This window comes from Gossypium raimondii, chromosome 8 (assembly GCF_025698545.1).
Source record: "Gossypium raimondii isolate GPD5lz chromosome 8, ASM2569854v1, whole genome shotgun sequence".
Lineage (NCBI taxonomy): Eukaryota > Viridiplantae > Streptophyta > Magnoliopsida > Malvales > Malvaceae > Gossypium > Gossypium raimondii.
Genome location: NC_068572.1, coordinates 10592144 through 10664232, shown reverse-complemented (window position 1 = coordinate 10664232; position 72089 = coordinate 10592144). Strand labels below are relative to the sequence as shown.

At 33.1% G+C, this 72089-nt stretch overlaps 4 protein-coding genes across 4 annotated transcripts; 3 read left to right on the top strand and 1 right to left on the bottom strand.

Moving 5' to 3' along the window:
* The first annotated feature begins 44754 nt into the window (after positions 1-44754).
* On the top strand, positions 44755-48260 carry LOC105790777 (probable indole-3-pyruvate monooxygenase YUCCA10). Its single transcript, XM_012618526.2, has 4 exons — positions 44755-45465; positions 45556-45789; positions 47589-47711; positions 47842-48260. Exons 1-4 carry the CDS (start codon positions 44854-44856, stop codon positions 48007-48009), a joined length of 1137 nt encoding a protein of 378 aa, XP_012473980.1. The 5' UTR covers positions 44755-44853; the 3' UTR covers positions 48010-48260.
* An 8674-nt stretch (positions 48261-56934) lies between these two features.
* On the top strand, positions 56935-61383 carry LOC105790774 (auxin response factor 24). Its single transcript, XM_012618523.2, has 14 exons — positions 56935-57034; positions 57921-58033; positions 58128-58223; positions 58348-58404; positions 58481-58639; positions 58744-58828; positions 58953-59043; positions 59164-59331; positions 59408-59527; positions 59623-59698; positions 59812-59983; positions 60082-60629; positions 60738-60931; positions 61033-61383. The coding sequence occupies exons 1-14, from the start codon at positions 56980-56982 to the stop codon at positions 61124-61126; spliced, it is 2028 nt and encodes a 675-aa protein (XP_012473977.1). The 5' UTR covers positions 56935-56979; the 3' UTR covers positions 61127-61383.
* Positions 61384-62134: 751 nt separating this feature from the next.
* Positions 62135-63047, top strand: LOC105790776 (uncharacterized). Its single transcript, XM_012618525.2, has 2 exons — positions 62135-62542; positions 62632-63047. Exons 1-2 carry the CDS (start codon positions 62279-62281, stop codon positions 62890-62892), a joined length of 525 nt encoding a protein of 174 aa, XP_012473979.1. The 5' UTR covers positions 62135-62278; the 3' UTR covers positions 62893-63047.
* Positions 63048-63098: 51 nt separating this feature from the next.
* On the bottom strand, positions 63099-65829 carry LOC105790775 (zerumbone synthase). Its single transcript, XM_012618524.2, has 3 exons — positions 65669-65829; positions 65411-65491; positions 63099-64026 (listed from the first exon to the last, which is right to left on the bottom strand). Exons 1-3 carry the CDS (start codon positions 65788-65790, stop codon positions 63237-63239), a joined length of 993 nt encoding a protein of 330 aa, XP_012473978.1. The 5' UTR covers positions 65791-65829; the 3' UTR covers positions 63099-63236.
* Positions 65830-72089: the final 6260 nt, after the last annotated feature.

The window sequence follows — 72089 nt, the reverse complement described above, 5'->3', positions numbered from 1 at the left end:
TTACATGATTCTAGCGTAGTCCCTTGTTTTGTCACTGAATTAAGTTTGTGTTGTATAGCTTGTTTTTTATGTCAATCAGTTTGTGAGATGTTGTTGATGAGGAGATAGAAAGTAATGTTCCTCCCCATCAATCTAGTGGTCCCAATTTCTTAGAGAGTCGAAGAGATGCTGGGGTCGAAGCCCAGGATGCCCTACTTGAGATGATAGGGCAGTGGTTTGATCATTTTATGGGTGTTGCTCCACCACCACCCCCGCAACCTCAAAATAATTCTTCTTGATCATTGGCTCCCACTCCTCATGTTCAAGTTTCAATTTTTTTCTCAGGGTGAACTAGTGAAAGAAATACGAAAGTGGGGTGCCAAAGAATTTAAAAGAGGAAAGGATGATGACCTGATAGTGGCAGAAAACTGGCTCTCGCGAGTGTGCTGAGTTATAGAGAAATTGTAGTGTACTCTATATGATGATCTATGTTGTGCAGCTTCTCTTCTTGAAGACGAGGCTTATCAGTGGTGGCTTACTTTATTGAGCATTACACCATGCGAACAAGTCTATCGGGAGTTCCTTCTGAGAAAGTTTTGTGAAAAGTATGTAAATCGTCTCTTTTTTTAACAAATGAAGAGGGAGTTCTTGAATATCAATTAAGGAAGGATGGAATTTTTTGAATATGAGCGTGATTTCGTCAGGTTAAGCAAGTATGCTTGGGATTTGGTACCAACAGAGGAAGACCTCTGTGTCAGATTTGAATGGGGATTAAACGAAGAAGTCTGGATGATGTTGGCAATGCTTGAAATTTGAGACTTAGCCACTTTGTCGGCTAAAGCTCAAAGGATAGAATTCATGATTCATGAGAAGAACAAGGCCAAGGATTGAAAGAGAAGTAAACGCGGAGCCACTGGTTAGTTATCTGCTGTAGAAATTAAGAGAACTAAAGAAAGCAAAGGATTTTTTCCTACTCCATCGAGATGTTTCCAATCTGATGGTTCCTGATGGGATCGAGGTGGTCGACAAGTCACGTCTATTGCTAGCACTGGTAGGTCGAAAAAGGTGAAGTTCCCTACCTGCAACCATTGCAGGAAGAATCATGGGGGGACTTATTGGAAAATTTTGGGTTCTTGTTATGTATGCGGATCGCATGATCACCAGATACGAGATTTCTCGAAGAGATTGAGAGTGGTTGCAAAGTCGAGTTCTACTTAAGAAGCCTTGAGAAGAATCACTGTTAAGTTGAGATCAAAAGCCTTAGGTAGGGCCTATATGATGCAAGCTAAGGGGGACGCTAAAAGTCTGGATGTTATTACGAGTAACTTTTCTTTGTTTGAAATTAGCATTCATGTAACATCCCTTTACCCGACTTAATCATCGGGTCCAAGCAATGGGATGCCACATTCGTTGCCGGAGCAACTACAGACAAATTCACAGTAAAATCATCATTTCACATAAAAAATCATTAAATCAAAAAAAAATCCAGCATTAAATTCATGAACATTCATTTTCGATCTTATTCAAGCATACGAATGCTTTAAAATCAATTTGATATCAAATAGGGACCTTTTTGTAACTTTTTTTAAAGTTCTGATCAAGTATACCATAAACAAGTCATTAAAATTTTCAATCATGTCATAAATACCTAGATGTTAAGATACATAATTAAATCTGAGCCTTACTTGAGCTTAAGAAAGCTCTTTTATTGACCCGAGTAGGAAACAAGACTAAATTGCAAAGTTTTGAAAATATAGAGCCGATGTTGCAACTTTACCTCCTCCATATCATGACATCGCCCAATATTTTTTCATATCACGACGTCAAATCTACCCAATGTCACAATGTCACCTATTGTCAGACGAACATTGTGATGAGGAAATATGGTCGTCGGGACGAGGACTCTGTTTTTGGTGAAAATCAAGCCATTTTGGTACCTATTTCAAGCCAACTATGCCATTAACCCATTTGGTGCATAATTACACGTCCATACCTGCGCAAAAAAGACCAAAATTCTCCCAATACAATGCAACCATTCCTACATCATTCAAACTAATATGCTAAAAACATCCATTTTAATTCTTAACTCATGGCCAAATCAAAAGTGTTCAATATGATACCTTTAGACATCTTCAAACCTACATAAATCACTCCAAAATATATATCAATTCATCATTTAAACTATGCCAAAATCAAACACAAAATTATTAAACACCATTTAAGCATTTGAGCATAATATTTCAACCTTTGAAATCTCAACCATTCAAGCTTACAAACCATTCCATTCCAAATACTATCAACATTAACCAAAGTTTAGACCAAAACCATCTATTCACAAGATATCACATAATATAACACCTATGTACATGCCACAAAACCAAGCTTTAAATGATAGAAAGACTACCGAATCAATAACAGGATAGTGTGGGCTCCTTGATGATCAGCTAGACACGTTTCGTAAGTTGACGATCTACAAGGAAAGGGAAACAACGGGATAAGCATATCAAATGCTTAGCTAGATCACAGGTATTTGAACAACAACTTACCTCGGTTTACAATCTAATACGATAAGCTACTACCTTGTCAGGTATAAAAAAGGTGAGTTCAACATATATCGAATCATATAGTACTTCAAACATATAATATTCCAATTTATTTATAATCAAAATTTCAATATCATTTATACACTCAATCAACATTAAATCAATTCAATATCACATCCATATCATTTTACATACATATATGCTCAAATCCAGATTCTCATTTCAATAATTTCTGAGTCTATAAACATCTTTTATATTCAACTATCCCTCAGGGCTCATTTTTACTCAATTCGAATATCATTTATCCAACTTTCATTTTATATCCCTATTAACCTAACTCAAACTCGGATGGATACACGGGCCCAACCAATCACACAAGTTTGACACCCAGTGTAACACCCCAAACTCGGCCTAAGAGTTATGGCCGAATCTGGCAATGTCACATTGAGGTGTTTAGAGTAAAATTTGTTGTTGTTGAAATCTTTAAAATCAATTAATCATTTTGTTATTAAACGGTGATTCCAAAACAGGTTGTTTATTTCCAAGCGTGCATCATTAAAAGCTAATCACTTCTAAAACGTTATAAATTTTCCAAAATCTCATTTTGAAAACAGTTACCTTTTGAAAACCCGTCTTTTTTTACAACTAGCAGTTTATATCAAATTAAATAAATAAAAACCCCAATTTAAAGTTTATAACTTTAAAGAGGCCTTTTTACATAAAAATACCCAAATTCAGTTACTTATAAATCAAAGGCTAAAAATGAAAGTTGATGCGGTTGTATGGCCATCATCGAGTCCCTCGCAGCACCGACCTGCCTACAACTGAGGATTACCTGTACAGTTAAACAGAGGAGTGAGCTTACAAAAACTCAGTATGTAATCCCCTAACAAGCAAATAGTCAATTAAACAGTAGATAAATGCAGTTTGAGCCTGAGCCGTTACAGTAACAGTCCAGTTCAGTATGGGCCTAAGCCCTTTCCCATAACAATAAACGATTGGGCTTGAGCCCATCACAATGCCAGTAATCAGTAGGGCCTTTACCTAATTTCAGTAATAGTATCAGTGGGGCCCTGGCCCATAACAGTAATAGATATGAGTCATGCAGTGAACAATATGTAATATCATTAATCGATGCAGTAACAATACAAAATCATTAATCAGTGCATATATGCAGTTAGAAATCCTACCCAATCCAGCCTTTACACACCACCCTGTCCCGCCAAACACAATGTGGGGATAAAATCGACCCACCCAGCCAGACACACCAAGATTAGCACTGGTTGCGGCACTGAACAGTATTGTAGCAAAGTTTCCAGTAAAATAAACGGCATATAGCCATCAGCAGGTCCACAGTCGTCTTGGGCAACCCGTGCAACCTTAGCAGTACGGTACATTTCCTCCAAAGATAATAACCCATCCCCATGCAATATATGGTGACATAATATCATACATGTATGCAAAATGTCATGCTCAATCATAGTCATACATATCATAGAGCAAATTAGTTATAGATAACATAAAGCCATAATAGCCATTTCATCTCCTAGGGGTATAACAGTCATTTTACCTTATGGGGATATTTCGGTCATTTTATCCTATAGAGGTATTTCAGTCATTCTACCCTATAGGGGTATTTCGGTCATTTTACCCTATAAGGGTATTTCGGTCATTTTACTCTATGGGTGTATTTCAGTCATTTTACCTTATGGGGGTATTTTGGTCATTTTACCATATGGGGGTATTTCGGTCATTTTACCCTATGAGGGTATTTCGATCATTTTACCCTATAAGGGTATTTCAGTCATTTTACCCTATAAGGGTATTTCGATCATTTTATCCTATTTTGGGGTCTCGATGCAAATATCCACCTCTCGAAAGGTTCGCAGTCGCCTCGAGCGACTCAGGTAACCTAAATTGTTACAATAGTATAAATGGGCCCAAGGCTCATTACTTGGCCCAAGTGGGCCTACATGCTCGTGCGGCCCGTTCAGCCTAGATTTTGCCACGGCTATTAGATCTACATAGCCCAATCTAGTATTTGCCACAAATCGTGGATTTCATCCGTGTGGGGCCCACGAGCCCATTGAGCCCACACGGCCCATTAGGGCCCAACGTGGCCCATTACGGTCTAAGCCCATGAAAATGCTCATGGAGGCCTTTACAGTCCAATACCATGTTTCATGGGCTCGAATTACCACACGAGCATTCGTACGCTAATATGGCCTCGAACGTCGTCATTTCTGGTTTTTCAGCTTTTGCCGATTTGCAGTAAAGGGGGGTGTGATTACACACCTGTTGTGATTTGTAGATTCCCTTTGTTCTGAACACTCTTATTTCGAAAATCAATGATCATCGTACCCTTGGTTCCCAGGCCATGTGCCAATCAACCTCGACCACCACAAGTTAGGAATGGAAGCAATGCAGGTTGGAGAAAGCGACGAAAACCTTGAAAACCTCGCCGATCTCCCATCGAGAACAAGGAACAAATGGGATGATATATATCTCTCCACAACAATAACCTCCACAAATCCCAATATTCTCTCCTCAAATCTCTCCAAATATCCCTCCTCAATTCTCTCTATGACCAGTTCCAACTCCTTTTAGCAGTATTCTAGTCCAACTCTACCACCCACAGGAATTAGGCAGAAAAATAAATACTCCATTTTTGATGCACCGCCACTCAAACCTTAGACCCCATAAACACTCCAGACGCCCCTTACCACTAGACCAACAACTCCTTTGTATCATATTTTAACCACAATAATTTAAGAACCTACTATCTAGATCCAAGGATTTTATTCACTTAAAATAAAAATTTTGCATAAGCCAAGGCTTAAACCCCTAACTTCTCAGACACTTCCAAACACTCCTAAATCACTTAACCACTGAAGCAGACATTCATTTATGTCACTTCCTTGCACAACTAAATATTTATGTGCAGTCTCCTAACTGTTCCCTTGTTCAAAACCTATTTCTTCTAGGCCCAAAATTCGAGGTGTTACACCCAGTGCCTTATTGGTATAACCGAAGTGATTTGACACCAAATGCCTCATCGACACATAGTCGATGTAACCCAAAACATTTCCTAGCCTATAGCATGCCAACTATATCCAATTATGCCCGAACAGATAATAAGGTAGCAATTTACTCAATTTCATTTATAAGTCAATTTCTCAATTCAATGTTATCATTTCCTCAACAAATTATCAATTTGTATGCATAACATTATAATTCATCTTAACATAAAGCCAATTTTGCAATTACAACAATATACAATATTTCCAAATCTATTCAATTTAATCTTCTATCTTGAAGATCAAACATAATCATATCAATTTGTTTCAATTCAAGTTATCGACCTCATATTACAATTGATTAAATTCAATTTATCGATCAATTTGTCATTTCTTTATGATTTAATCCAAATCTCACCTTATTGTACCAAATCATAAACAATAAAAATTTCAATTTAACATATTTATAACTATAATTTTACATGCATAAAAATTTAACACAAACATACCGTATGAACATTCTGGTCAAGACAACAAACAAACAACTTTCTAAGGATTAATCAATAAAATTTTGTTATTTCCCGATTATTTTCAATTTGGTCCAATTTCCAATCTATTCAACAATTGAATTTAATTTATCAAATAAAAACATATTATATCAAATTATAATAAGCATATATCATTTTAATTTTATTATTTGAATGCCCCTAAAAGTTTGCATTTTATTCAACTTAGTCATTAAAGCTGAAATTTCAATATCTTTCACATTTAACCTTCGATTTGAAATAACTCTCAAATACATCCTTACATAGCCCTATATTATCAAGAATTCCAAAAACCCAACATCAATTTTTAAATTTTTACACTTTAATCCCTATGTACAAAACTAACAACTTTTACGTTACAAACTAGTTCTTCTATCAATTTAGTACCAAAAGCTTCAAGATTCAAGAATAGTAAATTTTGGAAACATTAAAATTTTTGCAAAGTGGTACACAAGTTAGCTAAATCAAGCTCTCGAAATCTCAAAAACATAAAAATTACAAGAAACAAACTTGAGTTACCTTCTAAATTAAAGGCCAAAAGTTGAAAACCCAAAGAAAATTTTCTACCTTTTTCTTCTTAAAGTTTCTCTATAAAGATGAATAAAAATTTGATTTTGATGACAACATTTGAATTTTATACTTATAATTAACATAACAAATTATAATTAATTTAATATAAACCCATTTAGTTAATAATTAACTTAACATTAACATTATTAAACCAATTTGGTGGATGGTAGATGCTCTCCACTACTATACATTAAATTAAAAGGGCTCAATTATTCAATTGGTCCTTTAATTAATTAAAATTCCATAGTGATTAATTTTTACCAATTTTACAATTTAGTCCTTATACCTTAATTAATCACCAATTCGGTGAAATTACCTATCCAAAATTCAGTTCACCTATACAATAACTTCGTAAGTATTTAATAAACATATTTACGGGCTTGATTTACAGAAAGGAGGTCTCGTTACCTCATTTTTCAACTCTACTAACTTTAGGGTTGATACACTTATACCTTAACTAACTATCCAATTAACAAATTCGTCAGACTTAAATTCAATATAATAATATAATTGACTTGTAAATATTAATTAATAACATTTAGACTCGATCATCAAAGAATGGGGTTCCGAAACCACCGTTACCAACACCATTGACTTTCAAGTCGTTACAAGTCTCACCCCTTAAGAAATTTCGTCCTCGAAATTTTAACATGCGAAAAGGTTAAGGTACTAAGTTTTCATGATTTCTTTTCTTTCGGTTTCACATAACCCCTTTCTTACCGTGTCGATGCCATAGCACTTTATCACCAATCTTAAATTCAATATCTTTTCTTTTCAAATCAACATAAGATTTTTGACTGTCTAGGGTAGGTTTCAAGCAATCTTGAATAAACCAGACCTTTTCTTTTTTATTACATATCGAATCAATTCTTGCCAATTTTCTATTACTTAAATCTGATCAACATAAAGGAATTATGCATTTATATCCGTATAAAGCCTCACATAGTAACATTTAGTACTCAATTGATAACTGTCATCATATGCAAACTGTGGTAATGATTGAAATTTCTTTTAGCTGCTTTTGAATTCAATTATACAACATTGCACCTTGTCTTCTAGTAGTGGAATCACCTATTTTGAATGTTAGAATGAAATGTTATGCTGAAATTCAGTTTTGTTCCTAGAAATTTTTTAAGATTTATCTCAAAATCTAGAGATAAATCTCAGGTCTCGGTCAGAAATGATGTATAATCGCATACCATACAATCTAACAACCTCAGAGATATACAGTTTAGTCAACTTCTCAAACGAGTAATCTATCCTGACGAGAATAAAGTATGCTAACTTGGTCAATTTGTCAACTATTACCCATATAACATCTTTCTTTTTCGGTGTTAAAGGTAAACCCGATTCGAAATCCATAATAACTCATTCCCATTTCCATTCTACAACCATCATAGGCTATATCAACCTAACAGAACTTTATGCTCGACTTTATCTTGCTGGCATATCAAACATTTTGTCACATATTCAAGAGTCTCTCTTCACATTCCCGATCACCAATACAATTATTTCAAGTCTTTATATAATTTACTACTACTCGGATGGATCAAAGAAGCACTATTATTACCCTTGTTTGAAATATCCTTTTTTAACTTTGAGTCTTTTGGCACAACTAACAATTTCAAAAATATAGATTTTCATTAACATCAATACTAAACTTTGAAGTCTGGTCATTTTTAATTAGTCTTCGAGTAGCTAACAACTCCAGATCATCTCTCTACAATTCCTAAATTATTTGACGAAATACTCGTTTAGCCCTCAACTTGGTTTGAATGTAACCGTAACATTTCAGATTCAAGAGACTGTTCTTAGCTTTTAGAGAAAAATAGAGATTTCTGGTTTAGTAAATTAGTTATCACATTAGCTTTATCTGGATGATAGTCGATAACTAATTCATAATTTCTCAACAACTCTAGTCATCTATGCTATCCCAAATTCAACTCTGAAGCTTCTGTTAACATAACTTTTGACTGTGAGAAACTCTATTAACATCTATCCAACCAAACAAAGCTGATATTTCTTTGTAATAGTTTCGTCAATGACAGAGCTATCATCGAAAAGCATGTGACAAATCATTTGTAATATCCAGTAAGTCCTCAAAAACTATGTACCTCAAAATAACTTTTGGAGATTTTTAGTTCACAATATCGAAATTTTGTTTTAGATCAATACATATACTTCAGCCAATAAAAAAAAGTCTCAGTAAGGTTACTGCTTGAATCCAGAATTCACATTTACTGAACTTTGCATACCATTGTTTCTCTTGCAAAATTTGCAACACTGTTCTTAAAGACTAATAATGTTCAGTTCATTAAGCCTATAAAAGCAGTTGTGTGATCGTTAATCCAAATGGTATCACTAGAAAATCACATTATTCATATCAAGTCCGAAAAGCAGTCTTCGATACAACTGACTCATAACTTTGAATAGACAACAACCTAATCAAAAGTCAACCCTTGAAAATACTGTAGCTCCTTTTAATTAATCAAACAAGTCGTCTATACGGAATAAAAGATACTTGTTCTTTATGGTAACTATGTTCAACTGTCTGCAACCAATATACAATCTCATTGTTTCATCTTTCTTTTTCACAAATAAAGTTGACATGCTCCAAGATGACACGCTCAGTTGAATAAATTCTTTATCTAATAATTATTGCAACCATGCTTTCAATTATTTATGTACCATTCTATACAGTGAAATCGGGATTGGAGCAATTCTGGGTGTCACTTTAATAATAATTTCAAGTTTTATCAATCTGGCGGTAAACCTAGCAACCTTTCAAGAAATACATTAGTGCGTTTATTAATTGTTAAAACTTGTTCCATCTTTGCTCCCGATACTCTGGCATCTAAAATGTAGTCTAATACACTTTACAATCTTTTCTGATCAATACACGAGTAGATATCACTGATATCATATTGAGAAAACAATCAAGTCTGTCTCAACATTAACCAATTCACCCTTTTTGATGTCTCAACACAATCTGTTTTTGTTAGCTATGATCTAAGGGGTTGTAGTCTCTTATCTAGCTTAGATAGCATAAACTCTGATTGGTGCACGAGCTTCAAATCTCAACATCATATCTCTAGTCCCACCTCGACCGGTTCCAACATTATTACTAATCGAGTTACTTTCGTAATGGTATGTCGTTGGGGAGAGGTTAGTCATAATACTATAGTGGAATGACTTCGTGACTAAATAAGTTTATAATTAATAGGTGATAAGTTGAAACTTAATTATAAATCATTTGAGCCTCAATTGCATATGTCCAATCGGTCCCTCCGCTAGCTCGTTCAAACCAGAAATGAATTGCGTGCTTGAATTGAAATAAATAGAATGAATAGAAATAGAGAAATTGAAAACATTCAGAAAATATTGTGGTTTTCTTTGAAATTGAGAAATGAAATAATTTGAAAATGAATGTGGTTTCCTCAAAATGGAAATGGAAATGGAAATGGAAATAAGAAATGATTCATTCGCAAATGAACACGAATTACTTAGAAATGATCAGAAGAATGAGTTTATATTTTTGAGTTATTTTAAAGCTCGAAAATGAAAAAAACCATTTAGTCATAGTGAACACGTTGAATGGTGAAATATTAAATATGTTTTCTTGAAAATTTTACTAAGGGTAAGATCATCATAATTTTATCGGGGGTAAAATTGGGATGAGAAAATTATTTAATTGAATATAAATATTGAAGTTTATTTTTGGAAATAGAAAAATAATTAGATTACAAAGTACTGGTCAAAAAGTCCAAGAAGTACTTGTAATTGGACCCAATGTAAGAAAGACCCAAAATCCCTCATGGAATATGAAGGGGTGGCAACCCTAGTAGGAATACTAGGGGATATTGTCCACCCTACTGCTACTCTAAATTGGAAGTTGCTTTACAGGTTTCTATTTGATAAGAGAATTTTTTTTCCACATAATAGAAAAATAATTTATAGCTCTATATTTTGATTCAATTGGTTCAAGACCACACTCGAAGCAGTTTTTGGCACGAGAATAGAGAAGAAGATCGTTTGGTTGAAAGCCAGGAATGAAAAGGATCCGTCTATTTGAAACACAGGTATGATTTCAGTCTAGGATTTATTGCTATAAATATCACAAACCGAGTCAGATTTTAAAATTTTAATTTTTTGTTGTGTAAGAAAACTATTTTCAAACCAAAATTTTTCCTAAAAATTCGTATACCCAATGCACCAACTTTTGGTTCCTTATGTATTTGAACTCAAGCTTTTACTTGCATCAAAGTATACAAGCCACACATCCATAGTCCATCATCCACTCAAGATTAAGATATGCCACACTATGAACGTACCAAGTAAATAAATCTATAAACAGATTCATGATTTATTTTACTTGGGTCCAATCCAATGTAATGTCGGTCCAGTCAGTCACATCTATGTCTCTATCTTTTGGGAGTTTTCCACTCCGATGCCCAAGACAAGCCATCACCTCAATTGGACTCGATAGACAACATATTATTCTTTCAATCGGTTTACTCATTTCCAATTAGACTAAGAACTTGTTTAGGTTCGCTTAAAAATTAAGTTGTCTTTTGCTTAGTATTAGTTAAATATTAGACAACCAGTGAGCTAATATTTGCTTCTATTTTTCTTTACATGCAAAAACCAGGTGATGACAATATATAAAGGGAGGACAATATGCAAATGCTACACTTAAGACACTAGATCCCTTTGTATATTGTCCTCACATGGTTTTTGCATGTAAAGCAAAATAGAAGCAAATATTAGGTCATTGGTAGTCTAATGTTTAACTAATACTAAGCAATAATACATGGTCAGATTGTAAAACGGAAAGACAACTTATATTAATAGATGAACCAAAACAAGTCCTTAGTCTAATCGAAAATGAACAAACCGATTGAAATACTAATATGTCGTCTATCAAGTCCAATTGAGGAGATGCATTTTCTTGGGTATTGACGGCTTATGGATGTACTAACATCCAGTATTTGAATACTGCTCAAAATATTTGGAATTGAGGATCGTACCCAAGGGTTTTCAATTTGGAGAAAATTGTTATTAAGCCAATTGTAAAAAATACGTACTAATCTACTCAAGTTACGGATTAGTAATGTTAATCAAGAAGTAAGATGATAATACTAATAATAAACTAAATAAATTTAACTAAACCTAAATCTACTCCTAGGTCCATGTATCGGCTTTTCTCATTTCCTTGTTTCGACTACACGAGTTCCTTTAGCTTCGATCCAATTATTTTACCTAATTAATTATTGATGTAGGGTTCTAAATGGTTGGTTTCTATTTAACCTAGCAGGGCTTCTCAGCCTCCTACTAACCTAACTAGACGGCAAGACTACTCACCTATTGATGATGTAGTACAGACCGAGGTAGGGTAAGGTTTTCACAGATAGGCAATATTGATTTCGGGTTAATTCCCACCTAAATGACTTCCTAGGGTCGTTAAGCCTAAAGTTTAAGTTCTTCCTTCCCTAACCACTGATCTGGTAAGTGATGCTTAGTAGGCAATACCAATTTCGAGTTAATTCCTAGCTAGATGACTTCCTAGGACTGTCAATCCTAGGTTTGATAACATTGATCCAAATCTAACCAATCTAAATGAACTCTATCAATCAATCAATTAATAAGATTAGAAGAGTTGAAACATGCGAGATATTTATAAAGCATAAATTGATTATAATCTTTACACAAACATTTAATTAAATAATGTTAAAGAAATAGACGTAAAGAATAGAATAAAGGAAAAGAGATGCTCATGGATTTATCGATGAAAGCGTGGCTTCAGAACAATATCCCCTCGTGAAAGTCTCACTTTGGAATAGGATCTTTCGATTATAAGAAAATAAAATAAACTAAGTAAAAACTAAGAATGAAATAAAAACCTAATAATAACTTATGTCTCCCTAAAATTTGGTGTTTAAATTGATTACAATGACCTTTATATAGGCCAAACTCAGAATATTAAAATGCAATTATCTCATGCAGGGACTTTTTGGGTTGTGCAAGGGCGACATTAAAGGATCATGTCGAGACACCAAAGGCAGTTTTGCTCTAGGGCTTTCTTTTTACATCTATATTCGATGTTACAAAATTGGTGTCTTGGTGTCGCGACATATGCATTAGTTTTGGCCCGAATATACATCTTTAGCTCTCGATTTGTCCTACAAGACCAAGTAACCTTATTTAGATATATAAAATGTAATAAAAACTACTAAAAATAATAAATTACTACTTTAAGCATGAAAACCTAAATATATACTAAGATGCTTTGATTTAACTATTAAACACACTAAAGTTATATGTAAAAAAATGTAAATAATAGTGCCATTCATGGCAAATCAGGCATTAGAGCGGATGACTCTCAAAAGCTAGAGATATAGATATAACTAATTAGACTAACAGTACATTGGACTGGACCAAAGTAGAATAGATCTTGAATCCATTTATGGATTTATTCACTTGTGGCATTCATAGTATGTCATACCTTAATTATGAGTGGATGATGGGCTATGTATGTGTGACTCGTTGATAACTCTTGAAAAGAGTTATATTTCATGCCTTTAGATCTAGCTAATTGTCTGTACTTAGGTACATTTAGTTGCATTTTAGGACATTCCATTAGTATTTTTCTTGTTTTAGCATTACATTGGGAGCTTGGATTGTACTTAAATGTTAGTTATTTTTAATTGCTCGCAGAAGGGTTATGTGTGGTAGTGGATTAGCAGGTGTAGGAAGAGGAAAAAAAAGTAAAAGAGTGAAGGGTTTTCAGGGCAAAGGGTTGGATAGTTTGTCAACACGAATGTTGTGGCAATGCAGGGAAGATGTCCAGTCAGCACTCAAAGCGTACTGGTCTTAGGCCCAGTTGAACTTGTACCAGATATACCTACCTAAAAAAAGGGAAGAAAATCATGGGCTATTAGATTTACCCTAGGGAAAATGATTATAAAAGCCAAAAGAGGAAACCCTAAAAGGGGCAAAAAATAAAAGAGAAAAAAAAAGGGAGATCCTTAGGCAAAAACTAAAGGGTAGCGGCTGAGTAGAGACGGGAAGAGGAAGCTGAAGACAATCCCTCTTAGCCACCACAGGATGTTTCATTGTTGGAGTGTGGGCTGGAAAAGCAGAAGCTATCTTCTCAAAGTTCTTCCATTATTTCTTCATTACTCTTCGTGAATTGATTTGATGAAAACGAAGATGAATGATACTTTGGATTTGAATTTTAATTGCCAACCCATGAGTTAAATCTCATAGGGTTGGGATTACTTGAAAAAACTCTTATTTTCTTTAATGACTAAAACGTAGATCTGCTTTAATACACTATTTCATTTAATGGTTTTTTTTAAAATTGCATGACTGCAAACACTAGACATAGATGGATGTACAACATGTTTATTAACTTAATCTAATTCTGAAAAGCTTAGGTTCATGAGATTGAAATTGAATGATATGAGCAAGTTCTCGACTGAATACTTGTAATAGCCTTTAGACATAGAGCAGAGTTCATATGAAAAGAAAACAAAACAATATAGGGTACTGCGCTAAAAGCCTATAGACATATATCTCTTAAGGCAAGGTAACTTGAGGTCTTGTTCTTGAAAAAAGTAGACCATTTTAGAACTCTTCTGAGTAGTAGATTGAGTATGTTTTTGTTAAAGTATTACTGTTAGTAAGGGCAGATTCTTAGTAATCTTAACCCTCCAAATCAACATCATAGACCCTCTATCATTTGCCGTAGTATCTTTGTCATAGCATTTTTAGATGTTTACTTGTTCATTTGTATAGTATTCACGTAATTATTCCCAAATTTGCCATTGCATTCTTACTCTTGTCTTGTCATAGCATTTTCTATTATCCATCAGTTACACATATTGCACACATCATTAATCCTTCAAATTATCAATGCATTCTTTAACTAACCAATCCCTATGGATACAATCTCACGTATCACTTTATTACTTGATTCGACGTGTATACTTGCACAATTCGCATATCATTTCAAACATGACAAGTTTTTAGCACCGTTTTCGAGGATTGGCAATTGGTGAAATTTGGTTTTGTTATTTTTTTTGTTTTCTTAGTTTTAGCTAACTTAGTTGTATTTAATTACTACAAGGTTTCCATTAGTGCATGAGTAGAAGCATTTCTATTAACGAATAGTATCCTTTTAACCTAAAGATTGAAAGAACTTTGCAAAGGAGAAGAAAAGAATTACATAACATGGCTAGGGAAGGGAATGATCCTGGTCTCAATGATCCATCGAATCCAACTAGTCGAGATGTTGATCCTCCTATTTATCGTGTGATAAATGACCGAGACAGACCAATTTGGGAACATGTTGTTCCAATTTTGGATGATTTGAATCCAGAGATGGTAAAACCACATATACAAGCTCTGCATTTTGAGCTGAAATTGGTAATGCTTCAGATGTTGCAAACAGTAGGACAATTTGGTGGGTTATCCACTAAAGATCCAAGGCTGTATTTAAGACATTTTCTAGAATTCTGTAACTCGTTTAGACAATAGGGTGTTCCTGAAGATGCCTTGCAGCTTAAATTGTTTCATACTCCTTGAGAGATCATGTAAGAGCATGGTTGAATGCTTTACCGTCGGGAACAGTGGCATCATGGAATGATCTTTGCTAGATATTTTTGTTATGGTGTAATCCATCAAATATGAATGCCAAGCTTAGAAATGACATCACGTCTTTTCGGCGGAGGATGAAACACTATATGAAGCTTGGAATGATTTAGAGAATTACTTCAGAAATGTTTGATGCATGGATTCCAGCACTAGACTCAGATGGAGATTTTTTATAATATGTTGAATGCACATACAAGGATAATAATTGATGCCTCTGCAAATGGTACTCTGTCGGATAAATCCTATAATGGCATATGAGATTTTGGAAAAGATTGTCAACAATGATTATCAATATCCTACCACATGAATTGGGAAGGGTAAGAAAGCTGCTAGTACCATGGAGCTTGATGCAATCACTTCGTTGACAGCCCAAGTATCTTCTTTAGCTAATATGATCAAAACAATGAAAGGGCCCACTGTAGTCCAGGAGATGAAATCAATCGAACTATCGTGTGTTTATTGCTGTGAAAACCATGTGTTTGATAAATGCCCATCAAACCCAGCATCTGTATACTACATGGGTAACTTTAACTAGAATAATAACCCCTATTCCAACACCTATAATCCAGGGTGGAAGTAGCATCCAAACACCTATAACCGAGGCAAAATGTTCAACAAGGTCAAGCATCATCTTCTACCTCCATTGAAGCCTTGCTGAACGAATATATGGCCAGGAATTATGCTGTAATTCAAAGCCAGACTATGTCCCTTGGGTCTCTTGAGAATCAAGTGGAGCAGATAGCGAATGCATTAAATTTGAGGCCACAAAGAGCATCGACCAGCGATACCGAGAATTCAAGAACACAAAGGAAGGAACAATGCAAGGTAATAACTCTCAAAAGTGGGACACAGTTGGATGATGTTGTTTAAGACACCACTGTAGAAGAGGACAACTCCAAACTCAACCATGGAAAGAATTCAGAATCAACTAAAAAGCATACTACAACTGAAAAGGCTAAACAGAAGATTCTTGCTGCAGAATCAGATCGTGTTGCCAATAAAAATGCTATAGCAAAATAATATCAACAACCTGAAGAACGGTCACCTCCACCTTTTCCTCAGTGATTTCATAATTGTAAACAAGATGCCTAGTTCAAAAGATTTCTAAATATCCTGAAACAAGTCCATATCAAAATAGCATTAGTAGAAGCTTTGGAGTACATGCCTAATTATGTGAAGTTTATAAAAGGTATACTATCAAAGAAAAGTAGATTTGGAGAATTTAAAACTGTTACTCTTACTGAATGGTGCACACCAATCTTGATTAATATATTACCTCCAAAGTTGAAGGACCCAAGGAGTTTCAATATCCCATGTTCAAATGGAAATCATTATATTGGTAAGGCATTATGTGATTTAGGAGCTAGTGTAAATCTAATGTCTATGTCTATATTTAGGAAGTTGAGAATTGGGAAAGCAAGACCCACTACGGTCATGTTACAGCTAGTTGATCAATCCTACGCACATTCAGAAGGTAAAATTGAACACGTGCTGGTAAGAGTAGATCAGTTTATTTTTCTTGTCGATTTCATTACTTTAGAATGTGAAGCTGACAACGATATGTCGATTATTCTTGAAAGACCTTTTCTTGCTATTGGAAGGACTTTAATTGATGTGTAGAAAGGTGAACTGACCATGAGGATGAATGATTAGCAGATCACCTTCAATGTATTCGATGCCCTGAAATGTGATGATGAGAATGAAGAATGTCACGCCATTGGTTTGATAGAAGTAGTAGTGCAGGAAGAGTTTGCAAAATTTTGCCACTATAATTTTGATAGTGATACAAATTCACTTAAGGTACATGAAGCAGAGACTTTTGAAGAATTAAATGAACTCATTGAGGCACAATTGTGGACAGACTAGGAAGAAAGTTTGAGTCCTTGGATTTATCGGCTCGCACTTTCAGTCCTCCTAAACCATCTATAGAGGAACCTCCTACACTAGAGTTGAAACCCTTGTTGATGTATTTAAAATATGTTTACTTGGGAGACAACAGAATATTGCCAATACTTATTTCTGTGGAGTTAACACCCGATCAAAAGGTCAAGTTGTTAGAAGTTCTTCGACGATCTAAGAAGGCATTAGGATGGACCCTTGTGGATATAAAAGGGAATTAGCCTTACTCTCTACATGAAAATAATTTGGTTGGAGGATTGCCATAACAAGTCTATTGAACTGCAGGGAAAATTGAATCCATAATGAAAGAAGTTGTCAAGAAAGAGATTATCAAGTGGCTTAATGCTGGCATTATTTACCTTATCTCTAACAGTTCTTGGGTGACTCCTCTACAATGTGTGCCCAAGAAAAGAGGTGTCACAGTGGTCAGCAATGATAACAATGAGCTCATACCAACTCGCACTGCCATGGGATAGAGAGTGTCATGGATTATCGCAAGCTCAACAAGGTAACTAGTAAGGACCACTTCTACTTTCCCTTACCATTTATTGATCAAATGTTGGACAGATTAGATGGGAAGGCATTCTACTATTTCTTGGACAAATATTTAGGGTATAATCAGATTGTTATAGCTCCCAAAGACCAAAAGAAGACAACTTTCACTTGTTGATATGGTACTTTTGCGTTTAGACGAATTCCATTCGAGTTATGTAATGCTCCGACAACCTTTTAGCATTGTATAATGGTCATATTCTTGGACATGGTGGAAAAATTCCTTGAAGTCTTTATGGACGATTTCTCTATGTTTGGAAATGGTTTTGAGGACTGCTTAAAAAACCTAGAATTGGTTCTGTGCCGTTATGAAGTAGCAATTTTGTTTTGAACTGGGAAAAATGCCACTTCATGGTTTGTGAAGGAATTGTTCTAGGGCATAGGATATCGCAGTGAGGGATTGAATTGGACAGAGAAAAAATTGATGTAATAGAAAAATTGTCACCTCTCACCAGTGTCAAAGGTATTAGAAATTTTTTAGGTCATATGGGATTTTATAGAAGATTCATCAAGGATTTCTCGAAGATATCTAAACCCTTGTGCACCTTGATAGAGTATAATAGACTTTTCAATTTTCATGAACATTGTTTGATAGCTTTTAAGGAATTGAAGACACGACTAGTAGCAGCACCAATTGCAATAACTCCAAATTGGACACTGCCTTTCGAACACATGTGTTACGCCAGCGATTATGTTGTGGGAGCAGTGTTGGGGCAAATGGAAGACAAGGTATTTCATACAATCTATTATGCAAGTAGGACCTTGACGGATAGGTAGCTTAACTACACCACCACTGAAAAGGAGTTATTGGTTGTCGTATTTGCATTTGATAAATTATGTTCTTACCTAGTTGGTACCAAGGTCACAGTCTACATGGATCACTCTGTTATTAAGTATTTAGTGAGCAAGAAAGATGCCAAACCAAGATTGATTCGGTGAATACTCTTGTTGCAGGAGTTCGACTTGGAAATTAGATATTGAAAGGGGACTAAAAATTAAGTGGTTGATCACTTGTCAAGGTTAGAATCTAGAAATGAAGATCGCAATGACAAACTTATTAAAGAAGGCTTTCCAGATGAGTAGCTGTTATTTGCCATGGCATTACCTTAGTATGCAGATATACTGAACTTTTTAGTAAGTGGTTTGATGCCACATGATCTCAATATCCAAAAAAGACGAAAATTCCTTCATGATGCCAAGCATTCTTATGGGGATGAACCCTTCCTATTTAAGCATTGTACTGATCAGATAATTAAGAAGTGTGTCCCTGATGACGAAATACATAGCATTTTGTAGCATTTTTATTCAGCTCCTTACGGAGGACACTTTGAAGGAATGAGAACTGCTACCAAAGAACTTCAGTCAGGATTTTATTGGCAAAGTCTGTTCAAGGATGCTCATGAATTTTATTAGTTGTGTGACCATTGTCAGAGGATAGGAAATCTATCTAGGAGACATGAAATATTGTCACAAAATATTCCGGAGATTGAGCTTTTTGATGTATGGGGAATAGACTTTATGGGTCCATTTCCACCGTCAGTCGGAAACTTGTACATATTGTTGGCAGTGGACTATGTCTCTAAATGGATTGAAGTTGTTGCGCTTCTTACTAATGATACAAAGTTAATAATGAAGTTCTTGCACAAGAAAATTTTCACATTATTCGGTAGCCTAAAACCATTATTAGTGATGAAGGATCTCATTTTGATTGTAAGATAGTGGCTAATGCCTTGCATCGGTATGGGGTGAACATAAGATTGCCATGGCATATCATCCCCAAACAAATTGACAAGCTAAGATTTCTAACAGAGAAATTAAAAAAATTCTAGAAAAAGTGGTGAACACAACTCCTAAGGATTGGTCCTCCAGATTAGATGAAGCTTTGTGGGCCTATCATACTGCATTTAAAACACCATTAGGGATATAAACTTTTAAGCTTGTTTATGGAAAGTCATGTCATCTACCTGTTGAGCTCGAGTGCGAAGCATTTTGGGCTATTAAAAAACTGAACATGGGTCGGGTCGCTGTTGGCCATAAAAAGTTGGTAGAACTGAATGAAATGGAAGAATTCATGGCATAGGTATATAAAAATGCTAAACTGTACAAGGAGAAGACCAAACGTTGGCATGATAACAGAATTATGCCAGGGCAATTTAAACTAAGGCAACAAGTGTTCTAAGCTGAAATAATATTTTGGCAAATTAAAATCTCGCTGGTCAAGTCCCTTTTAAATAGCTCAAAGATACCCGCTTGGAGCTATTAGTATCAAAGACCTAAAAAAGGTGGTCACATTCAAAGTTAATGGACAACTCTTGAAACACTACTGGGGAGCTCATGTGGATCGTGACAAGCAATCCATTGACCTCGGAGATGTTTGAGTTAGCAGTTTTGTTTTTATTTTTCTTTTCTTTAATTGCTTTAATTTCATTTCATTTTTATTATCTATTATCATTGATTATTTACTATTGTTTCATTTCTGTTTTTATCTTTGATTAATTAGCAGTTTTTATAGATTTCTGAAAATTATGTCGCGACAAATTGTGTGAATGAATGTCGAGGTACGAGGTAACAAGGGTTGATCAAACAGAAAAGTCCAAGGGAGAGATTTTTGGATAGTTGGGTCCATTCTGTTACTTGGGTAGCCCAATGAGGAAAAGCTAAAAAATTTATTTTAGGGCCAGGTCACCACGAAACTACCACTGCCACTACTGCCACCGCAAAAGGTAAGGACCCTGTTCCACCCACCCCACCAGCTTTCACGACTGCACAAGACCACGACATCGATCATCTTATTGATGAGTTCACAGAAATTCATAAGAAGGGGGACGAAATGAACCCTATGAAGAGGAAGATGCAATATAAAGTTAGTGTCTGTAAATCCACGTGCACGACCGAATGAAGTAACTACACTCCAGTCCAAGCTAGGGATGTTTTTTCCCTACCTCATGCATTTTATTTCTTTTGCCATGACATTTTTTGTACATATCTATATTTTTCTTTTTCTGTTACATATCTGTACATGCATTGAGGACAATGCATCCCTTAGGTTTGGGTGTGTATTGTGCATTTAGGTTTCATTATATATCTAGTACATATGCTCATTCTAGTCTCATTAAATTTGTTTTACCATTGCCACGTAACTACTCAGTGCTGTTTTGCCTATACAGAGTACAATCTTTACTTATGATGTTCAATGATGAGCTTAAATTCTTCAATAGACTTAGGACATGTGACAGGGGCTTAGGTGAATTTAGCTTCGCTTAGGTTGCTTGAAGATTACCTCCTAAAAATGAGATGTCCTAACCTCTGTTATATTTGGAATATAGCAAGTATGTTTTAATGAACTTAGAGACTTTTGAAGCCAAACTCAATCACACTGCCACAGCATTACTTAAATAAAATATAGTAAACACTCCAATGCTTAGAATTGCCAAGTAAGTCAGCACAATTTTGTTTGCTTCATCATGTTGTTGACTAGAAAGGTGAGTCCAAGTAAAAGTGTGTAATAAATAAAAGAAAACTAGGGCCACTCCACTGTAGTAACATGCTGAGTAGCTAAGGAGGTAGTTGTTTGTTCCATCCATTTTCTAATTTAAAAGCCTTAGCTTCAAGAATGATTTTTGTTTAAATTGTGACATGATTGAGTACTAGGTAACTCAGTGTATGATCCATTGTGATTACCAAGTCAAAGAATTTTGTGACATGCTAAATCCCCTAATATATTGTTTTAAAAAGAGCAAAAAAAAGAGAGAAAACAAACAAATACAAATAAATATTTTGAGTAGGCTAACTTGAGTTTAGGTAACAAATGAAATAAGTAAATTAGGAGATGTTTGCTATGGCCAGAAAGCACACATGAGTACTTAGGAAATTTTGTTTTTAGGGAGCAATTTTCTGCACTAACTTTGTTGAGCAAACCTTAGAAACTCAAACAAGTTTTTAGAGATAGAAGATTGATGAGGACTGAAGTATATATTGTTCTTTGTATAGACTGGCAGCACAAGGTGGTTACATGCGTTGGCAAAAATTGTTGCATTCATGCATTCATGTATATTTTGCTTAAGGAAAAGCAATAACTCAGGTTTGGGGGTGTGATAACTTTTGAAAATAGTTATATTTCATGTGTTTATATCTAACTAATTTTTTGTACTTAGGTACATTTAGTTGCATTTTAAGACATTCCACTAGTATTTTTCTTATTTTAGCATTACATTAGGAGATTGGGTTGTACTTAAAATGTTAGTTATTTTTAATTGCTCATGGAAGAGTTGTGTGTGGTAGTGGATTGGCAGGTACAGGATGAGGAACAAGAAGTAAATGAGTGAAGGTTTGCTAGAGGAAAAGGTTGGACAGCTTGTTAACATGAATACCGTAGCAATGCCGGGAAGATATCCAGTCAGCACCGGTCTTAGACCCAATTGAACTTGTACCAGATATATCCACCTAAAAAAGAGGGAAGAAAATCATAGACTGTTGGATTTACCCTAGGGAAAACGATTATAAAAGACAAATGAGGAAACCCTAAAGGGGGTTAAAAAATAAAAGAGAAAAAAAAAGGAGATCCTTAGGCAAAAAATAAAAGGTAGCGGCTGAGTAGAGGCGAGAAGAGGAAGACGAAGGCAGTCCCTCTCAGCCACCACAGGACACTGCATCGCCGGAGTGTGAGCTGGATAAGCAGAAGCTATCTTTCCGAAGTTCTTTCATTATTTCTTGATTACTCTTACACCATGTTTGGTTGGGTGTATTGGCATAGCCAATACACCCCTAATCGGTGGGCCCCACTTAATCCCCCTTTAATCCGTTGTTTGGTTCATGGTATTGCTATTACGGGTCTAATACATTACTGACCTTATCGGTGAAATCCACCAATTTCTAATCTCTCCCTTTAGCTCAGTTTAGGTGCTGCTTCAGTTTACCCTCCCTATTTTACCCTCCCGATCGGCTTCCCCTTTGCGTCTTCTGTTACTTCCTTCTAGCTTCTGCCGATTTGCTCAGTTTTTGCTGATTTGCTCCCTCTGTTTCTTTTCTTTTCTACCGATTTGCTCCCTCTGTTTCTCAGTTTCTGCCGATTTGCTCAGTTTCTGCCGATTTGCGTCTTCTGTTTCTTTTCTTTTTCTTTACAACATTACGCTTGGCCTTCTCAACCAGTCAACCTTTTCTTTTCTTTTCTCTCTGTCACTCTTTCGATTGCTCTCAGTTGGTGGGTTTCCAAGTTACTGCAACTGAAAGGTAAAGGTTTCTAAGTCTCTTTTGCTCTCAAACTGCTTTAGTGTTTCTAACTCTCTTTTTCTCTCTGTAATGAGTTTCATTGGCTGCCTTGTTAGTGTCTTTTGTTTTTTCTGCATGTAAGCAGATTCAAATCACTGCCTTCTTAGTGCATTGACTTCTTCATCAATTATTGCACTGTTCACTTAATCGGTTTCCCCTTTTCTCATTACAGGTTCTTCTTCATCGCACTGTACCCCGATTTACTCATTAAAGGTTAGTTTTCCATAGGTATTTTGTTTGTATTGCATGTCCGATTGAAATGTTTAGTTTTCCCCGATTGCATGTTTCTATTGCTGTTTCTTAATATGGACGGGATTTGTATATTGAATCCTACTCTAGTTAAGGGCTAATTATGCATTTCATGTATACTCTTCTACATAGGACAACATTTCGTTCTGGAGAAACAATTTTCGAATTAGGCTTAAGAATTGATAACTGTTGTTTGTTGATAAGGTGCCTTGGCTTATATAGATGGATTTATATATCCAGTTGTAGTGTAATTAAGTGGAAATTATGTGTTTTGTGTTGTTGGTTAGGCTTAAGAAATGATAACTGTTGTTTGTTGATAGTGTTGCTTGCTTTAATATGGATGGATGGGGCTATTGAATTGTAGTGTAATTAAGGGAAAATTATGCATGTATGTCTTTATTCATCAGCATAGAACCGACAATCCTTTGAAAACAATAGTCGGATTAGGCTTAACAGATGATACTGTCGTTTTTGATACCCTTATTTGCCTGAATATGGATGGATTTGTATATTGAATTGTACTGTAATAGGGCAAATTTTGGTGTTCATTTCGTTTTTACCTTAGGCATTCCACAGACAACCCGATTATCGGATTAGGCTTAAGAAATTATATTGATATTTTTGTTTGTTGATATTCTTGCATTGATTTGTGATGAAATGTTATGAAATATATCTTCATCCTGCATATATTTACTTGCAACCAAATGACCTGAATCTTATGCAATGGGACCGTAGCTAAAATTATTCTACCGTGGGCAATGAACACTGCTAATATTATCTTTCAGCTCATTTCATTTGTTGCTGCAAAATCTGAGGTATATTCTATGATTCCACCAACTTGGAGCTTAAACATAGTTTTTGAAAGATCTTATAGTGGGTTTGGAACCTTATAAGTTTTTCATGAACCCGAAAGGATCTCATATACAAATTATTCGGACATGGTATGATTTAAATTTGCAATAAATTAGTCTAAAAAATTCAACCCGAAATTGACTTGAATTAGAAAAAATAATTAACCCAATTGGTTATAGTTGTGTTGAGAGAATTTTAAAACCGTGCTGTAATAGGCATATAGATTGGGATAAAAGTATGATTTCAAGAGCATGTGTTTTGAACATAAACCATAATACAAAGGAAAAGGTCAGCATTCCAATACACTACGAATTGTTTTGAATCCGTAAATCATGCATTCCAATTGTTTTCCATCATTTTTTCTTCTTCCTTTAATTTCATGAAGAATGGAATTGACTTTTTGAAACCTAATTAATTCAACAACTTGGAAATTAAAAATCAAAGATAATTCATTAACAAAATGATAATACAAGGTTATCAATACACTACAATTCTAACTCGATTATCTAAAATAGAATAATAAAAATACTCTATGAATTTTATCTTTTATATATATTTTAAAATTCAAACAAAATTTTAACCTTGTGCATTGCCGATGAATCAAATGGTCAATTTATACCAAATCCTCATTCTTTATTTTATTATTAAACCAAATCCTCATTCTTTATTTTATTTGTTTTAAAATTAGAAAACCTTAATTAAACTAATCATAAATAAATAAACTAATCAATGTTCAAACTTTGAACATGCTTTAGTAAACTAATCAATGTTAAAACTTTGAACATGCTTTAATAAACTAATCAATATATTTATACGAAATGAAATTTAATAAACTTCAATTTCATTATTAAACCAAATCCTCATTCTTTATTTTATTTGTTTTAAAATTAGGTCACCTTAATTAAACTAATCATCAATAAATAAACTAATCAATGTTCAAACTTTGAACATGCTTTATAATTTTAAATTATAATGAGTTTAGTTATAATCTAACAAATGCCAACAATTAATTTTAGGTCAATTATACATATACCAACAATTAATTTTAGGTCAATTATACATGCTTTATAATTTCTTTATTGTTTGGGTGATTGATAAAGAAATGAAATTAAAGTTTTGTGCTTCGTGTGTTCTAAATTTGTATTGTTTATTTTTATTTGATAATGTGTAATTGCAACTTCAATTCTTTGATAGTGTGTTCTAATTTTAATATGTTGCAGTAATGGTTCGTCTGCCTTTAATTGCATAAAGTGTTAGGCGTAAAAGAATTGGTATTGCATTGACAATATGGTTGGAAATCTGTAGAATTGCGATTTGGTTCTTATTTAAAATGGGTGCCAGCCTTAGCCTACAGACTTATAGATCAAGGATTAGGTCCTATACCTTAGATTTTTATGCAAAACGGGATTATGTGAAAAGGCTTGTATATGCTAGTGACGAGACTTGTATTGAACAAGTTAGGATGAATAGAACTGTCTTTTTTAAACTATGTGAGATGTTAGAATCGATAGGGGGATTGAAGTCGTCAAGAAACATGCTTGTTAACGAGCAAGTAATAATGTTTTTACATATAATCTCCCATCACCTGAAAAATCGAGTTATCAAGCATCACTTTAGAAGGTCCGGGGAAACTGTTAGCAGAGCATTTCATAGTGTTTTAAATGCTGTCATACGCTTACAAGATGTGTTATTTAAAAAGCCGGTGTCAATTACAGTCGATTCTTCTGACACAAGGTGAAAATGGTTTAAGGTATTGGACTGAGTTTTATATATAGCTTGTACAACATTTAGTTGATTTAGATTTAAATTAGTATTCTAACTCAAGGTTTTATATCATGTGATATAGAATTGCTTAGGTGCTCTTGATGGAACCCACATCAAGATTAGGGTTCCAACAGTTGATAAACCTAGATATCGAGCGAAAAGGTGACATATCAACAAATATGCTAGGTGTTTGTACACGAGATGCAATTTGTTTATGTTCTTCTGGTTGGGAAGGTTCGATTCCGATGGACGGGTTCTTGAGATGCCATTAGTAGAAGACATGGACTAAAAGTTCCTCATGGTAAAGTGGATAGTTAGAGGACTTTGATATTGTTCATTAAGATCAAACTTTTTGTGTTGAATTAATCATTTTAAAAAAAATTATTTTATAGGTTGTTATTATCTAGTTGATGCTGGATACACAAATTGTAAGGGATTTCTTGCACCTTTTAGAGGACAACGATATCACTTGAACGAGTGGCGTTAGGGTTATCAACCAAGTTCTCCGCAATAGTTTTTTAATATGAAACATGCCTCAGCACGTAATGTTATTGAAAGATGCTTTGGGTTATTAAAACTTAGATGGGGAATACTTAGGAGTCCATCGTTCTATCCTGTAAGGGTGCACAATAGAATTATTATTGCATGTTGTTTGATCCATAATTTTATTCGAACCCATATGAGCATTGATCCCATTAAAGCGGAGGTGAGAGAAGGATTACCTAGTAATGTGGTGGATGACGATGAACAAAATATCACAAATATTCATCCATCGGATGCTTGGGCTACTTGGAGGATGGAACTAGTCAACCAAATGTTCGATGAATGGCAAGCATCTAGAAATTAGTTTGTGAAACTTTTGTGAAACTTTTGTATTGATTTTTGTATTGTACTGAACTTGTTGAATTATAATTTAATTTCTTCTCATTCAGCATGTGTTATAATTTTAAATTTTTATGGTATGGAGCTTTTGATTCATGATATTGAACTTAATTATAATTTTATAAAGTGTTCACCTTTTGATTCATGATATTAAAATAGTAATTAATATAATTTGTTTATTTTTGTTCTTAAGATAATTATGTCAGGTGTTCCAGAATCAAATGCTTCTTCTCAAGCTTCTCGAGGAAGCAAAAGAAAATGGGTTCCAGAAGAAGATGCAACATTGGTTTCCTGCATGGTGGACCTGCACAATGTTGGAACATTTAATGTTGATACCGGGTTCAAAGCCGGATATTTAAACGAGTTGGAAAGAATGCTACAAAAGGTTTTACCAAATGCAATGTTGAAGGCGAGACCTAATATTGAATCGAGGATTAGGTTTCTAAAAAGGGAGTGGTCAATCGTCTATGACATGCTTAATGGCCAAAACAATAGCGATTTTGGTTGGGACAAGCATAGGCAGCTCGTTGTTGCTGAATATGCGGTTTGGGACTCCTATTTAAAGGGAAGATTATTTCAAGTCTTTATTATCTTATTTTTACCAAACTTATAACTAATATGATTTCCTCATTTTTTTTATAGTCACAAAGAAGCCGCTCAATTCAGACATCGTACTTTCCCTTACTACTATATACGTAAGAGATCGAGCAACTGGGAAAGATGCTCAAATAGCTGCTGATGTTCTTGAAGAAATAAATGCTGAGGGTGTACCTACTACAGGTATGGATGAAGAAAGAAACTCATTCTATGACTGCGAAGCTGACATCTCTTTGGATGACATGGATGTTTCTGTTGTGGAGCTGCAACGAGATAGAGACCAAGGGGGTTCCTCATCTTCAAACAAGAGAAAGAAGAAATCTGATGCTCATGATAATATGTATTCTTCATTTGATGAGGCTGCCACTTTATTGGCCGAAAACATCAAGGCCGTTGGCGATCAAATCAGTAGGAGTATTGCCTCCGATGTGGTAGTTCAACAGAAGTCAGAAGAATTCCAGATCATGCAAGAGAAAGCTTCAAATTTTTATTCAACCTTATGGGAAATTGAAGGTTTAACCGACGATGAGGAGTATCGAGCTTTGAGTAAAATTCCAGATCATCTAACTCAAATGATCGTTTTCTTTAGTTTACCTTCTGTTGCGCGATTGAAATAGGTCAGAAGATTTCTTTCTGACCATTAAAAATCAATGTTCAAACTTTTTGATGTTGTAAAACTATATAACATATGGATTATAATGTAGAATTTCATTTTCATCTAACCTTTTCTTAATATAAGTTAATTATATTTATGCAGAATATAATTCTCAAGTTATATTTTGATTTTAGTAAATTCATATAAGAACATTTTATTATTAAGAATTTTATGAAATTATATATCATTATTAAATTATATTTAATATTAATTATTTTAAATTGTATAGATTCATATAAGAAAATTTATTATCAAGAATTTTATGAAATTATATATTATTATTAAATTATATGTAATAATAATTATTTTAAATTATACAAATTCATATAAGAAAATTTATTAGTTATAATTATTTTAAATTTATTAAATCATATATTTTAATTAAAATATATTTAATATTAATTATTTCAAATTATCTTTTATAGTATCATATATTATGATTTGAGTAAATTCATATAAGAATATTAATTATTAAGAATTTTATTAAATTATATATTTTAATTAAAATATATTTAATAATAATTATGTTAAATTATCTTTTATAGTATCATATATTATGATTTGAGTAAATTCATATAAGAATATTAATTATTAAGAATTTTATTAAATTATATATTTTAATTATAATATATTTAATAATAATTATGTTAATTTATATTTTATAGTATCATATATTATGATTTGAGTAAATTCATATAAGAATATTGATTATTAAGAATTTTATTAAATTATATATTTTAATTATAATATATTTAATAATAATTATGTTTAAATATGATTAAATTATTTATTATTGATATTAATAATCTTATTAAAATTTAAATAACAATAACAATAATCATTTACCCAAACAAATTTATGCTAAGGGTATTCTAGTCATTTTAGTTTTTTCCATTATGCTATTACACCTCTATTCCATTCAACCAAACACAACAATACTATTACGCCTCTATTCCATTACATTCAACCAAACAATTGATTTGCTATTACGCCTCTATTCCAATACAGCGAACTAAACGTGCTGTTAGTGAATTGATTTGATGAAAACGATGTTGAATGATAATTTGGATTTGAATTTTAATTGCCAACCCATGAGCTAAATCTTATAGGGTTGGGATTACTTGATGAAACTCTTATTTTCTTTAATGAATGAAGCGTAGATCTACTTTAATACATTATTTCATTCAATGGTTTTTTACAAAATTGTGTTGTTTGCAAACTCTAAACATAGATGGATGTACAACATGTTCATTAAATTAATCTAATACTGACAAGGTTAGGTTAACGAGATTGAAATTGAATTATATGAGCAAGTGTTCGACCGAATACTTGTAGTAGTCTCTAAACATAAAGCGGAGTTCATACAAAAAGAAAACAAAACAATGTAGGGTACTGTGCTACAGGTGTATAGACATATATCGCTTAAGGTAAGGTAACTTGAGGTCTTGTTCTCGAAAGAAATAAACCATTTTAAAACTCTTCTGAGCAATAGATTGAGTATGGTTTTGCCGAGGTATTACTGTTAGTAAGGGAAAGTTCTTAATAATCCTGACCTTTCAAATCAATATCGTAGACCCTCTATCATTTGCCGTAGTATTTTCGCCATAGCATTTTTAGTTGTTTACTTGTTCGTTTGTATATTATTCACGTAATTGTTCTCGAATTTGTCATTGCATTCTTACTATTGTCTTGTCATAGCATTTTCCATTATTTATCAGTTACACATATTGCACACATAATTATTCCTTCAAATTATCACTGCATTCGTATCATTATTTTTGTCATAACATTAATCATACTTCATTATACTTGACTATTTTTAATCCCTTTAGAGACGATCTCACTTATCAGTTTATTACTTAATTCAACGTGTATACTTGCATAATTCGCATCTCATTTCACTCGCGACACTCGTATACTTTGATGTAAGTAAAAGTCTGAATTCAAATAGGTAAGGAACCGAAATTTGGTGTGTTGGGTGTACAACTTCTTTAGTATGTAGCATCATTTACAATAGTGGAATTCATAGCGCAAGACACAAATAAATGATATCCTCTTATTGGCATTACATGATAAATGAAAAGTAAACGTGGTACGGGTTGTTTATTTTTTCCTCAAAGAAGATGTAATGATTACCATGTGATAAAATAGGATCATATTGGGAGAGCGGATTTATCCCAAAGAGATTAAAGATATCCTATGAGGGTAACACACTTACGACAAGGTCATTGGATGAGCACTGCTCGAGTTGCTTTCATAATTGTATGTCATTAGGGAGAGCTAAGTCACAATACTATAGTGGAAGGACTTTGTGACTAAATGGGTTTATAATTAATAGGCAAAAAGCTGGAATTTAATTATAAATCATTTGAACTCTAATCACATATGTCCAATCGGTCCCTCCGCTAGCTCGTTGAAACTAGAAATGAATTGGATGTTGAATTAAATGAACAAAAATGAATAAAAATGGTAAAGTTATATAAATGGGAAACATTCGGAAATGAATGTGACTTTCTCACTAAATCGAAATAAACAGGAACTGTAATTTATTATTTTCGAACTTCAATGAAATTAAATTAATTGGTCATAGTGAATTTGTTGAATGTATAAATATTAAATATGTTTTCTTATAAATTCTTTTATAATAAAGTTGTCATAATTTTAACGGAATTAGAATTGAGTAAGAGAAAATTTTAAATTGGAAAATTAATTTATGATGTTTATTTTTGAAAATAGAAAAACATGTTTTGAGTTGGACTGAATTATAAAATATTGGGTTAAAAGTTCATGAAGTATTTATAATTTGACCCAATACAAGAGAGGCTCGAATCCCCATCATAATACATATGAGGGGAAACACACCCTATTCGCCCCTCTCTCTCCTAGTTCAACTAGGAAGTTGTTTTACTATTGAATTGACTTCTACTAATTCAACAAGGGTTTCACTTCTTCTCCCTATAAATAGATGGCGTCGGTAAAACTAAAAACTCAATAAGTTTTATAAAACTTTGAGATATTATTATTTTACCCAAAAATAGTGAATTTATTTTTTAAGTATAAATTCTATTTTTCAGAATAACAATTCTACCAGTTTCTATTAAAAAACAAAATTTACTTTCTCACTGAAAGTAAAAGTAAATAATTTATAGTTCTATGTTTGATTCAAATTCGTTCGAGCCCACACTCGAAGTAGTTCGTGGTACGAGAATAGCGAAGAAAGTTGTTCAGTTGAAAGCCGGGAACAATAATAATCCGTCTAGCCAAAAACATAGGTGCAATTTTGAAAAATGTTTATTGCTATAAATATCACAAATTGGCACGGTTTTCAAATTTTAATTTTTCGATATGCAAGAAAACTATTTTCGAACCAAATTTTTTCCAACATTGTGGCTAGGGGATTTGTTACAAACATCACTGAACCTGTCCTTGAGGCTTATGTAGAGCAAAGAGAGAATGAGGCTGAGCTTGGTACGTGAAGTTAAGGCTGATGAAGAAGTATATAAACAAAACTGAAGTAGTATATGAACTTAAGTTTTCCCTAGGTTAAAAATTGGTTGAGAGTAACTGAGAGATTGAACAGCTTGATAGATCACAAAATTATTCAAGTTAGGAATGTGTATTTGTGCATTGTATCTATAAGCAATTAAGAGAGTCTCTTAACTTGCAAAGCTAAGCTTTTGATGGGGAAGCTTAGTGGGAGAGTGATCTAGTCTTTGTACAACAGTGAGAACACTAAATTTGTTGTACTATAAGAAAGATAGTGGATCATTGCTCTAGGCAAGGCCCCACAAACGTAAACTGAAGTCGAACTGAGTAACAATCTCAGTGTTCTTTATTTTCTATACACTTTTGGTTTTGTGGTTGAAACTATGGTCACATTTCCAAGCACTATTTTAGCCATAGTTTTTGTTTTGCAAAGGAAGTACCCTTTCATTTCTACAACCTAAATCACCCTTAAACCATAACCCAAGTCTTTAACAAACATCAATGAAAATGAAAATGAAAAAAATAAAAATAAAATAACAACCAAACCTCCTAACAACACCACCATCTTCATCCACCCACCTATAGCCTCACCACCTAAACCAAACATAACCTTAAATACCAATAACCAAACATCCACTTATCACCAAGCAACAACCAAAAAAATAAATAACAAATGAAAAATAAAAAAAAAACAAAAAAAATAAAACTAGTCATCTCCAATCGCCATGGATTCGGTAGTTTCCATGATGTTTCAAGACAATCTCGGCGGTGAACAAAGCAATACCAATGCGGAGAACAACATACCTCGGACTTGGGGAGATTTAATGATTAGATTTGCATATTAGAGGGTTTAATGTCTGAAAATGGGTTTTGAGATTCGAAGATCTTAAATAGCTTTTCATGCCATCTGATTCGAGAAAAAGAGGGACGAAGTGTTGGGCTCCCGTTTGGTGGTCTTAGTTGGCCGAAAAGGTGCTAGAGATTGGTGGAGTAAGTGACGGTAATTTAGGGCTAAAGATGGAGAGAAAGTGTAAAAGAAAGAAATGAAAAAAAGCAATAAATGATAAAGAAAATAAAAAAAAAGGAATAAGTGATTGTAAAAGAAAGAAAGAAATAATGTTGGAGAGAGAGAAAAAATTATAAAGAAAAAATAAATAAAGAAACAAGTGGTGGGATCTATAATAAAAAACTTAAATATGTATATACATGGCATCCACGTAGGCATTTAACGGTTAAAATCTTGCCACATGAGATTTTCATCTTACTCTTAATAGTGGTTAACGTCAAGTGACCAAATTGTTATCAATTGAGAATGTTAGTGACCAAATCGTAACAATTAAAACATCAATGGCCAAAACACAAACTTAAACACACATATGAGAATATCTTTATAGTTTACCCTAAATTTTATTAATGGATTATCAAACGAATTCTTAGTGACAATGTTAAATTTTAGAATATTTTGATATTTTAAATTTTAATCATACTTTGTGTGATTTCTCAACTTATATTATCTTTTGTTTAAATCCCATAATTTATTGATATTATTAAGATATAATTTAGTTATAGGTACAATCGTGTTTTGCAATAATTAATCCTAATTATAAGCATTCCAATATATATACTATTATATTTGTAACTTTCAATAAAAGAAAGATAGTTCACATTATCTCAGATTACAACCCATAATCTCACATTTTAGATTAAAACTAGTTGTTAGATTCATAATATTTTGTTCATCTCATAATTTTACATTCCTAAATAGTGTCAAAGGGGTGCTCGGTAAATAGAGTCTTGGACATTTTTTAGTTGATTTGGGCACAAATAGAGGATTGAGTAGTCAAACCCTCTAATTGTAGCGTTTGATAAATGGAATGAGATAGGTAGAATGACATATTTCACCATACTTGCTCCAAAATTACTTCCTTTGTCATATGCTCTCAAACCAAATGAAATATGTGGAATGAGATATGTATCTATTTCTTGAATATTTATGTACTCTTAATTTATTTTCAATTTACTTGTATAAAATGATTTCTTATGTAACTTTATATTAATTAAAATATGCTACTTGACAAATTTATTATTTAATCATTATTATTAATTATTATTTTGTTTTGTGCCCAACAAACATTAACAACTAAACTTGTTAAGAAATAAATTTTATAATAAATATAATTTAGTAATAAAATGAGTTTTAAGTAATCTTATATTTAGTTAACCAAATACTAAAATTTTACATTTCAACTAAATAAACATATAACGAAACAAACTTGACATTGCATCTTGTGATATTACACCCTCATAATCCTATTATTAAATGTAGCCTTATATTCTTTGAACCAAACACACCCTTAGCACGTTGCTGTTTTTGTCATGTAATTCCAGAAATTTTCAATTTAGTCACAATAGTATCGATATTTGATATTTTAGTCCCTCCTCCGTTAAATAATTAATGAAATGTTGGCATGACTTTTTATATTGATATAATAACACACTTTGCCCTCTAGTTTTTATAGATTATACCAGTTTGGTCCTAATTATAAAATAAAATTTCAATAAACTTAGCCATCAACTTTACAAATTTTATCAATTTAGTCTTGATTTCTAAAAATAAAAATTGTTTAAAAATTATTTTTAGAAAAAGTACATACACGTTTATACATATGTATATATAAAATCTAAAACCATTGCCTTTAGGGTTGTCTAAACTGCATAATCTTCTTCCTTCACTCTCAATTTACACTTAAGAGTTTTGAAACGTTAGATGAAACAAAAAGCAAGAAAACCATTTCCTTACCACCAATAAATGGCGTCCTGTATTTCCTTCACTTTTAAACCCTTGTTTCCCCCATAAAAATCCGCTCCCTACCAAAACCCCACAAACAACGGGTGGTCCTTCAAGAAATGATTGTCCTTGGCAGTTGGGAATTAAAATTTTTATGTATTTTTTTAATTTAAATTATTTAAATATTTTTTTAGAATGAAGACTAATTTAATAGAATATACAAAGTTGAAGGCTAAATAATTAAGACAAAATTGATAGAAATCGGAGAGAGTTAAAATTTTTTATTATGTTAATAAAAAAATATCATGCCAACATTTTATTAATAATTTATTGGTAGATAACTAAAAAATTAAAATTAAATGATCAAAATAAAAATAAGATTAATATGGGCATAGTTTACAATAAAAAATCACGTAACATGCTTTAAGAAAAACTATGCCCTAAGTACTGAAATATCATTGACCATTGCTGCATGTGATGCGAATAAAATCAACTTCGTGTCGTCGTTTTTTTATTGGTTATGGCTTACGAGATCACAAATTTCACGACCAATGAATCAGATTTCTTACTCATATGATATGAACTATGCCCCACAAAAGTAGGCAACTGGTTCTTCAATATGAACAGAAGGGAGGGTTGCTTGCTGTAAATTTTGCTCAACAAATAGGTTGCAATGATGACCCATCTTTATTAGATTGGAGGGTTAGGAGTTGAATACTCTTCAAGTAATGTATCAAACTCAAATGTTATAAATAAATAAATAAAAATACTGAAAGAGAGCTGGACTAAAAATAATTGATATTTAATGTAATTATCATATCTTGAAAGCCTCGAAAAATAATGATAATCCAAGTTTTAATTCTAAGTTACACAATGCTCATTGAGTTATTTGGAAGTTTTTATTCAAGTTACTAGGTTTTTTCCTTTTAAAAAGTCTAGCTAACAAGCTACAAGTGATGATTCGACAACCGGTACGGTGAATCAACACCCATCGAAGAGTAAAAGAACATATCTTATATCTAGGTTGATTTGATAGTTAGAACCAAAAATTTGAGAAGAAAGATGTTTAAATTTTGGTTCGCAGATTCATGACGTTTAAAGTTGTTTCATAAGAAAACTACACTATATAAGAGATGAGGAAGGAAAGTTTTCGATTGGTGCAAAAGGTGCAAGCAAAAAATGTCATATAACAACAATTTTATTAACTCAATGACTTGCATGAAAATTTTTGAATAATTTAATAATCATTTTATAACTTTTTTAAATATGCTAATGTTTGAAATGGAGAGAAATAAAGAGTTGTGCTTAGACTTTAGAGGATGACTTTGAGACCCACAAGGAACCTTAAGATTGACATAGACTTTTTCAATTGTTAGGAAAGTAGGTAGCAAGAGAAGACCACAGCTTCAACTTCAAACATAAATACACATCAACACAGAAATAAAAAGTTGGATTTTGATTACCTCCCTCATGCAACACAATATCACTTCCCACATTTTCTTTGCTTCCTTTTTACACCAACCTTCCTTACACTTCGCTTTCCAACAGACCACCCTCTTTTTCTTTTTTAAATTTTGTAATTTTTATATGTAAAAAATATTACAATATTAAAAAAAACAATTAAACCATTGTCAACGTTTCACACACTAACTAGCTACCATATTATATCTTTGCCGTCAGTTTGGATTTTGGATTTTGGATTTTGAATCAAGCTTATATATTTGCTGTTATAGTAATCAGTAATCAACATTGGATCAAGTGATAGGTTTTGGTTCAACTTTTGTTGGAAAAAATAATGTCTCAATTTGATAAAATTTAGTTGGATTAAACCAAATAAAAGAAAAAATAGTAAAGGATGAAGGATCATCAATCCTGTCGCTAGAACATCATTATCAAAGCTCCAAGAAAATTCAACTGTACAACTACTCAAATGTCAGAAACTTTCATGTCATTATTGCTTTCCCCCCAAACATGCAGTGCTGCAAATTTGGGCATTATATCATACAGGATTTGCTTATTTGATATTTTTAAATGTTTGTCTGTTAAGATTAATTCATCGTTGTTTTAAGAATTTTTATTTTCCATTCAATATATTAATTTTACTTAATTATTTTAAAAGCTAATATATTAATAATTTATGTTCTTTATAAAGATTATATAATATTTTATGGTTGCATAAATAAACTAAATTACATTTTATTTTATAAATAATATTAAATTATCGTACATTTAAATTTTGGTAAAAAAGGATTATATAAAATATAAAAAAAATTTAAATGAGGTTTTATTGAAATGATTGATTCTAAGCTTCAGATAGGATGTTATTTGTATATACAAAATACCTCATATTTTTTTTATCTTAATTTTAATACAAATTTTTAACTTTTTCTCAAAATTCATATATAAATTTATATTTGTACATAAAATAAATATAGTGGGGCATGAAGTCATAATTCAAAGTACTTTTGAGTTTCTTTTGTAATTTTTTAATCAAACCCCACCAAACCTAAGCAGATCTGCATGCTCTATAATATATATATATATATATATATATGTAAATTTAATTATTGATATGATTTGTCAATTTAACATACTTACATATAAGCATGAATTGCACGTCAAGTTATGTCACCTTTCACATTATAAATTATAAAACACCTTTTTTCCCTTTTCTTTGTTTAACTGTACAAATATTATAGTATTTTTACACCTTATAATAACTACCATAAAATAAAATAATATTGGATCTAACTTTAAGGATGTTCTGTCTTTCTATTTAGTAATCTAAATTAAACGAACTTAAAAGGGAATATTAAAATAATGAATTAAATATCATTATATCACGCACCGCAGATGAAAGTTCATGACGAATGTACACAAAGCGTCCCATAGAGGCCAATTGATTAAATGGAATTCATTTGAATCATTTGAACTGGTCCGATTCGTGGAACCCATGGAGAAGCTCATCTACTTGAAACATTGATAGTCCAGTAAAACACTCCAATAAAACTAAAGTTACAAGGTAATTATTATAAATCTTAAGGAATAAAGAGGTATAGAGGTTAAATCTTTTAGGACTCTCATTTTGTAGATAGATACTAATCTCAATCGCTAATGTAATTCTATTTGTATCGTTGGATATGGGGGAGTTTGACTATAAATAGAGCTTTTCCCTTCATTTGTAATCATTCCATTCATATTTATTGAATATTATTAAGAGCATTTACTCAAACACTTGGTGTGTGATAGCTTTCTTGTGGCTTTTCTATTTTATCATTTCTTCTTTGTCTTTTAGTTGCTTCTGTTTTATTTCGGTGCCTTAGAGAAATTCCTTTGTGAATTCTTATTTTTGAGAGTTAGGCTGACTTAGGCGGATTTGAAGCAAAGAAATCGCATAAGGTCGTACAAATTGCTGAAGGTCACTAAACTAACTATAAATATGACTAAGGCAAGCGCACCTATCGAACGATAGTATAGTTATGGTGAGTAGGGAATATCGTATCTACGAGGACTAAAAGTACTAGTAATTACCATTTTTTCTATTATTCAGCCGACAAACTGGTGTGATTATCTTTAATCTAAATTTACTAATCTAATTTATTTAATAATGCAACAAAGAATGAAATAGAAAAATAATCAAAGATAACCGATGAGATAGACAATACCCAAAAAAGAATCCACCTAGCCTTCACCTACTATTATGAATCTGAATTAAACGATTTATTCACTTGTGTCTTGATCTGTAAAGATCCCTAAATTATGTTAATATCTCTTTCGAGAGTAAGAACAACTGACTCTAGGTTGATTAATTGAAATCTCTTTCTAATTAAAATCCTTATCGTCGCATTAACTCGATCTACGAATTCTCCTATTAGATTTGACTCTAATCTGGTAATGTCGTTTAATTTCTAGGATTGCATGCAACTCCACTCAATTACACTAGATCTACTATTAAAGAGTGATTTTTACTCTACTGAAAAAAACACATTAAACATGAATTAATATCCCAAAAAATATTAAAACATGAAATAAGCATACATAATTAAGAACAAAAATCAAGTATTTATCGCGTTAAAATAGAAATTAAATAATAAGATTCATCATAGGTTTCATCCTCCCGAGGTATCTGGCGAATTTAGTTCATAATCTTGAATAAAAACATCTCAAAGTTAGGATAACCACAAGACATAAAGAAACTCAATAAAACTTCGAAAGAAATTAAATAGAGATCTTCGATCTTGAGGGAGATCCGCTTCTGAGTTGATTCTGATGGTGTTCTTCGAGTGTTTTCTTCGATCTTCTTTGATTGCCCCTTTATGTTTTATTCTAATTGGTATTTATATACTTTATAATGCTCAGAAAGCCTAAAAAAATAGATTTTTCAGCGTTTTTAGAAAGCAGGGTGCAATATCAACATGGGTTGGCACATGGGCGTGTGGCCTGCCCGTGTGGAAATGCCCAGGCCATGTGGATCCTGAAAACAACTCTATTTGTCTGATTTTGGCTCATTTTTTTTCTCCTTTCGCTCCCAAATGCTCTCCTAAGTATAGAAACATGAATTTAAAGGATTAGGAGCATCAAATTCACTAATTTGCATAAGTAATAATCCAAAAACGCATTAAGAATGAGATTAAAATATGTTACTTTTATAGCTTATCAATTGCGAGACTAAAGTTCTAGGCCCATGATAGTTGGTATCCAAGTTAAGGTTCTAAGGCGTCGATCGAGATGACAAAAAGAGTAGACGATCAAATTGAGCCAATAGATACTCGTGAGAGGGTTAGGAAAGCTAGCCGATCGAGGGATATGATGTCGACTTTGGAAATTCGAGTTGTCAATCTTGAAGAATTCGTGGAGTATGTGAAGGAGACACTCGAGGTAGTTTAGGGACGCACCGATGAGTTAGACTCGATGAGGGAGCAACTCAGGGAATTTGTGATGGAGTCTCTCGGTTCTAATGTGGAAGCAATGTAAGAGATGCTCAGATTCACTGCGGATAAGTTGATAGTAAGGGATAATTCTCTTGAAGCCACTCTAATGACCTTGAAAGAACATATTTGAAGAGCTCAATGAGGACCTTACTATCTACAAGGTTGCTTTGGATAGTGGATGTTGGCTTCGGGACAGGAGCAACGTAAGAAAGATGTTCCCAAACTAAAAGAGTTTAAAGGGACAAGGTCTGCAAGGGATGTGGACAACATTCTCTAGGGGATGGAATAGTCATTTCGTGCGATGGGCATTAAAGATGTTTCTATTAAGGTAAACACTACTGCAATTTATTTCACTTATGTCACTCTTTTATGGTGGAGTCATAGGCCCACAGATGAGTGACAAGGTTGTACCACTATTAGGAATTGAATGAAGTTCCAAAATGAATTTAGGAAGCAACTTTACCCATAATATATTGAGGAGGAGGCTCGACTCATTTATACTAACTTACGCAACAAGGTATTACTCGAGAGCATGTTTGGAAGTTCACTGAATTGTTACTCTAAATCTCTAACTTTAGTGAAAATGAGGCATTATACTGATTCAAGGATGGGTTGAAGCCTTGGGTGAAACAGGAGTTGCGTAAACTAAGGGTTAAAGAGCTTACCAAAGCCATGGTCGAGGCGGAGTCCTTTGTCGAGCTTGGTCTGAGGTAAGATAAATTTGAGTCTTCTAATCCCAAAGAGATGGGTAATGGTAGGAGAGACCGTGAGGAAGAACACAATAGAAATAGGAAGAATGGTGGCAATGGGAAACCACCTAATGGGAAAATGAAACCCAAAAACCATCCGAGGGACGAAGAGAATGAAAAGAAGCCAATATAATGCTTTTTATGTAGTGGTCTGATTAAAGTACAGGACTGCCCATAGTGATCTATGCTATCCGAGATCAATAAAGAAGGCAAAGAGGAGCATGATGAGGAAAAGGTATTAAGGCTTGGATCAATGATACTCAATTCTACAAAAGCGAAGAGGGATCGTAAGCAGAAAGAGTTGATGTTTATGGGCATCAATATCACAGATCGATTGAGAAATGCTCTTATTGATACGATGGCATCTAACTTGTTTATATCGGAGAAAACTATGGGTAAACTTGGTAATACCGTTAGCAAAACAACTAAGAGGATCAAGACGATTAATTCCAAAGAAGTCTCAATTGTGGGAGTAGCATAAGGAGTTGAGTTACAAAACAACAAGTGGAAAAGTAAGGAAGACTTCAAGGTAATTCATTTATATGATTATGACTTTGTGCTTGGTTTGAATTTCTTTGACCAGATTAATGTTCTTTTGGTTCTTTTTTCTAATTGCATATGTATTTTGGATACTCCAACGACAACGCTTAGTGCCGATAAGTTGTGGTGAGAAACTTGGAACCAAGGTATTGTCAGCAGTCCAACTAGTCAAGGATGTTCATTGTGGGAAGAATATTGACTCGGTAGATCAGAGTGTTACGAAGGCCCCCTTGGAAATGCTAAAGGTGTGACAAACCGATATGAAACCTATTGAGTTATTAGTAGGACTGCCACCAATAAGAGAGGTGGCTTGTGCATCAAAATTTGTAGGAAAAGTTACGATGCAAACTGGGAAGTTAAAACGAGTAAATATGATGAGTGAGGTACATCTCAAACACTTTTTCGATGTTTTACATTATGACTTACCATTGACTTGGCAAATACACAAGGGCCCTTTCAGATTTCTGAAGTGGGTAAGCTGAGGGGCTTACAAACCAGAGTTAGTTGTAATACTCAAAGTTAACCTAGTGTTCAACGTGTGGGTGTTAAAGCCTATTTATTAGGATCTAAGGGGTCCCAATCGAGGCAAGTCACAATAGGGGTAAGTAAGAGCAGTGTGTTGGATCTGATGCCCTAAGTGTAGTATTTTCATCTAAGTACACTTGCAACTTTTCAAACTAATTGGTTAATAAAATTATTCATGAATTACATTAATATTTTGTATATTATCCTCACATGGTCTTTGCACACAAAGAAAAATGAAAGCAAATGTTTCTCATTAGTTGTTTATTATTTAAATTGATACTAAGCATTATTATTTGGTCGCATCTTACTACAAAAAGATAACTTGTATTAGTAAATAAACCTAAATATGTCCTTAGTCTAATCGGAATGAGCAAACCGATTAAAAGAATAATATGTCGTTTATCAAGTCCAATTGGGGATATGCTCAGTCTTAGGCATCGGAGCAAATGACTCTCAGAAGATAGCGACATAGATGTAACTGACTGGACTGATAGTACATCGGACATGACCCAAGAAGAATAGATCTTGAATTTGTTTATGAATTTATTCACTTGCGACGTTCACAATGTGGCATACGTAAATCTTGAGTGGATGGTGAACTATGTATGTGTAACTTATACACTTTAACATAAGTAAAAGTCTAAGTTCGAATAGATAAGGAACCGAAAGCTGGTGCGTTGGGTGTACGACTTCTGTAGTATGTAGCGTTATTCACAATAGTGGAATTCATAGCTCGAGACATGGGTAAATGATATTTTCTCATTGGCATTACATGGTTGATGAAAAGTAATCGTGGTCATGGGTTGTTCGTCTTTGTGATGAATAACTTGATCATTATTTGATAGTAATTGAGTTTTCATGAAGGAAGATGTAATGGTTACCATGAGGTAAAATAAGATCATATTGGGAGATCTGATATTATCAAAAATAGATTAAGCATATCCTATGATGGTAACACACTTATGATAAGGTCATTAGATGAGCACTGAATAGTTGCTTTCGTAATGGTATGTCATTAGGGAGAGCTCAGTTACTATACTACAGTGAAATGACTTTGCGACTAAATGATTTTATAATTAGTAGGTGAAAAGCTGAAATTTAATTATAAATCATTTGAGATCTAATTACATATTTTCAATCGGTCCCCCTGGTAGTTTATTGAAACCATAAATGAATTGCGTGTTGAATCAAAAATGAACAAAATGAATAGAAATAGAGAAATGGAAAACATTCAAAAATGACTATGGTTTTCTCCGAAATGGAGAAATATAATCATTTGGAAATGAATGTGGCTTTCTCAAAATTGAAATGGAAATGTGAAATGATTTATTTGTAATTCTATATGGATTACTTAAAAATGATCGGAAGAATGAGTTTATGTTTTTGAGCTGTTTTGAAGCCTGAAAATGAAAATAAATCATTCGATCACAATGAACATGTTGAATTGTGAAATATTAAACATATTTTCTCGAATTTTACTTAGGGTAAAATCGTCAAAGTTTTATCGAGGTAAAATCATCAAAATTTTGTTGGAGAAAAATAGGAATGAGAAAATTGTTTAATATAGAATATTAAAGTTTATTTTGGAAAATAGAAAAATATGTATTGGGTTAGGTTAAATTATAAAGTATTGGTTTAAAAATTCCATAAAGCACATATAATTAGACCCAATACAATAAGAGGCCCGAATCCCCATCATAATACATATAAGGGGAAACACACCCTATTAGCCCTTCTCCCTCTTCTAGTTGGACTAAAAAGTTATTTTTTATTTGAAATAAACCTTTACAATTCAACAAGGGTTTTACCTTCTTTCCCTATAAATAGATGGCACCAATAGAACTATACATACAACTTTGAGAGGTTGTTACTCTGCTGAAAAATAGAGAGAATTCTTTCTCAACTATCAAATATATATTTTCAGAATAACAGTTCTACTAGTTTCTATTAAAGAAGAGAGAATTTTTGTTTTCACCCCAAATAAAAGAGAGAACTTTTTCTAGTTCTGTGTTTCGATTTAATTGGTTTAACCTCACACTCGACACAGTTTGTAGTACAAGAATAGCGGGGAAGATCATTTTGTTGAAAGCCAGGAACAACGAATGTCCGTTAAGTCGAAAACACATGTATGAATTTGGATAGGATTTATTGCTATAAATATCACAAATCAGGTCGGTTTACAAAATTTTAATTTCCTGATGTGCAAGAAAATCGTTTTGAAACCAGATAATTTCCAATATGGTGAGCTCTTGCGAATGAGATGTACAAAGGGGGAAATGATTCGAGTTAGACAATGGTAAAGACATAAGTCGCGCAAATGTTCTGAGGGGTGGAACAACGCGACAGATAGACTAGTTGAGAATCAATTGAAAAATTGAGGCAGCTCCGGGAGAAGTCAAACCAGTGTCATTTCGAGGACGCGAAGAGGGCGTCGCGAGAATAGATGGGGAAGATTGTCACGGGCCGCAGATCAAAGCCCGTGAAGGATGCGCATAAAGTGTCTCATGGAGGTCAACTTATTTAATGGGGCTCATTTGACCCACTTGAATTGGTCTGAGTCGTGAACCCATGGAGAAGCCTATCTGTTTGAAGCCTTGGTGGCCCAATGAAACACTCTAGTAAAACTAAAGTTACCATGGTAATTATTGTATATCCTAATGGATAAAGAAGTATAGAGCTTAAATCCCTTAGAACTCTCATTTTGTATATAGACATTAATCTTAATTGTTGATGTAATTTGATTTGTACCATTGGATCTAAGGGAGCTCAACTATAAATAGAGCTCTCTCCCTTCATTTGTAATCATTTCATTCATAGTTATTGAATATTATTAAGAGAATTTACTCAAACACTTGGTGTGTGATTGTTTTCTTATGGCTTTTTTGTTTTTTCATTGCTTATTTATCTTTGAGTTGCTTCTGTTTTATTTCGGTCCCTTAGAGAAATTCCTTTGTGATTTCTTATTTTCGAGAACTACACTAACTTAGGTGAATTTGAAGCAAAGAAATCACCTAAGGCCGTATGGATTGTGAGACTAAAGTTCTAGCCCCGTGACAATTACAGCTACTTCCTTGTTGCCAAATTTAATTTTCACCTTACTAGGTTGTGCAATATTCTATACCCAGAAGTAGAATATGAATTTTTATTTATATATATTTAAACAAAAGCTATTAATATAAATATTAATGAACGGCAAAAAATTATTATGGGTTTAAGTCCATTCCAATTGGCAACTTTATTGATTGAGTCTTGACTCAAATGATATTATGCTATTGCAACAACAACGAGGATGTAAATTTGAGTGGGCTTAAACGTGTTCTTTCTCCAGTTTAAGGATTCGGAGAGGTATGGATACTTAAATAGAAATAGGCATTGTATAAAATTTTGAAATAGCTTTGTTGACAATTAGATGTTATATAAGATGGATGTATATTTTTAATAAAATATAAATATATGTATTTAATAGTACAAATATATGATAGTTTAGTAGTTTTGGTTCGTAACTTTAAGGATTGACTATGATTAAAAGAAAAACAAATTCAAGTTTATAATATAGCAGAAAAAAAAACTGAGCCACCGAATAAGAGATGATCTCATCAAAAAAAATGATATCCAAAGAAAGAAACATTAATTATTTAAGCAAATTTTTTCCAATATTAATTTTGTCTTATACGGTAATCGTAGTATAAAGCTACAACCCACATCCATGTTTCCATTGCCCATCCTTCCTTCCCTGCCTTCAAAACAAAGCCAATTTATTTAGCTTTTCCTTTTCTGATTGGGGCACTGCAGAAAAACATAAGCAATATGCAAGAACAACCGGTCATTATCATCGGAGCCGGCCCCTCAGGGTTGGCTACCGCCGCTTCCCTTAACCTCCACTCAATCCCTTACATCATCCTCGAAAGAGAGGATTGTTTCGCCTCCCTTTGGAAGAAATACGCCTACGATCGCCTCCACCTTCACTTACACAAGCAGTTCTGCCAGCTTCCCCATCTCCCTTTCCCTCACTCTTATCCCCGTTTCATCTCTAAGCAACAGTTCGTATCTTATTTGGACGACTACGTTTCTCATTTTAAGATCACCCCTTTGTATTGTCGATGCGTTGAGCTGGCTGTGTTCGATGAAATAACCAAGGAATGGACCGTCAAGGTCAGGAACTTGGGTTCCGGCGAGGTCGAGGAGTTCAGGGGGAGGTTTTTGGTCGTCGCCAGTGGAGAAGCAACCGACCCTTACACACCTGAGCTTGAAGGACTGAAATCGTTTCCTGGAGATGTTCTTCATTCAACCCAGTTCAAAAATGGGAAGGCGTTTAGAGACAAGAACGTTTTGGTTGTTGGGTCAGGCAATTCCGGCATGGAGATCGCCATGGACCTTGCGAATCACGGTGCCAAAACATCCATCGTCGTTCGCAGCCCGGTAAGAAGAAGAAAAAAGAAACAAGATACTACTTGGATCTGATTATTTGAAATTCAAATCATTGATCTGTGTGTTTGTGTGGGGGTGCAGGTTCATATACTTTCGAGGGAAATGGTTTACTTGGGGTTGAATCTGTTGAAGTATATACCATTAAACATGGTGGACTGGTTGATGGTCATGCTTAGCAAGCTGGTTTACAGGGAGTTGAGTAAGTACGGGCTTAGCAGGCCTAAGGAGGGTCCATTTTTCATGAAAGTTGCCGACGGCAAGTACCCTGTTTTGGATGTCGGAACCTATAGCAAGATCAGGTCCCGGGAGATTCAGGTAAAGTTCACATCTTTTTCAAGGAATTTAAGGATTGCCCTACAATTTTCCTTGCTTTTTCTTTCTAGTCTTGTACTAGGAACTCATAATTATTACAAATCTTTCCTAATGCAAAACTAAAGTATACTAAATTAATTGCGCGGACCTTCAACTATAACCGCTTTCTATTTTTATATTTAGTTTTTTTTTGTTTTCTTTTCATTGCTGAATTATCATTTTTTTCATATTTTATCAAGGGAGAAATTAGACAAACAATTTAGAGATTAAAATTAGGTTATATATTTTACGATAATTTCATCAGACTCAAAATATAATTTTACAATTTACTAATTTAAAAATTTTATAAATTATAAAATAACTAAAAATTAAACTTCCATTTTAGGGTAGAGGCCTCACAGCCCCCGCTCCACCCCTATATTCTACCTCAAAACTTACTATGTTTTCATTGTCAATTTTTTAATTAATTAGAATGAAAACGATAATTTATGTGTTAAATTGTGATCAAAATAAAATTGAAAAAATAGATATAGTTGAAAGACTGAATTAGGGGTGAGCTTTCAATCGAATTGAATGAAAAAATTTCGAGTTAATCGAGTTGATGAATCCTATTTTATCATCCTAACTCGATTTGAACTTTTCTCAAATCGAATCGAGTGAGATGGAATTTGGATTGAATCGAATATATTTGTCTGAGTTAAATTTAAAAAAATGACTTTGGGTCCTTGTAGCCACTGTCACTCACCATAATCAAATTTGTTATTAACTTCCATCCCCTCATAATTTATTTATTTATCTTTTATATACGGGTTAGCTTCTTTACTTGCTTCAATTATCTTTTGATTATTGTCACCATTTATTTTGAAATTAAAAATATATTAAATGTAAAAATGTGATTTTTTAATAAAAGTTATTTTAAAGATAAAATGTGAAATTGATACTAGCGAACATTTTAACACGAATATTTTATAGCATCAACAATAATTCAATTTTAATGAAATAGATAAAGATTCAGATGATTAAATAATTCAATAATATAAATAATAAATATTTTTAGGGAAGTAAAAGAAAAAAGTTTTAGGGGGTTGAGGAAGTAAAATTTTTTGAGAGAAAGTAAAAGGGTTTGAGGGGAATTGGGGGAAGGAAAGTAAAAGGATTGGCATTTTAATTATTTGAGTTATTCGAATTCGAAAATTTAACTCGGTTCAAATTCTAAATTTGAAAAAAAAAATCGAGTTAATTTGATTAATTCAAAATTTGAAATTCTTTTCGAGTTGAATCGAATTTTATTCACCCTAAATTAAAGGGAAAATTTTAAGCATCAGTTTTAGCCAAACCCAATGCTTGGATTAGTATTAAAAATATTTTTATATTGATATTTACATATTTTTATAATCAAATTTAAATGAAAGTAATTTATTATTAAATCTGATCCAAAATCCAATACGTAGTGGAGCAAACAGATGAGTTGGGCCATGGTTAGCTGTTACTATTATTTGGCTTCAGTTTTCGTTAACTTTGGGTAATAGAAATTAGAAGAGAAATGAGGAATTGGAGGCAGAATGGCGGGTCTCTTTAGGGTTTGTAAGAAGACCAACCAACAAGGTGTTGGTGAACAATGAATGTACCTTTGTCATGTCCTTTGCAATAACCAAATGTTGTCTTAATTTGCTTCAAACCCAAGAATCTCTTTTCCTAATTCCTTGGTTGGCAATCAACAACTGTAGGAAATATACTAGTATTAGTCTTAGACTTAGTGTAGCTTGTTAATTATAAAATATCAAAACATGCATCTGTTGCAGGTATTGCCGGCTATATTGAGTGTAAAAGGCAATGAAGTGGTGTTCGAGAACGCCGAATCACATGCCTTCGACACAATTGTGTTCTGCACTGGATTCAAGCGCTCCACACATATCTGGCTTAAGGTAACATCATCATCAACATCAACAACATGACATGAATTTGCATATGTAATCCATTAAAACAATGATTGAAAGACACAACAACCGCCTTAAAAATTAACAAAAGCAGGGTCCTGGTTTTGTTTCGAGACAGGGAGATGATTACCTGCTGAACGATGACGGAATTCCAAAACCAAGTTTCCCGAACCATTGGAAGGGAAAGAATGGATTGTACTGTGTCGGATTGTCGAGAAGGGGCTTGTATGGGGCAGGCTTTGATGCACGAAACATAGCCGATGATATCAAGTCTCTTCTAAAATGATTCATTCCTTTGAATAAGGAATTATATGTTCCCTTTCTTGAGGGCCCTAAGAACAATTACACCAATAGATTCAATTACAAGAATATCATGCTTTAGGTGTTTTTCTAGAATTTTCCTAAAGGATCTAAATCATACCAAATGTTACTCTTGGGGTTTAAAACTACTTGAACTATCATCTAATAATACCAACCTCTGCAAACCTGTAACATAGCTTACATTCTCATGAATAACTAAAGAGAATTTACTACTAAGATTTTATATTAGTATTAACTACATAAAATAAATGATTCATTATTGAAATTTAATAATTTTGATTTTTAAAATACCATCACAACTATCGCTTGATGGTAGGTTATTAATTAAAATATTTTTGGTAAATTTAATTCTAAAGAATTTAAAAGATTTGATGACACAAACAAATTTTAAAGTAAGAACATAGAAAGATATGTTAGAAACGAAGAAATTATAATATTTTTCTTTAAATAATTTTATATAATAGTTGTGGGCATTTATATAGATTTTTTATAATTTTAAGAAATAAAAATTATATATCTAATTATCTTAATTTTAAATTTAAATTAAATCATACATATTTTATAATAATTTTTAAATTTAATTAAATAATTTTAAATTAAATTATAACAATTTTAAAAATCTAATGATAACAAATTTAAATATTAAGATAAATATTCATCTTAATGATAATTAAATAATATTTTTATTTTTATTTTTATTTTCTTACATAAAAGTTTCAAAGTTCATCTAACTTTACATAAGATTTTTATAGGAAAACTTAGTTGAATAATTATTTTATCTTTTAATTTTCTTTTCTTCTATTTTAAAATTAATTTTAGTAAGTCTTTTCTATAACAAGGAAAACCTAAGTTGAATAGCTCAAGAACGAATTAAAATAATTTTGAAAAGGAAAAGTTGTATGACTAAAATGAGTATACAATAATATTGAATTAATGATGAGTGCCTAAAATAAAAACTTATGAAAATTGAGTCACCAACTAAATATTTTACCCTTTTGTAATATTGGTTGTATAGGTATGAGAAGCAGGCAGAAAACCCAAGCCACGTGTCGAGATTTTGATCCAACTACCAACGTTCTTTAGTTTTAGTTTTACTACTGAGGAAAAAAATTATTTATTAGATATATATATATTATAATAATTAGATATAAAATAAATAATACTTAGTACAAATTTAAACTTGAAATTAAAATAATAAGTTATAAGTAAAAAATAAGACCTCTTCAAGATAAACAATATTTTTTCATTATTTTTTCTAGAAATAAATCATAGGAGTCACTAAATATTATCAGTTGAATCAGTTTATTATTAACTTATATACTAAAAAATATATAAAAAATAATATTTTTACCAAATGTAGCATTAATGTACAAATCTATAAATAAATTAATCTATAACTACCACCTAGACCTGTCCATGGGCCGCCCGGCCTGACGGCCTGCCCGAAATATGGGAGGGTTCGGGTAAAAATATAGGCCCGAAATATGGGCTTGGGCAAAAAAAATGAGGCCCGTTTAAAAAACGGGCCGGGCCTCGGGCACCACTTTTTTGGCCCGGGCCTGGCCCGGCCCGAATATAATAAATATATATTTTTATTTTTTAATTTTAAAATACTTTTAAAATAATTTTTTTTATTTTTTTTATTTTTAAAATACTTTTTTAATGTTTATTTTAAAAATGGGCCGGGCCGGGCCGGGCCGGGCTCGGGCTTATGATATTTTTCTCGGGCCGGGCCTGGGCAAAATTTTAGGTCCATATTTCGGGCCGGGCCTAGGAGGCAGGCCAAAAAAATTTTCCGGGCCCGGCCCGGCCCATGGACAAGTCTACTACCACCTCGCTAACATCTTTTTAAAATAAATTTAAATAATTTATTAATTTTTTAACATATAATATCATCTTTTCCACTAATCACTATCAATATAAAATCATATATTGAAATACATCACGAGACGTTTGGTTCATAGAATTTAAGATCAACTGTATAATTTTACTTTCTAAGATGACATTTCCATACCTGATGAAAAAGATTACCTTAACTTGGTAATATTATAATACCAATAGTGTAAAGACCTAGTTTCTAGTGATGCTAGAAATTACGGGTTTAGGATCCCATTTCCGTAAATCGAGTTCACAAATATTAAATAATGATAATTACAAACTTATTATATAGGTGAATTGAATTTTAGATTGGTAATTCAGTCGAATTAGTGATTAATTAAGGTTTAGGATTAAATTGTAAAGTCCAATCGCTATAGATTTTTAATTAAAAAATTACTTAAGATCTAAAATAGCAATTAGACCATGTCAAGGTGGGTGTTAGTGGCTGGTGGTGTTAATAGTGGATTGATTAAATAATTTCAAGTTAAATAAATTGTAATGACTTGGAACTCAGTGGTATCGAAAAATGCAGTTTCGAAATTCTATTTTTGATATTTGAGTCCGTAAATATTATTATTTAATATTTACGGGTTTAGTATAAAGTCTAATTAAAGTTTAGCCCTTTAATTTTGTTAATTGGATTGTTAATTAAGTGAAAGTGTTAAAAGTTAATTATCAGAGATTTTAATTGGTTAAAGGACCAAATGAGCTATTAAACCAAAGTGTAATGTATTTTAGTGGGAAATGATGTAAGAAATCACTAAATCATTTTTAAAGGTGGATTAATTAGTTAAAAGTAAGATTAATTAAATAAACTAAATTAATTAATAATAAAACAAAGTATAAAAGCTAAAAAAAAAAGTATACATCATCTTATTTTATCATCATCTTCACCGAAACTTCAAGAAACAAAAGGGGGAGAAAGCTTTCTTAGGGTTAAACGTTTGGTCCTTCATTTGTTAAGTGGTTTTAAATTCATTTCTTGTAATTTTTATGTTTTTAAGGTTCTGTGAGTTTGATTTAGTTAGATTTTGTACCAATTTGTGAAACTGTTAAAATTTTTAAAATTTGTCATTGTTGGATACTTGACGAAATTTGTGTTAATTTGTTAGATTTTAAGCTTAGATATGAAAAATGACTAGTTTGTAAAATTTAATTTCTAGTTTTTGAACATAGGGACTAAAGTGCATAAATTTTAAAATTGGTGTAATATTTTATAATTATAGATATAGAGGGCTATATAAGGATGTAATTGAGATCAGTTTTAAAATCGAAGTTCAAATTTGAAAGATATGACTTTATCAGTTTTATGGACTAAACTGAATAATTTATAAAATATGTATAATTTTGTAATTGAATGTGATTCGGATAGAATTTGATATTATACCATTATTTAATTATTATTATTCGAGGCTAAAAACGACGCAAGATTGTCGAAAGGAAAAAAAGAAAGGCGAAAGTCGACGACGACGAGTAACGTGAGCTTTCGGTTTGTATCTCTATGACCCGAGACCAATTTAATTACTTTATAATTATGAAAAATTTTGCATTATATAAAATTTAGGTGAGTTATTAACAGCTATTGAGTTGAAATATTATGGTTGAAATTGAATATTAAGACAAAGACTAAATCGAATAGAATAGAAAATTGTATGACGTAACTGATATAGGAGTTTGTATGAAATTGAGCCGAATTATGTTATATTATATGATGAATTAATGAATTGATGTTGAATTAAGAATGATGGGATGTGGATTGAACTATGTGATGAAATTGGAGATTTATCAATCTACCAATTGTGCAGTCTATATTTTGGTTTATTAGTAATACAATACGATGTCAATTTGAAATGTGAATTGATTTGGTATAATTGCATATTTACCTATATATATAAACTTATATAAATTACAAATTGAGTTCATATACTTATTGTTATATTTATATATTAAATTATTGCCTCTTGAATTGTAACGACCCAATAGTTAGGGTGTCAGAAAATGAAGTTCGGGACTTCATTTCCATAAAATGAACCCGTAAATATTTTTATTTAATATTTACGAGGTTATTTTGGTAGTGAATTAGATTTTGATTAAATGAATTTTGTGAAATTAAGAATTGTTAAAATATTAGGACTAAATTGCATATGAGTTAAAAGTTGAATTATAGTTTATATTAATTAAAGGACTAAAATGGTAAATATACATTTACCTTGTTGTGGTGGACGGCATTAAGGAGTAATATATATATTATATGTAAACTTATCATATATATATGTTATAATAATTAATAACTTAAAACTAGATGAATGTATATATGTATTATAATATAATAATAATAAAATTAAAGTAAAATAAATGAAAAGAAAGTGGGAAAGGATGAAACATTTTTCATGCAAAATAAAAGAAAGAAAGAAAAGAAAGAAGAGAAGAGTGGACGGCAAACTTTTCAACTTTAATTGGTCAATTAATTTAGTTCATTTTTTGTAATTTTATGTTTTTGGAATCCCAAGACTTAGAGCTACTCAACCCATATTGTAATTTTAGTAGTGCTTAAGATTTTAAATGTTGTTATTGTTGAATATTTTAAATTCTAGGGATTAAATTGATAAATTTCTAAGTTTAAAGTGAAAAGGACTAAATAATGAAGTTAATTCTTGATTTTGAATAATAGGGACTAAAGTGTGAAAATTTTGAATTTTGATGGTATAATTGAAAATAGGAATTAAATTTAGCTTAATGTGAAATTAGTATTAAAATATAGGGTTAAATGTGGAAGTTAAAAATTGGTCTTGGTTTAGGGACTAAATTGAATTTTATGCAAATATTGTGTAAAAATTGAAATATTCAATGGGAATTGAATTATGTAGTATTAATGTATATTAATTGTTTTAATTTCGTAGCTAACGTCGTACCGGAATCCTCGACTAAAAAGGGGAAGGGTAAAATCGACGTCAAATAGCTCAGAATCACAGTTTGTGTTTCTATAATCCGAACTAAGTTGTTAATTATTGTATTTTGAATTATTGCATATGGTAAGTGGTTGAGGTGAGTACTTTAGTACTTTGAGATTGAATTAAATTTATAGTTGATTGAATTGGATTGATTTGGTATATATTATGAATGTATTAAGTATATGGAAATTGAAATGAATATATGTTTAAATATAATGTGCAAATATGAGAATTGGATATTGGATGTATTTGTAAGTGAAATGGAACCCTATTAACTGTTTCGGACTAAGTCGAATATAAATGGCATGCCATAGGATAGGAAAAGTTCAGAGATTTTTTCGACTTCGAGTCGATGAGGACTGGTGCCAATTTGCTTTGATTTAATTAATGAGACATTGTGTGTCAATTTATATAGAACTGGGCGCGATTATTACTTCGAATTTATCCGATGAGGCACTGGGTGCCAAACTGGTGTGCTAGTTGGATTCATGTATCCGTCTGAGTTCGGGTTGTGTTAATAGGAGCAATTAAATAATAAAGTTACGTAATTTATATTGAAATGGCAAAGTACGTGAATTGGAAATGAAAAAGTGGATTGGAAAATGAAATGATAATTATGTTGTGAACATAAGTGAAATATATGAGTGATGCACTCATGAATTGAACATGGATTGGTTTGTGCCATTATATAAGTGAATTGTTGATTGATCTATGAAAAGTTATTCATATGGCAAGTGATGTGAATTGAGATATTTGTTAAAACCAACGAAGTATGAATACTTGTGAAAATTGAGCATTGCATGAAATAATGTGGTAATATGCATGAGATTGAAATAGTGATATCTTGCATTTCAATTTTACTCACTGAGTTTTACTCAGCATGCGATTTTGTTTTTCGTGCGCAAGTTAGGTACTTCTCTTTTGATCGCCGACTCAGCATCCAACAGCGATCCCGATCTCAAGTGTGGTGATGGTTATTTTTGTAATGGCATGTACCGAGGAGGTCTTTGGTTGATAGATGTTTTTGTGAATGTGATGTAAATTGGAGTTATAAGTATAATGATGGTCATTGTATATAAGTATATGTTTGGTATGTTGTTTTGACCCAAGGCTTGATATGTGTGTGTGCAACTTTAAGCTTGATGTAATAGTTAGTTATATGTTAGGCTAAAGTGAGTGCTTTTGGCATGCATGAAACCTTGATTTGGATGATGCCTTATTGATGTGTTTTAATGATATAAATGTGGTACCAATGAGCGTACATTGGTTAGGCACCTAAGATGGTTGTTTTGTCATGTTTTGAGTATGTTTAATCGTATTTTGAATAGGTTAAATGATTGGTATTTGAGTTGCTTAATACCCAAGCAAGTAGAAAATGGTAAACTTGAGGTTTAAGGTACATTTTGGTGCACACAGCCTGGCCACACAACCGTGTGTCACACACGGGCGTGTGCCCTGAACATGTGGTATAATTGCATTGTGTAGTGTCACATACAAGCTGACACACGGCCAAGGACACAGCCACGTTGCCCAAGTCAGAGAGTTACATGAGCAGAGACACGGGCTGAGACACGACCGTGTCTCAAGTCAGTGAGTTACACGAGCATGGACACAGGCTGGGACACGTCTGTGTGTCCCTAGCTTGAAGGTTACACAGACTGAGACACGGGTGTGTGTCTCAGCCGTGTGAGGCACACGACAGTGTGACCCCTATATCCAAATTTTGGTAACTTTTTCCTAGATTTTCCAAATGATTTCAATTTAGTCCCGAGTTGTTTCTAAGGTGTTTCTTGGGCCTCGAGGGCTCAATATAGGGAAGGTTTGTATGTATGAATGGTTTATGTTATGTTTATGATATGAAATGAAATAAGGTATAATTGTTTCGGTTGTACGGTAATACTCGTAACCCTAAACCGTGAGTGAGGGAGTTAGGGGTGTTACATGAATCATAAGGTGCCATTGAGTAAATTACTTAGCGTACGATCTTATTTTTCGCGCGCAAGTTAGATTATGTTCATGAAATCAAATATCGACTTAGCATCCAACTGACAATCTTGAACTCAACAAAATTTGTATCAGTTTTATTTTGTGTTAAGAAGAACATGTAGTTAGGTTGAATAAGTTTGGTAAGGTATGAAATGATATAAAAGTGATTGAATTTGGGAAACTAGGAAAGTATGCTAAATGGTTTTGATGATTGATATTTGAAAGATTAATTGGATACATGGATGAACATGGAATGAGATATATTAGTTGGTTAGATTATAAAGGCTAAGGTAATAGTTTAGTTTAATATAAATGTGTATATTATGGAATATGAGATTGAGATATGTTTATGATAATTGAAATGATTTAAATGGATGTGTTTTGGCGTGTTGTAATATATAAGTTCTTAATGATTAATAAGGTGATGATGTTATATGCTTAATATGCATATTCTAGATTAGCTTGTGCTATATGAAATGGCAATATGAGTAAATTGTAATGAATGAATAATCTATATTTTATGTTTATGTTACTATCCATAAAATTAATCCTTTTGGAGTTCAAGGCTACTTCCCTAACAACGTACCTCCGAATTCAAACCTGTGTTTAAAAAATAAAAAATTCATTTTCTTCTATCATTTTGATAAAAGAGAAGGCTCAATAGCATATCTCTCTTCTTCAATTTTAGTTTATTTATTTGAAAAACAAGATATGTAATATTAACTTATAAGAGAAATACGTGAAATAAAATATTTATATACTAAACAATAAAATAATAATATATTTTATCAAGACAAGTTAATAAAATTTGAATTTAAATACTTTTACATTTCCTCAATCAAATAAGGTAATTAATATAACGTATATGGTAATGTGCATAAACAATTTTATTGTCTAATAGTCATATTTATTTTTCTGGACATAATCACATGTATATTCATCTGTTTTACTAATTTGCATTCAACATATATTATTATTATTATTATTATTATTATTATTTCCTTACCTTCCTAATATTCAGATTCCCCAAAAAGAAACCGTCCTTTTTGTTTGTTAAGGAGTAACTGACATACAAACAAACAAACATTTAGAAGGTAATAAACTGGATTTGGTCTGATGCGTCTTGAAGTTTAAAAGGATCTGGTGGCAGTTGGGACTGGCAGAATACACATGTAGGCCATGCTACAGTACTCTCTCATGCTTCCAAATTTACAATGACACTTAATACTCTTAACCTAAATCCATCATCACTTGTCTTAAAAAGAAAAAAAACATCATAACTGAAACACAGTTTGTCTCTGGTCTTCTACAAAGTAGGATCCTAAAAGAACAAGTATTATATTAATCAGGCTTTGTATTTATTTAACCTTAGTTTAGGTGTTATGTGATTTTCTAGTACATTAACATATGTACATATATGTTTATTAAGTCCCGAAATACTAATTAGGTCCGTCATCAATCTAATGTTAATTTGGGCATTAAATATTTGATTACATTAATGTTTGTTATCGAATGTGGTTAAAATTTAAGAATGCAATTCTTTTAACATAATAAATCTGACAAGCATATGTGATGGGTATCATTGAGAGTATTAATATATGGTTTGAGGAGGAGGAAGAGGAAGCGGAGAAAGCTAGTGTTGGCGATACATACGTGCATGAAAGGGTAAAAAAAGCACCTTGGACTCATCGGCATCTAAGGTAGCAAATATCTCCCAGCATCCAGACAAACAGTGAAATTAAAAGGAAGAGAAAGAATAAGTGCAGAGTTTAAAAGGGCGATGTAAACGAAACTGTCGAACTTCAATTTTTTCTCCCTTCCCTTGTATGCACATTGGGGGCATGAACATGATATAAACGTTTATTTTGCAATAATGATCATAAACATAGTATGGAGGAAGAGGGGGCTGGGGGGGTTGAAAAGACAGAGGTCTCTTTTCTGTCAACTTTTGTCATTTTGTTATTTATAATCACCATACTTATATACATAAACGCCTTTGCCCCCTTTCCCTCTTCCTCTCTTTTTTCTCTCTTCTCTCCTCTCTCTTCTTCTCATATTTGCTGCTCCTTCCTTTTTGTCGGAAAGGGCCTTCTTCTTCTTCGAAAAAGAGAACGAGAGAGATGGATGGTGAAGGGCATGGTTCCAAAGCTAAGTTCCCTTTTCACTCCACTAGAGGTATCTACATCAATGGAAACCCGTTTAATTAACTCATGTTGCAAATTTTGGGTTTTTATTTTTATTTTTATTTTTATTATTTGTCCCTTTATCAATCATGTTCCGAGCCGAGAAACCGTTTTCGATTAAGGTTTTATCCTTTTACTTTGTTCCGAGTCAAGAACTCGTTTTCGATCGAGGTTTTATATCATTTTATTTTGTTCCGAGCCGAGAACCCATTTTCAATGGAGGTTTTATCTTTTTTACTTTGTTCCGAGCCGAAAACTCGTTTTCGATCAAGGTTTTATATCATTTTATTTTGTTCCGAGCCGAGTCAAGGTTTTATCTTTTTACTTTGTTCCAATGGGATCATAAAAGTATTTGCTCCAATAGGATCATAACTTTAAATGATTAAATAGACGGATTCATGTATAACTCAAAAAATTAGACATGATTAGACTCGATTTGATAACTTATCGCATATAACTTATGGATAGTCAAGTGAGGCCATACACAAACTTTTAAAACTGCCATGGTTTCACCCAATATATTTTGTCTCTATAAATTCATCGGAACCTTATCAGAATCGGGAGATAAAACCAAGAAATGAACTTTCTTAGGCGGAGATTGCTTTTTCTTTTTTTATACAAGTCATAAACCGAATTGTCTTTTGTTCTTTTCTTTTGTATTTTGTTTCAACCTCATGTGGAGTACCAAAAAAACAGTGGAAACTAATCAATCATATCTCATTTTGTTTTTGTTGGTCCCAACTCTGGTCTAGCTCTTTTAATTTGCAGAATTAGTCCCTAATGTTTCACTTTTTTTTATCATCAATTATCAGTAGAACCGGTTTATTACATCATTTTGTTTCGAATTTTGTGGCTTAATTTTTTTATTGTGAAATCAGGAGAAAACAATGATCTCTATACTAAACTATGGCATGCATGCGCGGGTCCTTCTGTTTATGTTCCTCGCTCTGGAGATAAAGTCTTGTACTTCCCTCAAGGTCATATGGAACAGGTTCTATCTTCTTTAGTCTTTCTGTTCATATATATATGAAAGGATAGAAATTTGTTTGTTTCTTTTGCATATAAAGATTAAGCCATTGGTGCAGGTTGAGGCATACATGAGTGAAGATGGCACTATGGAAATGCCCATCTACAATTTACCTTGGAAGATCCTTTGCAGGGTTTTGCATGTTGAGCTTAAGGTATCAAGTAAACATGCATGTATATTTAGATGGGTTTATAGTGTAAATAGTTTATTACTTCTTTGCATGTAACTTAATCTCATTATAAGTTGTGGCATACGATGCTTCATTGGTGCATTTGCAGGTTGAACCTGACACAGATGAGATCTTTGCAGAAATTATTTTGCTTCCAGAGGCTGAGGTTAGCTATTAGTATTTTAGATGAATTAAGATTATATAGCAGTATGGTTTATTTAATACTTTTCTGTTCTTAACAGCAAGATGAGCAAAGAATGGAGCATAGATATTATCGAGCGTCGCCTCGGGAAAATTATTCTCGTTACTTTAGTAAGAAGCTAACTCCATCGGATATAAAGACACACGGTGGATTCTCTATCCCAAAGCGGCATGCCAATGATGGGTGTCTTCCGCTCTTGGTTGGTATTTTGGTGCATTCATGTTCGAAACATTTAGTTTCAAAGTCTTTAAGTGATCAAAGTAAGGCAATATCGTGTTATTAAGTTTATGAATATTGTGGCAGGACATGTCTCAGGAAATCCCCCAGCAGGAACTGCTCGCAACTGACTTGCATGGTCATCCATGGTACTTTCGACATGTTTTTCGTGGTACCTTCCTTTCCTTTTCCTCACTAATCTAACATTATTCAAACACTCGGATTTAGCACTGCAATGATCAGCTCATGCCAAAATCAAATTTAAGCTAGGTTCCTTATGGACTCTGTTCATGTAGGCTATCCAAAAAGAAATTTGCTTACCACCGGTTGGAGTACCTTTGTCACCTCGAAGAAGCTTGCTGCTGGGGATTCATTTATCTTTCTAAGGTTCTCTCTCTGCCACTAATATGCAAATTTGTTGTAAAAATGCTCACATTCACGATTTGACATGATCTTTTGGAAGTTAATGTGGAGTTTCATTGTTTCAAAATGTTTTTGTTCTCCTAGAGGGGAAAATGGAGAGTTCGGTGTTGGAGTTCGCCGATCAATGACAAAGCTACTGAACAGTCCATCTCCATCGATCATATCCGCTCACAGTGTGCGACATGGAATACTTGCCAGTGCTTTCCATGCCTTTGCAACCAGAAGCATCTTTAACGTCTACTACCGTCCTTGGTAAGTTTGATGTAACATAGAACTTGTAACACTGGAACTGAAAGAGGAAGGCATTAACTCTCTTGCATCTTTGCAGGGCAAGGTCTTCTCAATTTATCACTCCACTTGATCAGTATATAAAGGCGGTTCAATTTGACTACTGCTTCGGGACAAGATGTAGAATGCGAGTTGAAGGTGGAGAATCTGGGGAACAGAGGTGCTTACTGCTTTACCTTATCACTAATGGATAGTTTGAACCATGTTTTCATTCCATACCTCCCTTTAACCTAATGCACTCATCTTTAAAACCAGATCCCTTGGCACTATCATTGGCACTGAAGATCTCGATCCTATTAGATGGCAGAATTCCAAATGGAGATGTGTGAAGGTAACATGTGCTCTTTTGCATGCATGACCGCATGACCTTTGGATAGGAGATGCCTGCTTTCTAGTTTAATATTCTTATTCTCAATCCATTCATGAACTTCTATTATTCCTTAGGTGAAATGGGATCCCGCAGCAAGTTCGGTTTTGCTTCCCGAAAGAGTTTGTCCTTGGAGCATCGATCTCACGGAATTCACCAAGAAAAAGAAAGCTTCCACTCTGCATCATCAGAAGAGGGCTCGCCCCAACAACGCATCATCCCCTGAGTTTTCTAACTTGCTTATGGATGGTCGGTATTGAAATCTATAGTATGGTCATATTAGTTTTGCAGTGTATAATATCACTAGGAGACTTTGCAGCTACTAACAATAATTTCTGCTTTACCAGGCATGTTGCATGGTACAGCTAAAAATCAATCTCAAAGTAGTTCAGGGGTCTTGCAAGGTCAAGAAGACAGTGACACATGCGTGAATCAATCCAGTGTACTGCAACAATCATTACCGCATCTTCTCCCGCAAGATCCTGGCTGTGCCTCAATGCAACAGCAGATGCATAAGCAACTAGAAATTCAGATTCCGACCTGTGACCCATTTTATCAATGTTCCAGCAACACAGCACACTTTTCTGGTAGGAAAGTACCAGGTTTGTGTAATGGGCTCTCAACAATCTCCTCTAACAGAGTTCATGATGATGCTCGTGCTACCAAAAACGGAACTTCTTTGTCCAGACCAAATGGCAGTCACAGATGCATGGTTTTCGGAGTAAATTTATTTAATGGCTCACCTGAGCTCCCTTCACCACAAGTTCTCACTTCTAGTGAGGTTCAATGCTCGACTCCTCTCACTTCTCAGTCGAGTGTTTCCATTGCTTCCAAGGGTATATCTAGCAAGCAATGCAACAACTGTTGCTCCGTCGGCGATCGAACTTGCACCAAAGTACTGCTTCTATCTTCTCTTGAATGTTTACTTAATGGACAAAGCGTTTCGGGAGTTGGATGTCATATGAAATTGATTCTGAGAACAATATTCCTTTTGCTCTTGTAGGTGCTCAAGTATGGAACTAATCTTGGAAGATCTGTTGATCTCTATCGATTCAACGGATACAAAGGCCTCATCCTTGAGCTTGATCATATGTTTGATTTCAATGGAAAGTTGATCGATGGAAGCAGCGGCTGGCACATAACCTATACCAATGAAGATGGGGATATGATGCTGATTGGAGATCCTTATCCATGGCAGTTAAGTGGAAAAAACCAAACGCAAACCACTACCTATAATACCCAATTAGTTTTTAGTATGAGCTTTGCTTTAATGATGATGATACTCTCTGAAATTACAGGAAATTTCAGCATGAAGTCCGAAGGATGGTTATCCGCCCAAAGGAAGAAATCAACAGGCTGAATCCGAGCTCACCGAGTTCAGCATCTTACTGAAATGTCTTGTGCAGACGTTTCTTTAAGAAGTAAGTATGGTACGGTGTTTTAGAGTTTTAGCTTGTGGTGCAAGAAACAAGTTGTTTGTTCTTCAAGCTATGTAGTTTTTAATGGGATTCAGTCCCTATGGGTACTGCCTGCATCTTTGATTCCTGCATTGACATTCATATCATATAGATGCAGCTCTGTGTTGTTTTGAGAGATGGTTTATGTTTTTATGGAATAAAAATGAACAAGCTCTTTAACTTTTAATTTAATTTTAATAACTTTTACTTTTTAATTTTGTGGTGTGAGTCCATAAATTGAATTGGAATTCGGAGTAAAAGAACCAGATTTTATTTATTTTTTATAATTTTTTTTAATTAAAATCCACTAATTGGGATTGATTTTCACACACACCCTACAAAAACAGATTACAACTATTAAGGGTTTGAATTTCGGCAGGCGTGCAAAACTTCAAGGACTTATGAGTAGTTTAAAAAAAAGGAGTTACTTGCATAAATATTTTCTAATTATTACTCTCATTTTAAATTGATCTTCAAATTTCAAAATATTCTAATTGAGTTCCTAAACTATTAAAACCGTTCATTTAACTGTTAAATTTAAAATGAAAAAATTAAATAAAACTAGAATATTATGGTATAATTTTTAAAAGTAAAAAATAAAAATAAAATAAAGCTAAAAAAGGTGAAGGATAAAGCTTCAGTAAAAGCTTTGAAATTTAAACCAATATTTTTAAAACATTTGTTTTACAATATTAATTTTTCATAATTTCATTTCAAATTATACTACATATGTATTTTTAACAGTTAAATTAACGGTTTTAGTAATGAAAGGACTTAATTGATTTAACCTTAATAGTTTGAGGATGTAATTAGACCAATTTAAAATGAGAGCATAATTTAAGGGTGTTTGGTGCAATTAACTCTAAAAGAATGCGGGTAAAAGATTGGATAAGTGGTGATAAATTTGTAATAAACAAATAAATAAAATAAAGGAGTAGGTCAAAATTATTTCAAGTGAAATTCAAAAGTGGAAGCGAGCGGTGTCTTTTGAGGATAATATTTTCCCAGCAGACAAACCACCATCAGTTAGTTTTTCCAGCCAAATCCCGGGAGTATCATCAACTTTGCTCCTTTCTCTGAAACAGACATGAAATCCATATGTTTTTCCTTTGCAATCGCTGCAGAAGCCATCCCAAATTCCAATCATCTTCATCGTCCACTAACTCCTCCTTACCCCCCGTCAATTCTAACCCCTAATTTTCCTCTCAAAAGAACCCAAACTTCTCTCCTCCCTCTAAGATCTCAATCTTCTTCAGAGCCACCAGCGAATCAACGAGGACAAGACCCAGAAAACCTAGTTGAAGACCTGAGAATCCCGGACCACTGGTTACTCCCTTCAAAGGCCTTGGAGGTAACACCTATTATTGAAAAATTCACTTTTTAATTTCAAAATTACTTGATTTCGGTTCGTAGCATTTGCAATTTTGATCGGCCTTGTAGGAATCCGAATGGCTCAGAGTTACCCTGCACAAGTGGTTAGATGATGAATACTGCCCAGAGGAAACAAATGTGGAGATCAGCAATGTGGCTGCCCGCTCCTATTATCACTCTTTGTTACACAAACAAACCGACGTGGGTGAGATTCTTTTGAAGATGGCTAGGGAACTAGAATCCATTTCTTATCAGGAAAGCTTTCATGGGCCATTCTCTTCAGCAAATGCTGCTGTTAGCTTAATCATCCAACGAATAGAGCAGCTGTAGGTTGAGCTTTTTTTTACTGTGTACTTGGTATTTACTGATCATGAAACTCGTTGGAGCTTGGGTATTTTTGGTTGTCAATTCTGCTTCATTTATGTAATACTACCCTCTCTGTACTCTGTTATTGGCGTAGAATTTTTTATTCTTTTTATTGTTCAGTTTAAACTAATTTATGTCATGTTTTGAAACCAGTAAAAAGGTCAACCATCTAAAATCTCAAGGTACTGAAATTCATTTCTGTTTAGTCTAATTGTTGTTCCCCAGACTGTCAAAAACTAGAAGAAACTTGAAATTTACCACGTACTTCAATTTCCAAGATATATCCTTCGAGCAGCATTTATAAGACTTTAGCTCTTAGGAAGTTCCAATCTCTTAAATGATGTAAAACCTCCATCTACCACCAAATTATGCCCACTAACATACTTTGCATCATCTGATGCAAGATAGACTGCGGCATCGGCTACATCACCTGGTTCCAATGTTGCTTTGCCTAGCACACCAAAACTATGTATCATTTTGACGAGCTGCTCGGCATCAATTTGTGGATAAATCTGGCTCAACTCATCTAGTGCAAATGGAGTCGGAACTGCAAAAGGTGATATGCAGTTGATACGGATTCCGTACTGGCATAGCTCAGCTGCCATGGACTTAACAATTCCTATGACAGCAGACTTGGACACACTGTAAGTATGTTGAGATAGTCCACCCATCATTCCGGTTACGCTAGCTGTGCACAGAATGGAGCCAGTTCTACTAGGGATCATCACACGCGAAGCGTGTTTGATCCCAGCCAAGACTCCTCGCACATTGATGCCCATAACTCTGTCAAAAACGGCAAGGTCAAGGTCCACAATGCTCGGAGGCGTGTAGCAAGGTACCCCAGCATTATTGTACATAACATCCAGTCGTTTGTGTTCGGAGATGGTAAAGTCAACAGCATCGGATACATCTGATTCTTTCGTTACGTCACAGGGTATAAAAGTAGCATTGGGTCCAAGCTCAGTCGCCGTTGCTTGCCCTAGTTGGTGTTGTATATCAGCAATGACGACTTTGGCACCATTACTGATGAATTTTGCTGCAGCTGCCTTCCCGATACCGCTTGCTGCCCCAGTGATCAATGCTATTTTGCCTTTCAGCCTGCTTTGATGGAAGTATACATAGAATCAAAGATTTTAATGGCATGGATCTTTCAACGTTTTCTTTTTCATCTTCTGGTTTGATACAAATTCTCATTTCTCAGGCATCTGTTTTTGCTAAAAGATTTAATGTTGTGTCAAATTTAGTAGAGAATATTAATGGGGTAACTAAGATTTTAGCATATTTCCATGACTCAATCTAGTCTAGAGAAAATGTCGAATATGCTGAGGTAGTGGTTGGATTAGTGGGATCCAGTTGGGATTGGTTGAAACTTACCAGTGGCCGCCATCAATGGCAAAGGCGAAAAAGAAAGCAAAAAAGAAAGGTTAAATTTTGCTACGGAACCTATCCTTTAGTAAGCAGGAAAGTTGTGAATTTAATTTGATTTACTTTTTAAATTTAAATTCATTTGATTAAATTTAATTATCAATTTATTCCAATTGAATAATTCTATGTCTTTATATTTTTCTAAATTTAAAATTTCAATCTTGAAGCAAATAGTTGTGTCATTAATTCAATAGCTGAATGGGTAATATGTAGAATAAGCTGATATGATATTACACATATGATAATATATTCGACGATCAAATTTTGAAAAAGGAAAAACTTTATTTAATAAATTTAACAATTATTATTTGGTGAAGACTAAAATTTAAAATTTAAAAAATATAAAACTAAAAATAACTGAATAAAAATACATAAATTAAATCCACAACTTTTATTAACTAAGGAACTAATAACAGAAAACAATAAAAGAAATAGCCTTTGAAAATCCAAGAATCACATTTCACATCGAATTTGAGCCGGACTCAAAACTGAAAAGAGGAAAATTTTCAAAGACTTTTTTCCATCTATGAGATTGGCTTTGCTAAACACCATTTGAAAAGTTGAATTAGAATAAAATAAACATTAACCAATTTCTTTTTATTAAAAAAGCTACAGATCTTTTCCATGGGGTATCTTCCAAAGCTATCACATGCATTGTTGGATTAGAAACAAATTGTGCTAAAAAGTAAAATGGAATTTCCAGTAAAAGCCAAGGGATCACTAGAACAAAAGAGAAAAACAACCTTTTTTTAATATTTCATGGAAGATCTTTCAGAGTACAGTGACACCGACCAGACTTTTTGTTTATTATTGGATCAATAACATCAATGACGATTTAAAAAAGGTAAAGTCGAATCTAGAGGCAAAGGCCATGGGGTCTAGGGATTTTAGCCTTTTTTAATACCTCTGTAGGCTTTAATGGCGTTAACCTCCTTTTTAGCTAACAACTTAAAACAAATCACCAAAATTAAAAGTAAAAAAAAAGGTCAAATATTATACACTTTAATTTAAAGCACTGTGAAAATAATAAAAAGAAGGATGAAGAACGTTGCTATACCTTCCGGTTTGTGTCGATAATTCCCTGTTATAAAAGCTCTGAGGAAGTGAGGCTCTACATATGAAGCCATTAATGATGTTTCTGTAGTAGCAAACTAAATACAGTAAGCTGCACTTCCAGAAAATAAAGAAAGAAGAAAAGAATCCCAGAAAATATTGTGAAATGATTTGAGTTCTTTTTGTATGAATCTGTAACTCAAAAATAAGTTGGAATAGCACAAAAGAACAAAGACCCAAAAATGTGAAGAAAGTCACAAACCTGAATCCAATCCTCAACATGCTCTCTATGAGGGAAATATTGTGCTCTTTAAGGATGGAGAGAGAGACGGGGAAGGTGGGGATGTGGTGAGCTATATTTTTGAGAAGCCAAGTGAGGACCATTTGACAAGAGAGAGAGAAAAGAGGAATACATATTTTTGAGTTTCCCAAAGATGCCCCATTGATTGAACCAATCCAGTTAATTGAACCATACGATACAAGGTATGACAAGTTAGGATACGGTCAAACGAGAAGGGCATTCTTGTCATTGAAATTAGTTTCATTAGATGACAGAGAATAGAAAAGAGGGGCGGCAAAGGAATCAACGAAGTCAATAATATTAATAGCATAGAAATTATATTAGTTATAAAACATTACAATTAAAATTTATTTATATAGACGTAACAATAAGCAATATTTAATTAAACTTAATTTGAAGTAAATTTATAAGAGTAGATGGTGGTAAATTAAGTAGATTAATTTATATTATTAAAATATTCATATTTTATATTATGAAATATTTATTATTAGGTACTTATAAGTTATATATATTACAAGGTTTCATGCTTTCACCCAACATGGAAGCTTAATTTTTTTACACATAACATATTATCCCTTAACACCTCAGAATTTTGATATTTCATCTGGTACTATTCCAGGATCGTATGCAATGAAATACCAAAAATATTAGAAAATGATTCAGATCAAAGAATTTCATGAAAGGAAAATTGATGTTGGAGATGGAAATCAATAGAAAGAATTGTGAATGTGCAAATTCAGCAAAAATGACTAAATTGCAATTTTAAAAAGTTGGCATAAGAATAAGTTGGGATATGTATTGGTGTGATGAAAATCACTTTTGAGACCAATTTGAAAAGATTTAAAAGTACATGGATTAAATTATAAATTTCCTCATTATTATCGAGAGAAGGATGTAACTACCCAAGGATTCTTACTAATCACTAAAGGTGAATTATGGAATTTGAGTGAGTGCCTACTTGTGAAAAAATGCAGTTTGAGGCAAAAAGGGTAAAATGGTAATTTTACTATATAAGGGCATTTTAGTTTTTACTCAAGAATTTTATAACAAAAATATTATTTCATGAGATATTTGATAATTGGTTTTAACATAGTCCATTAGACATGACAGTTGGTTAATGTGTTGATCTGTGCAATTAGACAATGAGTTATCTATCAAAACTCTGAACTGTAAAACTATGACTCTGTCTCCATATGAATGTTAAATAATAATTTCAATTTTTTGGATCTCTGAACTCTGAGTATACCTCTACCTAAGGTATAAGAAAGTCATTGGTCTCAATTAATAAGTTATCTATGGTTATTATTGTGCCCTAATAAACTTAGTGAAATAGTTAGGATACGATTGACATGCCAATAGGGATTAGATGTGGAGTTCTATTGTGATATAGAGTTTTGTTGCCTTTGAGTCTTACACATATTATGTGCAATCTTTGTTGTCTTCAGTTATGCACTCGTGTGCATTCTTTGTTACCTTCGAGCTTAGCATGTATGTAGTCTCTAGTGTGTTTTAAGGATTAGTACTTATATGCTCTTTGGTTTGTTTGGAGCATCAACATTGTAACACCCCTCACTCGACCGCATCAACACTGTAACACCCCTCGCCCGACCCGGTCATCGGGTCCAAGCTACAGGGTGCTACAATTTTTGTCGGAGCAACGACTAACAAATTCACAGTAAAATCATCATTTCATATCATCATTCATGCAATCAACAACAATAAAACAATGAATATCATGAACATTCTTTCTCGGGTGTTATATGAGCATACGAATGCTTTAATGTCAACCCAAGATCGAATAGGGACCTTTTTGCAACAATTTTAAAATTTCAAATCAAGTATGTCATAAATAAATCATTCAAATATTCAATCATGTCATAAACACCTAGATATTATGATACACAATTAAATTCGAGCCTTAATCGAGCTTACGAAAGCTCTTCTCTTGGCCCAAGTATGAAATAGGACTAAATTGCAAAGTTTTCAAAATTTCATATCAGGTATCGATACCCTTACTTGGTCTTGATATCAATTTGAACTTCAGTGTTTATAAAAATAAAATTACAACCAAATGTACCAATACTAGTTATAAAGTATCGATATTTTATTTAAGGTATCGATACCCTACCCCTTATATCGATACCATTTTAAGGTTGGTTCGATGTTTAATAAATTTAAGAAAAATTGCTAAAGTATCGATAGGTATTGATACCTTAGAGAAAAAGTTTCAAAATCTACATTTTGGTACCTATTTCATGCCAACAAAAACAATTGCACTTTTGGTGCACTTTTACCAAACTTTTTGTAACACCCTATACCCGGTTCAGTCGCCTAACCCGAGCTATAACGCATTACAACAATAATTCACGAACATTTTATCATAAGTTTCAATCAAACTCAACCAAATAAATCATATTCAATCATTTCCATGCTTTTCAATCAATTTTGGACCTAATTTGCGCTTACAAAACATTTGAAACAAATCGAGATCAATTCTAGATTGAATTGAAACTTCTACAAATTTTGAGTAAAATGTACGAACAGGGGTCACACGGCCGTGTGAAAGAGCTCAGGCCATGTGGCTCAGGGACATGGCTGTGTGATCAAACCGTATACAGTTCCAAAATAAGGTCACACGGTCGTGTCACCAGGTTGTGTACCCGACCGCGTACAATTAGAAATAAGGTCACACGATCGTGACCCGTGTGTGACTTGAAATAGTGCCATGCAGTCGTGTCGCAAGCCGTGTGTGATTCGAAATAGGTTCACATGGTTGTGTCTCCAAGTCATGTAACAACCTGAGACCATTTGGTACATACCTATACCAAAATTGAATAGGCCACATGGATATGTGGAGTGACCGTGTGTGGCACACGGTTGTGTGACAACCCATGTCCCAAGCCGTGTGCACCTAAAATAACTTCAAAAATAAGCCAAAACATTACCCAATTCTTAGGTGCCAAGCCAAACCAATATCAACCATTTTTATACCATCAAAATACATTCAAACAAGCTCAAAACATACCAAAATCATTCAACCTATGTGCCTAATCAATATACCCTCATTGGCACCAAAAATCAAATATCAAACTAAATTCATATTCAACAATCACAAGTTAACTACTTGATAATCTTATCAAACATACTATTCCATCCATCAAGCTAATAACCTATCATAGCAATTTCAACCACTTTATTCTATGAACAAGTCTATACAACATTGATATCTCAAACATTTATATTCAACAATCACAAGTTCAACTACTTGATAATCTCATCAAACATACTATTCCATCCATCAAGCTAATAACCTATCATAGCAATTTGAACCACTTTATTTTATGAACAAGTCTATACAACCTTGATATCTCAAACATTCATATTCAATAATCACAAGTTCAACTACTTGATAATTTCATCAAACATACTATTCCATCCATCAAGCTAATAACCTATCATAGCAATTTCAACCACTTCATTCTATGAACAAGTCTATACAACCTTGATATCTCAAACACCTTTATAGACATATAAATCCTACTACATGACAAGTTCCATACCACAATTGGATTTTAATACCAAACCATGAAAAAACATATTATCAACTAAAATCATACATTCATTACACAAGTATAGAACATGCCATTTTGTATTAAGTACTTAAAACATATACAAGATTCTATTATTACATGCCACATATCCCAAAATAAACATATTCAAAATCTACCGAAAAATAGTTGGATACTATGATCTTCAAGTTGATCCGGTCTCTTGATTCCACAAAACGCTATATACAAGGAAATAATAAAACGACACAAGTAAGCTTTAATAGAGCTTAGTAAGTTTACAGGTCGAAACGATAAAACTTACCGTATAAACATAACATAACATTTAACAACATTGTTAATAAACGTTAAACCTGTCAACTACAACCATTCAACAGGTGAGCTTTATATACACAAGTTGCATAAACTATTCAACTATAAAAAGTCATTCAATTACCAAGTCATGATCTAATGTTAGAAATCATGTAAACATTCATATAATTCATTAACAAGATATTTAACCATTTAAAATTTTTCCGATGAACGATATAAACATATACAGATACGCGGTTATCCACCCAAGGCAATCCAGAATGCTCAACCGAGCCAATCCAACCAAGAACACACCTGGGCACCAAGTGTCTAGCCCGTAAGTTAACATCCCCCTAAAAACACGCCAGAATCACTATAGATATAACTCGGTAATCCGCAACAAATGCTGGACTTTGGTATACCCAGTGTAATAACAACAATTCAAGAACCATCATCACATCACAAGTTAATCTTGTGTAGCACGCAAAGTAACTTATTGGCATGTCAATTGTATTCTATCCTATGTTTATCCAGGCTTGATATACAAAATCATGTAATACTTTACAATTCAGTTATATTTCTTACCTTGAATTCATTTGAGACAATTTAATTATATATAAATACACATATTCAACAAATCATAACTCATAAATCAAAATAGTATTATAAATTATACTAAATTAAACCTTTAGAACTTATCAGAGCCTAATTACAGAAATAGAAAAACTCGAGAACTAGTCAGTAGTTTTCTCTTTTCCATGATTTTCTATTGGTTCTTGATCTATACGATAATTTATTTCAATTATCAACCCCAAATTCTTTAAAACAATTCAATTTAATACATATGACTTCTTAATTGACATTTTAGACAATTCCCCTGCACTTTTACTTTTACTTCAATTTAGTCCCTAATATCAAAACGAGTTTATTTTCGCAATTAATCCCTATACCCATCAAGCCGAATTCATTTACATTCCAAATTAGCCCTCACATGCTAAAATTTCTCAAGAAAAATATGTTATATTCATTTTATTTTCAATTAAATCCCTAAACTTAGAAATTATACAAAATCACTTTACGAAATAGTTCAAAATCACCATCAAGCTTCCAACCAAAACAACAAATAAAGAGCTTTAAAAACATCAATGGTAAGTTTTCTAAAATTTGACAGTTTCATAAAATAGTCCCTAAATAGCTAAATTTCATTACAACGATATCAAAAATGTAAAATTCATGGAAAATGGATGAAAATTTACTTACATGCATCCACGAACACAAAGCCAAAGCTCCCAAGCTCTAAAATTAGTGGTTCAGCCAAAACATCAAATTTTAATTAAATTCTTCCATTAACCATCCACCTTCAATTACAAGGTTTTATTTTCCTGTTAAAACCTTAAATCATTACTAATTAGACATTTTGGCTTGCAAAATTCGATAGTCTTAAGGTTTTATAGGTGTTATGATTTAGTCTTTTTTCTTTAATTAACTAAGCAAACAATAAAATTATTGGACCAAAATTTTAATATGACAATAATGACCTCGTAAATGTTAAATAATTAATATTTACGAACTCACACATCATAATTGTGGTCTCAAAACCACTGTTTCTGACACCACTGGAAAACGGGCTATTACAACTCTCCCCCTTAGGAAATTTCGTCCTCGAAATTTTTACCTGAGCATAGGTTTTAGTATTGCAATTTCATCGATCCCTTGGTTTCTTAAGTAGCTTCCTCAATACCTTTCGATGCCACAAAACTTTTACTAACGGTACTCGTTTATTCCAGAATTCTTTTACCTTGAAAGCTAAAATCTTTATCAGCTCTTCAAAATACGACAGATCAGGCTATAATTCAATCTCACTAGAAGAAATCACATGTGAAAGATCTGATCTATACCGTCACAACATCAAAACATGGAAAACATTGTGAATCTTTTCGAGTTCAGGAAGTAGAGATAATCTATAAGCTACATGACCAATTCTTTCAATAATTTCATACGCCCCTATAAACCTCGGACTCAGTTTTCCTTTTCTGCCGAACCGTAGCACCTTTTTCACGGTGAAACTTTTACAAATGCTCGACCGCCAATGGCAAATTCTATATCTTTTCTTTTCAAGTCAATGTACAATTTTTGAATATCTGATGTGGCTTTCAGGCAATCACGAATAACACAGACTTCGTCTTCAGTTTCACGAATCAAGTCTGTTCCAACTAACTTGGATTCACTCAACTCCGACCAGTATAGTGGTGTTCTACAATTTTTTTTCATACAAAACTTCAAACGGTGTCATTTTAATACTACACTGATATTTGTTATTATAAGTAAATTTGAATAACGATAAATATTTTTCCCAGCTGTCTTCGAACTCGAGAATACAACATCGTAACATGTCTTCCAGAATTTGTATTACCCGTTCTGACTGTTTGTCTATCTGTGGATGAAATGTTGTACAGAAGTTGAATTTAGTTCCCAGAGCCTCATGAAGTTTACTCCAAAATCTAAAGGTAAATCTCGGGTCTCGA

Bases quoted from the DNA above. Each gene is read 5' to 3' on its own strand.
- LOC105790777 (XM_012618526.2), top strand. From the start codon at position 44,854: ATGCAAGAACAACCGGTCATTATCATCGGAGCCGGCCCCTCAGGGTTG. The intron at 45,466-45,555 runs GTAAGAAGAAGA...GTGGGGGTGCAG, and splicing joins CCATCGTCGTTCGCAGCCCG to GTTCATATACTTTCGAGGGA. The intron at 47,712-47,841 runs GTAACATCATCA...GTTTCGAGACAG, and splicing joins CCACACATATCTGGCTTAAG to GGAGATGATTACCTGCTGAA.
- LOC105790774 (XM_012618523.2), top strand. From the start codon at position 56,980: ATGGATGGTGAAGGGCATGGTTCCAAAGCTAAGTTCCCTTTTCACTCC. The intron at 57,035-57,920 runs GTATCTACATCA...TTGTGAAATCAG, and splicing joins CCCTTTTCACTCCACTAGAG to GAGAAAACAATGATCTCTAT. The intron at 58,640-58,743 runs GTTGGTATTTTG...ATATTGTGGCAG, and splicing joins ATGGGTGTCTTCCGCTCTTG to GACATGTCTCAGGAAATCCC.
- LOC105790776 (XM_012618525.2), top strand. From the start codon at position 62,279: ATGAAATCCATATGTTTTTCCTTTGCAATCGCTGCAGAAGCCATCCCA. The intron at 62,543-62,631 runs GTAACACCTATT...TCGGCCTTGTAG, and splicing joins TCCCTTCAAAGGCCTTGGAG to GAATCCGAATGGCTCAGAGT.
- LOC105790775 (XM_012618524.2), bottom strand. From the start codon at position 65,790: ATGGTCCTCACTTGGCTTCTCAAAAATATAGCTCACCACATCCCCACC. The intron at 65,492-65,668 runs GTTTGTGACTTT...TTGCTACTACAG, and splicing joins ATGTTGAGGATTGGATTCAG to AAACATCATTAATGGCTTCA. The intron at 64,027-65,410 runs GTATAGCAACGT...CCATCAAAGCAG, and splicing joins TTATCGACACAAACCGGAAG to GCTGAAAGGCAAAATAGCAT.